General features: G+C 38.6%; 1 protein-coding gene across 2 annotated transcripts; it reads right to left on the reverse strand.

The window, feature by feature from the left end:
- Positions 1-17,153: 17,153 nt before the first annotated feature.
- On the reverse strand, positions 17,154-52,672 carry SNAPC1 (small nuclear RNA activating complex polypeptide 1). Of its 2 annotated transcripts, XM_044230891.1 has the most exons (10): positions 52,505-52,672; positions 49,446-49,605; positions 49,156-49,296; positions 48,481-48,585; positions 39,336-39,494; positions 36,875-36,943; positions 36,096-36,158; positions 33,348-33,498; positions 21,378-21,476; positions 17,154-17,788 (listed from the first exon to the last, which is right to left on the reverse strand). In XM_044230891.1, the coding sequence occupies exons 1-10, from the start codon at positions 52,630-52,632 to the stop codon at positions 17,727-17,729; spliced, it is 1,137 nt and encodes a 378-aa protein (XP_044086826.1). In that variant the 5' UTR covers positions 52,633-52,672; the 3' UTR covers positions 17,154-17,726. The 2 variants fall into 2 exon arrangements, with proteins under 2 accessions (XP_044086826.1, XP_044086827.1); XM_044230892.1 differs by lacking the exon at positions 49,156-49,296.
- Positions 52,673-60,948: the final 8,276 nt, after the last annotated feature.

Consider the following 60,948-nt stretch of genomic DNA (forward strand, 5'->3'; position numbering starts at 1 on the left):
CCCCGCCGCGCCGCCCCGCGCCCCCGCCCGCCGCTCCCTCCAACCCCGCCGCCCTGCAAGCGCTCCGGGAGCCCAACCCCGCCGGCAGAGGCGGCCCAGCTACCGCTCGGGCGGGCGGGCGGCTGACCCACCCCTCCTGGCCTCGCAGCATCTGGTCTCCCTCCCCAACCCTCCCCTCCTCCAGAAACAGTGAAAGCAGCAACCTGGAAACAGGCTCCTGGCCACGCCAGGGTCTCCTCCGAAGGCAGTCTCTCCAGACCGCCTTTCCCACTGTATTCCCCATTCCATCCTTGTTTTCATGCCACCTTAACATTTTCCACCTCATCTCTGCCCAAGCTTCCTGCCTGTGGCTTGGAACCCAAGAGCCAGTGCTCAACCCCAGATGGAAAGAGCAAAGCCTGAAAAGAGAGTTGAGAGTGGGTGCCAGACAACGGTCCTTCTGCAGGAGAACTGCTGGGACACCCGCTCAGCGCCGTCCTGGTAGGTTCCGGGGTCCTGTGTCCTTCGTGTCACCATCTGTTTTGTCTCCAATGTGAAAATAGCATCTGGCACATAGTAGGCTCTCAGCAGCTAACTCTCGGGTGGGTGGCTGGATGACTGTATGACCGGAGGCCTGCATGAGTAAATGAGTGATTGACTATATGACCGGCTAGATGAGCAACTGATTGACAGATGACCACGGGCCAAACCACAGTCCCGCCAGCTAAGAATAGGGGCTTGGATAACTGGATCAGCCAGAATGAGTGAGGCAGACCGTTTTGTGGCCTCACAGGCCATTCATGCATGATTCAGGAGGACTCTGAGAGGAAGCTGGGAAGCTGTGTACATCTTAGAATTCACAAACCGATTTCCGATGGACGCTTGGTATGTCAGTGGCCCCAGATCCTGTATGTAAAGAATCAAATAGCTCAAACATAGAATCTAAAGCACATGTGATCTATTTACTCCTTCCAGATATAATCTATTTGATGCTTTTGAGGATTCACATTCAACTCCATCCATAGGGATCCCCTCAGGGATCTTCCTGGCCCTGGGCTAGAAGACAATGAGATAAGACAGGGTCAGAAGCAGCTCCCATTGGGCTGGGAAAAGCAGGGAACAACACAGGAGTCCTTTCTGATCAGTGCACAGAACACAGATGAAAGAGGTTGACAGTCCAATCAGGTTCGACAGCGTATCTGCAGTGAGAACCAGGGGCATCAGGTTTTTGTTTGCTTTTCATCTTTGTGTGTTTAACACAAGTGATCCTGAAGCATACTTCTAGTTAACAAGCACAGAGATCTGGCTCATTGGTCTTTCACAGCAACCCACTGTGGTAGGTCCCCAAAGCAAAAAAGACCCAAAATGGATCAGATGAGGAAAGAAAAGAAGACTTAAAGATGCCCCTGGAGTTCAGGACCTATCAGAAGTTCACAAACTAGTAGGTTAAGTTGCTGTGAGGGGAAAGATCATGAGTTAGGTTTGGACTCATTGGAAGGGTCACTAGAACATTCACGAGGCTCTTTATTATTGCACCGATTTTTCTAAGTCAGAAAGAGTTGGAAAAGTGATAACTCCAAGTATAAGTTCAAAAAGTGTTTTCAAAATAACGTATTCAGAAAAAGTGTTTTATGAATAACGGACCTGTTAGAGAGTAGGTATATTAGCCTGGGGCCAGGTGAGGGATGAGGAGGCCCCACATATGGATAATTCTCTTCAAAAATTTGGCAGTGCAGGGAATGAAAGGGAATGGAAGAGCTTTAGGGGAAGATAGGATTGGAGGTAAGACTGGTTTTTGTTTTGTTTTTCTTTTTTAAGATACAGGATTTTTCTGGAGGAGTATTTCTGTGTACATGTTCAAGAATGTAAAAGAGAAGTCAGTTCAGGGTAAACTCCATTGATTCAGGTTTTTCTCGGGCAATTCCATTTTCTTGCCCCCACCTTTTCTGGGGGTTGCATCCAGGTTGAAGGAAAGAGCTGGACAGCATCGCAGCATCAGGAGTGTTAGGAGGTACCTGGCCTTCGGGCACCATCTCACACTATGAGGGGCCTCTAATGTCTGGCGTCCAGAGCCCATCAGGCCTCCTCAGCGATGGCTGGCCTCCAGGTGTCAGTCCGTGAGGACGCCTCTGCTGCTCTGTCCTCTCACCCACACCCAGAGCCTCGCTGGGGCTGACGCTCCCCCTTGAAATTTCCATTGCTCTTGTGGGGAAGTCTGGCTCTCTGCCCAGGTCATTCTGGGGCAACAGAGAAACCTATGAGAGAGTTTTGGGCCTTTCTGAATGGGCCATCCAACCTCGCCTTTCTTACCATCCCCTTACTGCAGTGGCAAAGGGGGAATTCTGCAGTTTGCCAACAAGACATTTAATGTAAAACAAATGTCCCCGTAGGACTTTTCTAACCCGTCTGGAAGTTCTCTTATCCCCCTGGCAACGGGTTCTCTAAGAAATGGTGGGAATGGGTACAAGATGTTTTTAACTACAGATAACCGCAGAGGGTGCCTTAAACAGTAGAAACATCTTATTACATAACATCACATAACAAGGAAGCCAAAAGTAGTGAATCCAAAGTCAGTGAAAACTCAGAATCTTTCCGTCTTCCTACTCTGCCATCCTTACTTTGTGGACAAGAAGACTGACATAGCGCAAACACCTTATATCCTCCATGGCATTCCAGAAGTTGGGGGATGGAGTATTCCTTCTTCTCTCTTTCTTTTTAATCAGGGGAGACATCTTTGTAGAAAGCCTTCAAAAGCCTCCTCCTTCCATTCTAGCTGCAATGGGGGGGGGGGCTGGGAGAGCAAGTGTCTGTTGACTTCAGCTTCTATGACATGAGGTGGGTTCTTTTGGGAAAGAGAGTGGGTAGGGAAAGCCTGTTGGGCACCCCATCAGTATCTGCCACTGCCTTCTCACACCTCAGTAGGATCTCAGCTCCTAGCTCTCCTTTATAACTCTTCCTATCTCCAAAGCTGAGGAAATTCATCTCCTAAGAGGCTGGAAAATGGACTCTTAAAACATCCTATATTCTTGCAAATCTCTGTGTCTTGTTCATGGACTTTTGCTTCTGAAATTCAAAAGCCAAGATTCTGGTCCTCTTTGGTGTTCTGTACAACCTAGGGCTATAGATGCCAAATTCTAGTTAGAGACCGGGAGACCCACACCGTAAGTGGAATTATGTAACAGGAACGAAAAAAACACACAAGTCAGTATTAAGCAAAGATATTAGTACAATTTCAAGGGGAGAAGGAGGAGTGACTAGAGAGGAAGGATCTAGAATATTGAGGCAGGATGGGGTGTTGGTTGAAAGAGTGGCTGGCATCGCCAGCATAGGCAGAGTTCTGGCTTAGGCACATTCTCAGTCTCAGAAACATAGGTTGAGGGATAGAAAGTAACGACACCAAGGGGTTCTGGGGTGGGAAGAGGGAGGTTGAAGAGTTCAGGCGTGCTGTATGACCCCAGAGTTCAGGATCAGGTAAGGACATGTGCTTACAAGAAGGAAGGAAGCAGAGAGGAGGGAGAGGACGTAGAGTGGAAAGCTGAGAGGGAACCTAAAGCACAAACAGAAGAGGCTACAGAGACGGCCTACCTGGAACTGGACTTCAGGAGCACAGCAGGGAAGGCGGCCATGTGTGCGCTTTCTCCGGCATGGCTGAGGAGACTGGGCAGTGGACGAGGACAGGACTTGGAAGCCAAAAGGAGGGAGAAATTCTAGGCGGCTGTGTCCCTGAAATAGCAAGCCACGAGGTTCAGGGGGCCTGGAGGGATAAGAGGAGCTACAGAGGGAGTCAGATGGGACTGGGAGGCTGTGCAGGGGCTCAGGGCCTGGAGACCGGGAGGAGGGTGGGGAGGAGGGTGGTGGTCTGGGCAAACATTAGCCCTTTGGCCTGTACACACATAAAGGGCGTCAGGACAGAAAGGACAGGCCCCAGGGACTGCTTACCAAGTGCTTTAGCTATGGTAATTTGTGATTATTGCAGGGCTCTTCTGACATTATTGGCCATAATTGTGAGGCAAATGTCACCACCCACATAGCTTGAGTTCATTTCCAAAATAAGAAAGGACAAATACCTCTTCCACACATTGCGTGGAAATTACTATCTAGGCTCTCTGACCCTTGGCCTATGACCACATCCTGTTGCCTTTATTAACCGTGGCTATAAACAGGAAATCAGAGCAGGCCAGGGTGAGGGGCTTCAGCCACCCGCTCAGTGGGTCTGTGTCATCGTGGAGACTATTCTTGGTTGAGACAGCTCTTGCTTTGTGTCTTTGTTAGAGTAGGTGAAAACAGAAAACACTTTAACTATGATTTGTGCATGTAGGCTGTGAGCTAATGAGCATTTTATCCAACAAGAGAGGAAATTTTTATTGTTTTTTATAAAACCTGCCTTTGATTTTCATTCAGTTTCTGTATCTGTTGTAAGCCTCTGAACACAAATACTTCCAGAACATTCCCTAAGACATGGATTATGCTAATAAACAAATAAAGCTTTTAAAATGTAGCCATTAGGTAATAAATAGCATCATGTTCGGATGGAACCATTGCAAGTCACACTGGGAATGCGCAGAAGTGTGACCGGGCTTGTCAGGTGGAAGTCTGGTCTGGGAAGTAGAGGGCAAGGCCTGGCCCCAGCCTGCAGTTCAGGGGTGCCTGGGGGGGGGGGCTCAGCTGATTAAGCCTCTGCCTTCGGCTCAGGTCATGATCCCAGTGTGCTGGAATCAAGCCCCACGTCAGACCCTCTGCTCAGCAGGGAGCCTGCTTCTCCCTCTCCCTCTGCCATCCCCCCTGCTTGAGCTGTGTGTGTGTGTGTGTGTGTGTGTGTGAAATAAATAAATACTCTATACAAAAGGAAAAAAAAAAAAAGAAACTTCCAGCAGACACTGGAAAGACTCACTCACCAGAAAGCCACAGCGTTTGGGTCACTCAGTCTCGCTCCCTTAGCTAGTCTATACCTGGTTCCAGGTCAGTATTTAAGAATGTGTAAGGGAGGAATTCAGAAGAGGTAAGGGAAAATAACCTCCTGAGAAAGGAGACGGTCTGGAAACCAGCAAGACAAATGGGTCAAAAGGATGGCTTTGCTGTTCAAGACTCTGATAAACATGACATTAATTTCTTTTTTTTTAAAGTACATTTTTGTAGTAATTCGAAAAAAGTTCCAAAATGTTTCATCATCTTATTTCAGAAATCAGTACACAGTTATAGAATATTAAGAATCTCAAGCAATACATACCCTAATATCAAATGTGCTTGGAGGAGGCTGAGGGCAGAAGCAGAGAAATGCATCGAAAAGCTGTTTCTGTTTTTGCCAAAGATAAGCAGAGGCCAGCTTTCACCAAGCGCTGGGCCTCAGACCACCTGGTCCAGAATCATGGAGAGAACTTGTCACAAATGCCAATTCTCGGGCCCCAGCCAGCACTCACTGGAGCAGAGGCTGTAGCAATGGGACCCTAGGATCTACTTATTAAATGAGCTCCTCAGGTGTTTCCAGCACAACCTAAAGTTAGCCAACCTCTGACCCAAGTAACAGCAGCTGGTGACAGGAATGTCAGCACCTGGAGACCGGGAATGTCAGATCTGGGAGATTTTGCTCCGGAAGCACTGATAAATTACGAATGCTGAGAATCAGCCACTAGGAACGAAATTCAGTGTTAACAAACCTTTTCAATAAGTGCCTTTTACTTAGACTTAATTAAAGTCATCCCTTTAAAAATTAAAGTCCATTCTTTTCTTTTAATCCTTCATAAAGATAGAGAACTGGCCATAATTCTCAGTAATTAATTCCTCATATAGTAAGAAAAAGCTCTAAGACTCGTAGGGCCACAGAGTTTCTTTCTTCTCTCCGGGCTTAAGTAACTTTCATTCTTTGTCAAAGTATATGTTTTACCTAGAAGTATAGGATAGGATTTTTCAAAGCTGTATTTTTTTTTAGTAACTCTTACACAAGGAGCGCTTTATGGTTGTCAGGAGACAAAACACCCACTTCACTCTACCTCAGAGTAGAGGTATTTTTTCTACTGGACACAGGAGAATAGAGCTGGATGACTATAAGGGGATATGTAAGTTTCAAAATACAGATTTGCAATATTAATATACTTCAAGCTGGAATATAGGTTATAGTTTTAGTAAGTCATTTGGTGTATCATTCTCCTTAGTTCTGTTTTCTAAACCTATAATCATCTTGACCTTTGTGTCTTGGGCTTCCCTCTCACTGAACCAGTTTGTCTTCATGTTCATGCAAACTTCTGAAAAGAACGATCCCTGCCTCTGCCTTCTGCTCAGGTCGTGCTCAGGGTCCTGGGATTGAGCCCTCCCCCCTACTCCCCCGCATCAGGCTCTCTGCTCAGCAGGGAGCCTGCTTCCCGGCACACACACACCCCCTTGATCTCTTTGGGCTTTTGTAACAAACTTACCATAAACTGGGTTGTTTAAACAAGAGGGGTTTCTTATGGTTCTGGAGGCTGCGTAGTTGAAGATCGAGGCATCAGCAGACCCCGTGTCTAGAAAGAGGCCTCTTCCTAGTTCACAAAGAGCCGTCTTCCGTGTCCTCACGTGGTGGAAGAGGCAAGAAAGCTCTCTGGGGTCTCTCCTGTAAATTCACTAATCCCATTTATGAGGGCTCCGCCCTCATGACCTCACTGTCTCCCAAGGCCCCACCTCCCAATAACCATCACATAGGGGATTAGGTTTCAACTTCAATGGAAGAACGTGGAGGCCACACAACATTCAGGCTTTAGCCCTCTCAGTAAAGGGAGTGGCCTAATTGCTGAACTCAAAGGATAATTTTCAATATTGTATCATACTGCTGTGTGTAACAACGACACTACTTACCACTCCATCCTTAAGATTCTACTCCCTTGGCTTCTGTGACACTTCCTTTTCCTCAATTTCCACCTGCATTTCACTTCATCATCAACAGTTCTTCTCCAGCATTCCTCAGCCCCTCCAGAGTGCCCTTATGTTTGGTGCTCCAACCCCAGTTCACGGCTCCACCCTACACGCTCCCTGGGTATCCTATAATCTCTCCTGGTCTCACCATCCAGTTCTCTGCAATAGGTTGTACAGTTTCCTCTGAGATTCAGATTCACCCATGTGGTGGGGAAACATGTAGGCTCAGGAGCCTGCCCACATGGGTCCATCCAATAATGTCTTCATCACTCACCAGCTCTGCGATACCGGTCAAGTTACTTACCATGGTTGTGCCTTTGTATCCTCTTCTGCAAAATGCTGATAAATAATACCTCCTGGGACTTCTATTTTTGGCAGAATGACAAATCAAGTACTTTCAAAGGGCATTCTCACTCTTCCTGGATAAATTACTATAAAACTACATTTTCATGCATTCCTGCACTCACTAGAAAGTCAGGAAAATCTCCAAGGGGAAAAGAAAACATGAGCTGAAACCAGAGCAGAAGGCAGTAGGTTGTAAGGAAGTAGAATAGAGACCAGTGTAGTGGAGTTGACCTGATAGATCCTGCAATCCAGAGGCCGGATTTGGAGCTTCACCTGACATTCCGAGGACCTTGCACATACTAGAAGAGTAGTATTCTGGGCTCACAGCAGGCATAAACAGAAGTCCTCTCTAAAGGAAAAACATCTCAACATCTCATATTAGGCCCACAGGATCCCACACATTAGATTCCAGAAAATATAAGCTCTAAATACAATGAGGATAAAAACCACCATGAGTGAGAGTTATCAGAAACAACAAATTATAGACTGACTTGTAGAATTTCAGATACTGAAATCATCAGATACAGAATGGAAAAATAATTGTTTGAAATACTTAATGAAATAAAAGTTGAACTTAAAAAAACAAAGAATAAGAGAATATCAAAAATATCCAGACATGCATAAAAATCTCAGAAATGAGAAAACAAAGTAGAAATTAAAAACTCAATGGAGGGGCACCTGGGTGGTTCAGTGGGTTAAAGCCTCTGCCTTCGGCTTGGGTCATGATCTCAGGGTCCTGGGATCGAGCCCCACATTGGGCTCTCTGCTCTGCGGAGAGCCTGCTTCCTCCTCTCTCTCTGCCTGCTGCTCTGCCTACTTGTGATCTCAGTCTGTCAAATAAATAAATAAATTAAAAAAAAAAAAAAAAAAAACCTCAATGGAATCAGCCATGGCCTGGCTTGGACTCAGTTACCCTTGGTGCCACAAATCCTAGCCTAAAGCTGCCTACTAGAAGCCCATGCCTGCCTTGTTTGAGTTCACCCAGGCTAATCACCCAGGCTTTATAAATTACTAAAGGTACTCTGCTCATTTCATCAAAAACTGGTATCAGGGCAAGTGTGTAAATCCACCCGAGGACAAAGAAATTTCTGACTATACATCCCTTAGGAGACAGTCTGCATTTTTCATTTTCTTCTCTGAAGCAGTAAGTCCCAGTTACGGAGATACAGAAACATAATGGAGAGATAGGATCCTGATTCTATAGAATGTAGTTTTGTGAATTTGAAATTTAAATTAATTTCAAATTTTCAGAAAGAAGCCTAATAGTTATTTACCAGTATAACATATACAGTATATGGGTAATTTTGTTAATACTTTGGTATTATGTTAGGGGTCAGCGGGGACACTAAAGAAGATAAAATGTATTTTTTGATGGTTGATTCATCTTAAAAACAGGATGACTTTCCAGACATATGACCTCTAAATAAAGGACAGGATATTTTGTTGTTATTGCTTGTTTTTTAAAGATTTATTTATTTATTAGAAAGAGAGAGCATGCTAATTGGGGGTGTGGGAGAGAGAGAGAAGGAAAGAGAATTTGAGGTAGACTCCCTGCTGGGCACAGACCCAGAGGCCTGGTGGATCCTGAGACCTTGACAGGAGCCGAAATCTAGAGTCAGTTGCTCAACCAACTGAGCCACACGGGTACCCCAGGACATTTTGGTATTTATTTATTTATTTATTTATTTATTTATTTAAAAATATTTTATTTTATTTATTTATTTGACAGACAGAGATCACAAGTAGGTAGAGAGAGGCAGGCAGAGGGCGGGGGGGGGGAAGCAGGCTCCCCGCTGAGCAGAGAGCCTGATATGGGACTCGATCCCAGGACCCTGAGATCATGACCCGAGCCGAAGGCAGAGGCTTAACCCACTGAGCCACCCAGGTGCCCCAATATTTTGTTTTTATTTATTTATTTATTTATTTTAAAGATTTTATTTATTTATTTGACAGAGAGAGATCACAAGTAGGCAGACAGGCAGGCACAGAGAGGGAGAGGAGGAAGCAGGCTCCCTGCAGAGCAGAGAGCCCGATACGGGACTCGATCCCAGGACCCTGAGATCATGACCCGAGCCGAAGGCAGCAGCTTAACCCACTGAGCCACCCAGGCGCCCCAATATTTTGTTTTTAAATGCAATGCTAAAATTGGGGAAATTATCTGGTGGAAAGTTTTATAGGTAATATTTAATGTATAGGCAATACTTAAGTTTACAAAGAGAATACTTTCAGTTAACCACGTGTAATAAAATGGTATATAAAGCAAGCAAGAAAGTCAGTATGCCAGTTATGCTGCAAGAAACTAAGAGATAAATCAACTGTTTAAAACATTTAACAAAGGCAGAAGAGTTAACAATTTGTGAGACTTTAGCAAAATTCATTTCACTTCAATTATATACACTGTAGGAAGTTCAACAAATCTTTGGGTGTTGACATCTCTAAAAATAGTTAAGCTCACATAGCCCAATTAATTAGGTACTATGGTGATAAGGTATTTGAAATCAGCCTGTAGATAATATAATTACATGAAGGCTTTCTCTTTTCTGTTTTTGTTATCTTAAATAAGATTTTTTTAAAGCCTCATATTAAAGCACTTAAAAGAAGACTGGTATATATATAAAAAAGTTTCCCTCATGCATAATCTGTAATTAGCCTGAAGATCAGGCTTTGCTGCTTGCAACCAAAAGCAAATTAATAACATAATTTGATAATTCTGTTGTGCTTAGCATTTTGGGAAGATTAACTTCCTTGAAAAATCAGGAATTTTGGGGGGCGCCTGGGTGGCTCAGTGGGTTAAGCTGCTGCCTTTGGCTCAGGTCATGATCTCAGGGTCCTGGGATTGAGCCCCACATCGGGCTCTCTGCTCAGCAGGGAGCCTGCTTCCTCCTCTCTCTCTCTCTGCCTGCCTCTCTGCCTACTTGTGATCTCTCTCTGTCAAAATAAATAAATAAAATCTTTAAAAAAAAAATCAGGAATTTTTTGCATTTTCAGAAGTGCACCAACTTCTTTAAAGCCATTAGGTTAGTATCACACTAAATTATGATCAAATATACTTGGGGGACCTACATGCATTATTAAGTCTCCAGGAATACTAAGTGGAACCTTGGGAACCTGGGACACACTCAGGGCACAAAACCCATGAAGACGAGGTTTACATGGGTGACTAGGAGGCTATCACCTCATTCTTTTCTGTGATAAAACCCTAGGCAGATGCAACCCTTGAAAGGAGTGATCCGTGTTTATACAACTTCACCCCTGAAGGCACAGCCCTGTCTGGAACAGGCAGAAAGGCTGAGTCTTCCTCACCTGAGTAGTCAGAGGAGGAAGCCTGGGTTGTCAGAGTGGTTAGACATCAAGATGGGAAACTCCCTAAAGCAGAGATGACAGAGAGGGCAACCCCAAAATGTGAGTGTAAAATGCCGTTACATCTTGGGGTGCCAGCAGGCAAGAACTCCAATGGTGCCAAGACAAGTGAATGGCTGAAGAGCTCGAAATTCTAGTTCTGCTTGAGACACTCCGCATCACTCTGTGAAAAACTTCCTAAGGGCCGCACCTTAGAAGTAAGAGCCACATACCAGGGCTGAGGTATTTTTCCTAAAAGTAGTGACAAAACCAAAATAGATCACCCCAGCAAAGCCTACAATCAAATCTCCACAAGATCAAGGTGCTCTCTCAGTAAATCAACTGCTTCCTAGAACAAAACATTCTTTAGTGGAAGATAACAGAATCCAGTCTCTCTAACACGTATCATTATATAATAAAAAATTACTGGATGAGGAAGAAAACAGGAAATTATGCCCCTTAGTCAATAGGAAAAAAAAAAATCAGCCAACAGAAACACATACAGGGATGACCCAAATGTTGGAACTAGCAAAGATGAACATAACTAGGTAAGTATATTGAACAACTGTAGTAAAAGATGGAAATAATGGGTAAAAAAAAAAAAAAATGGAGAATTTCAATGGAAATTTGAAAACCATGATAAGGAACCAAGGGGACATCCTAAAATTGAAAAATCCAACACCTAAAATTTAAGTTATTGGAAGAGACTAATTTCAGATTGAATCATTAGAATTAAGGACTCATCAGCCTGAAACAAGTCAAAAGGAATCATCCTGTCTGAAGCACAGAGAAAAAAATACTAGGGGCGGGGGGAGCCATGATGACCCATGAGACTGTATCAAGCAGTCCACACACATGTACTTGGAATCCTAGAGCAAAGTGATACTAGTATGACATGTAGGACACACGGAGAAAATAAACCACAGCAGGCACATCCTATCAAACTGCTGAAAACCAAAAATAAAGACAAAATCATAAAAGCAGCCAGAGAAAGACAGCATGTCCTATACAAGGGAATAGCAATGAGAATGGAAACTATGAATGTGAAACTTGTGTCACATCAGATGCAAGGAAGAGGGCTAAAGATAATAGGATAATCTTTAAAGTGGTGAAAGAAAAAGCTGTTAATCTAGAATTCTAATTCCAGCAAAAATATCTTTCAAAAATGTAGGTGAAATAAAGACATTTTCAGACAAACAAAAGCTGAAAGAATGTTGTCTCCAACAGAGCTGAATAAGAAATTCATATTAAAAGTTCTTCAGACTAAAGGAAAATTAAAATTATTCCAAATGCAAGCATAGATTTGCATGAAGGAAAAAAAGAGCGCTAGAAAAGGCTCATATGTGGGTAAATGTAATACATTTTTTGTTTTTTCTTTATGCAAAAATTAAAATGTATAATGAGGTTTGTAACGTACAGAAGTAAAATATACACCACCACCGCAAAGGAGAGAAGGGAGCTTAAATGGAATTACACTGAGTGAATGTACAAGTGGATTTTATGAAGGCATGGGGTCACACTGCAATCTCAGACCAAACCAGACAGTCTGGCCCCTGACCAATTTCTCTTCACCACTGTGCCATGTTCCTATTGTCAAGTGAAATTTTTGCTACTTGATTACTTCACTTAGTGGCAGTATTGATGATAATGTTGTAACATCCTTATAATTTTAATCAAATCATGGACCAATTGAGAAGTTCTTGAGATTCAAAAGGCCTGTCCCACATGCCTCTTGTAAAAAAAAAAAATGCCAGAGTTGGGTCCCTCCACATGATTTGCTGTGCCCTGTGGCTTGTGACCTGGCTCCACTGGCCACAGCTGGTTGCACCAGGGACCTAGGCCATCATTGAGGGAAGCCATCCTTTGGGAAGACATATGGGAGGTCAAAATGACCCACTGGAATAATCTGTGCCGAATCAGAAAGATCTCTTTTGGTTTATTCAGCTCCTATTTGAGGAGCAGTAGGAGTAGCACACAGAAATGCAGAGAGAAGCTGGAAAGTACATGAAGAAGAGCATGCAATCCAGCAGTGGACAGCCATTTCAAAGATGAGGACACAGCCATCTGAGCTGCTGTGTTCACTACGTGACAAAAAGTCATTTTTCAGGTAAGCAGCTGTGCCTCGGAAATGACTGTCCTCTGTATTCTGAAAATAAGCCTCCAGCATTTAAGATAATACGAATGTTGCCTTTGTTCCTTGCAACCAAAAGGAGCCTGTACAAATTTATCTTAAAAAGAAAAAAAATTCAGACCCACAATATACAGCACATTAAACCAAATAATTCAGGCATTTAAAAAAATATTACCACACAAGAAAGGGCTATACGGTCTGAGGTTTTGGCATTTACTTTAATACAGGGAATTTCTAAAATGTGCAATGAAAATTACTACATAGCTGTTCAGAAGATAAATGAAAATGTGAATAGTTGAGCACCCACAGTCTTCTCGATTCCATTTAAAAAGCAAGCATTCTTCAAATTGTAATTTAATTCAAGAATCAAGAGGAAGTTAGGAAGGCATTAACAACTCTGCGTATGTTCCCAGGCTCTTTACATGAAAGCGAATTTCAGCTCATTAATTTCATTTTTAAATATACCTCAATTAACAGCATTTTATCTATGTATTTGTGAATCTTTTTGTCATAACCAAAATGGGTTATTAGGAAGATGATCTATATTGTACCTAATGCAGTGTGAATACAGGAAACCAGGAGCTTAAGTTGTCGATTGAATTATGAGAACTCTTGTCAATCTGAAAATCCATGTAAACACATAAGCTTCTGATTATTGACTTAAAAAATTTGCATCAAAAATAACACTAAGCAGGGGCATCTGGGTGGCTCAGTGGGTTAAGCCGCTGCCTTCAGCTCAGGTCATGATCTCGCATCCCGGGATCGAGTCCCGCATCGGGCTCTCTGCTCAGCAGAGAGCCTGCTTCCTCCTCTCTCTCTCTGCCGGCCTCTCTGCCTACTTGTGATCTCTGTCAAATAAATAAATAAAATCTTTAAAAAAAAAAAAACACTAAGCAGGGGGCTCAATCACTTTAGTATCTGCCTTCAGCTCAGGTCATGATCCCAGGGTCCCGGGTTCAAGCCCAGCACCCACCTTGTTCAGCAGGGAGTCTGCTTCCCCCTCTCTCTCTGCCCCTTCTCTGGCTTGCTCTCTCTCCCTCTCTCTGAAATAAAAAAAATCTCTAAGGGGAAAAAAACAAGTCACATTAAACATAAGAATCACTCTGGCTTCCTTGACATCCAATTATTTTTTTAAAATCTTATACTTCCAGGGTGCCTGGTTTGCTCAGTTGGTTAAGCAACTGCCTTTGGCTCAAGTCATGATCCCGGAGTCCCAGAATCCAGTCCCGCATGGGGCTTCCCAACTCCACGGGGAGTCTGCTTCTTCCTCTAACCTTCTCCCCTCTCACTCTCTCTCTCTCTCTCAAATAAGATCTTTTAAAAAAAATCTTATACTTCCAGTAGTTATTATTTTGAAGTTTAGAATTTTTTATCTTTGCACTTTCAAAGCACTATGCAGCTCTAGATATTTGTGACGTCTCCAAGGTAGTTCTACATTATCTTGAATTTATAGCTGAGAAAAGGATTTAAACAAAAAGGAATTTTTAAAGGGTATATAATGAATCAGTGCAGAATGAAGATACAAATATTTGACTTTCTACTTTTTAGGTCAGGAAAATTAGTTAGTCAAATCAATTAGATAAATGCATTTTTAATACATTTCCCGATTATACCACTGTTCTGGGAATCTCTGTTAAGAAGACAAAGTCTTTGCCTGAAAGTTGGTTCATTATCTCTCCTTTGGCAGTAGAAAATAGCTTGCAGATGGTACAACTGTGTGTTTCAGGGAATAAGCACTTTAATTGGGTATTAAAGAGATTGGGGGTGTTTCTCCACAATAAATATAACCACTCACAGACCTTTGAGGCATTAAGAAGGGGTTATAAACCCAAATGGGATCATAGGTCTGTTTACAACATAAACTCAAGAATACCAGAAAAGAAAACAAATGCACTATAATTTCTCATAGAGAACTGCACGTTTCCAGAGTAGCTTTCTTCTTAAGACATAAATCACAATACTTCATCCCCAAAGTGAAAAATAATTTCCCTATCAGAATGTGTACAACCTCCATTTCCTTTATGGTTCTGCTTCTTTCATTCATGGTTTTAGATACTCCAAGTAAACCTGGCATATAACATTAAAACTACTATGATTCCAAGTCTCTACTTTGAACAGTATGTTCCTATATTAAGATGTCTGAAAGTGGAAGGGTTTTAAAATACATCTTGTGGCTACAAACACTGCCACATAACTCATTTTCTTCATAAGACATTAATTTAGTCACTACTTAATATTAAAATTATGTATTTATGACTTTGTACAGTTATTTTATTACAATCAGGATGATAATACAAATAGCTTCATTTAATAGGTAGCTAGTATTATGACCCCACATTTTAATTCTGAAAGCCCACTGTTAAACACAAATATCTTCTATTTGAATTCTATTTAATAAGCTTCAATTTCACAACTCACAGCTGTTTAATACAATTTTGTTACTCTTGGGGTGCCTGGGTGTCTCAGTTGGTTAAGCGGCTTCTTTCTGCCCAGGTAATGATCCCAGGGTCCCGGGATCAACCAGGGACCTGCTAACCAGGGAGCCTGCTTCTCCCTGCCGCTCACCCTGTGTGTGGGCTTAAAACCTTAAAAAATTTTTTGTTACTCTTAATGGTCTTTCTACCATTTCCGCTGTTAAGATTCAGGCTATGTTTAACTGGAAAAATTACAGATTGGTAACAAGTGTAATGGAGATGTGGAGAGTCCCTTGTAAATACTGTTAGTAGGACTGTAAACTGGCAATATTTTTGTTTGATTTGGCAATAATTAAAATTCTATATGTATATGTATATGTACACACATACACTGTCTGACATGCAAATTCATATGCAGATTTATCTAAAAGAAATACCAATCTAAGTGAGCAAAAAAAAAAAAAATCAACACAGCATTACTTGAAACAGTGAAAAATGAAATGAAACAGTGTAGAGAAAAGGCAGCAACATAGGCCTGAGATTGCAGTCCTTAGAAAGGCCTGCTTGCCAGGCTAGCCCTTGGCTGACATCTGAGAACCTGACTGGTAAACAGTTCCCCACACTGAAATAAAGCTTTTCCTGAAGACCCAAACCTGTACATGAAGCCATCATGGAACCAACCTATTTTACAACCCAGAGCACCACCCTGCACTGAGACTCAACTGGTTTTAACCTTTCCTTACTGCTAAGCCACTACAAAATAGAGTTTTACTGCTTCAAGTGAGAAGTACTTCTCTGGATTTCCATTTCTGTTGGCTTATATAAAGTGACACTGAAATTATAGGCAAGAGCCCTAAATTTGTATCCCAGATGCATCACTTACTAACTCTGAATGTGGGCAAGGCACTTACCATCTTAAGATAGTTCTTCACTGTACAAATGAAATAATATTTTAAGTATTATTATGAAAAAAGAGGGCAAACTCAATGTGTCTGCTGTACAATGTTTGTAAATGTTAATAATCAGACAAGACCTAGTACACAAGAAGCCAATGATACCTCCTAGTGCCCCAACACTAGAATGTTTAAATCCCAGAAGCTCTGTCCAATGTCCACATTATGAAAACTGCCCATCTACTATCAGGAACATCTAAAATCAGGGGAAATAATTTTGTTTAGTAGCTAATGCAATAGCATACATTCTAATAAATGAAAGTTTATTTGGGCTAGCATCAGTATTTTTAACTTCAAAGATTATACATATCACACATTTTCACTCACTGGACATTTGCAAAATTCCTGAATATACAATGCTGGAAAACAACATGGAATATAATCAACTGTAAGACAGGCTGAGCCAGGGTGCCTGGGTGGCTCAGTGGGTTAAGCCTCTGCCTTCAGCTCAGGTCATGATCTCAGGGTCCTGGGATCGAGTCCCGCATTGGGTTCTCTGCTCAGCAGGGAGCCTGCTTCCTCCTCTCTCTGTCCCTGCCTGCCTCTCTGCCTACTTGTGATCTCTCTCTGTCAAATAAAAAAAATTATTAAAAAAAAGGCTGAGCCAACCACATGGTGTGGAGATGGTCTGTTAGTGGCAGCAATTCAAACAAAATGGCTTAAGCGATCTCCATTTAAATGTCTTAAGCAAGAAATTAACAGAGGCGTGTCTACAAAGTTTAGAAATCTTTTTCCGGGAGTATCATCTATTCTGTACCATAACACATTCTGGAAATTACATTATCACTCTTAAAGGTTTTATTAGAAATAATTAGTATTTAGTATTAGTGGCTCAGCCAGTTAAACGGCCATCTCTTGAGGATTTTCCCTCCTTCTCCCTCTCCCTCTGCCCCACTAGCCACAAATGTGTGCACACGCACAGATGTGTGCACACACACATGCATGCTCTCTCCCCAAAAATAAATAAATCTTTAAAAAAAAATAAAAATAATTAGTATTTAAATGTATTTAAACAATGTACTGAAATGATCATATATGTATAGATATGGCACATGCAAACATATCTATACATACATATACACATATACATACATAATGTCAGGCCAAAGGGAGCTTTAAAACAAGCACCAAAGACTATTTAATTGATTGCAGAAGTAGAAACTGGGCTTCCTAAATATCAATCGTATAAGTTACTGACCACATAAGTTTCATATGTTCAAAAATAAAGCAAATAAGGCAAAAATTGTATTGCACTTAACCACACAGTATATAAAATAGTTAATACATACCATAAATGAATCCATTACCATACTATAAATTTAATAATCCACTTAATATGTAATAAACATTATTACTTCAAAAACAAATATCTTAAATAGTTAATATCAGAACTCTAAGAGGTATAACATTACAAAAAAGTTATAGTAAACAATAATAATCTGCAAATAAAAAGATTATTTCTATTACATTCTAAATCCAAATTTTATTTCCACTTATGCAGGTTTCATAAAAGGAAATTCTTATTTCTAATTTTTTGTTCCTTTATAAATCTAGAGCAATGTTAAGACGTTGCCATTTCAGAGAAATAACCTATAGTTTCCCAGAAGAATTATTTTTAATACTGGCAGTCTTCCTGTTCAATATCCAAAATATAAATCTTTTCTTTTATTGGAGATGTCAAAATTAAGACTTCTTCGCTGGGTTCTTTGTTCTGTATTTTCTTTTCCTCTTGGGTGCAGTGAACTCTAAAGACATAAAATTAAGAAGTCTGTCAGGTTTATAAAATAATACTTTAACTGGTAACATACACTTAAATAATTGTTTAATTGGAATGCCCTCACAACAAAGCTCCAACAAGAAATCCTAATATCCTAAACCTAACATATACGTGATTCTTTCCTTCAAAATGTCACTGCAGTTGAAAACTTACTAAAGTAGACTCTAGTCTTCCTAAATCCTATTTAATAAAAAGTTACTTTGAAGTTGTTTCAGATGGGTATGCTCTCCCTACAACTAGCATAGACCCAGTGTGCCAGATCTGAAAGGTATACAGGCCAGTGCGATGAGATAGAGTGATTAAAATTTGAATTTCATTTCAATTAAACATGAAAATGTGACCCAAATCATTAGTACCATACATCTTTTTAAAAACTTATTATGTTCAATTAGCCAGCTGATAGTACATCATTAGTTTTTGATATCGTGTTCAACAATTCATTAGTAGCATATAATACCCACTGTTCATCACCACACATGCCCCCCCTTAATACCCATCACCTGGCTACCCCATCCTCTCACCCTCTCCCTTCTGTAACCCTCAGTTTGATTCCCAGAGTTCAGAGTCTCTCCTGGTTTGTCTCCCTCTCTGATTTCTTCCCATTCAGTTTTCCCTCCGTTCCCCTGTGGTCCTCCGCACTATCCCTTATGTTCCACATATAAATAATTATTCCTTATGTTCCACTATAAATAGTTATTTCAAATTTGAATGTTAAATTTTCACCTGTGGAATCATTATTGTAACTAAATAGTTGTAAAATGTAGGACATAAATTAAAATGGCTCTACCTTTTAGTGTTGTAGTTTTCATAATTTGTAGTGTTTATTAAACACCAGTTTAAATAATATTACCTCTAGTAATAATTATAATATTATAGAGAATAAGTTATATTTAACAGGCTAGGCTTGATAGCTGGTAATTCGTCAGTGATAATGAATACAATGTGTATTAAGAACAATTTTTTTTTCATTTGGCTTTGTATTCATTCAGCAAGCATATCCTGAGTGCCCATCATGTTTCAAACACTTAGCTATGTACAGGGCTATAAAGATATATACTATCGGCATTTAAGAACCATTTTATTTCGATCACAGTTATTATAGATCTGAGTACAGTGACTGGCCCACAGTGGACCTAAGTAAATATCTGTTGAATATATCAGATCAGTCTGTGCCTTCGAGGACCTTAGAGTTCATTTAGGGGAAAAAAACACCCAGTTCATTGCGGTAGAGAGAAACAGTGTAATAGAAATATATAGAAGACAAAGAATAGGCATTTCACAAGGAATACTTGTTTCCACATATGAGTGAAATCATATGATAATTATCTTTCTCTGCTTGACTTATTTCACTCAGCATAATCCTCTCCAGTACAACTTTCTGGCTATAACAGGAGGTGCCACAACCAACACTCAAATAAGTGTTTATCTAGAAAGAGGTATGAACCTAAAAATTACAAATCATTAAAACCAAAGAAAATAACAGAAAATACAAAAACATGAAAATTATGAAAGACATAAAGAAACAAAAAATTCCCCACCAATGAAAAACAAAAGACGAGTGATGGGAAAAGGAACAAGAAAAGACAAGAAAGTAAGAAGCAAAAGAGATTTCAGGAATCTTCTAGATTCCTAGAAGACAGCAGCAACCAGGATGAAGTGCAGCAGGCCAAGAGAGCAAACTGTCCAGTAAAGCACGTTAGAGGTCAGCAAGAAAGTTTTTTAAAAATCTGAAAATGACAAAATCCCTCATATGTCCTAATAGCCCAACAAGAGATTTACATGACTGAGGAAGAGTTTGAAGATATATTCATGTTAAGTCTATAGAAAAAAATAAATATGACAAAAAGTTACCACTCTCTAGGGAAAACTATAAATGTACAGATTAAGTAAGAATCATAGTCCATTACATGACTCTGTTGTCAATAATGTTTTATAAATGCAGAATACTTACATAGCTAAAATAATTATGTTGAAGGCTGGGGCCTGGGAAGTATACGTGTGTTTGAAGTTGGAGGTAAAGAATATATTAAAGAAAACTATACCCTTGCCTTCCTCAGTGGAAAGTCAAGAGATAATCCATAGAACTAAAACATAAAGTAAAATACACATTTTTTAATCATTGATGGATTACCAACTATCAAGCCTAGCCTGTTAAATATAACTTATTCTCTATAATATTATAATTATTACTAGAGGTAAATACCAAAACAATAAAGAGTCAAAAGTGATGAATTGTTGAACACTACATCAAAAACTAATGATGTACCATATGTTGGCTAACTGAAAATAACAAAAATAAAGTAAAATATGAAAGAAATGGAATCAAAGTCAGAAGACTGTGGTTTCTTATAGTGAATATTCTAAAATTATGTGAATTAAGACATATGCATATGTCATTATAATTTAACCACATTTTTAAAAATTACAAACTGATAGATTTTAAAATAGGACTTGCCAAAGAGCCATAAAGGTGTGTATGCATATTTAACTGTTTACTCACAAAAAAAGCCACCAATCAAGACTGGAAAGAAACTATAGCCTGAAACTCATCACAAGATTGTAAAGGACTATTTTATGCTGACATAAGCAAATCATAGAAGCACTCACATTTATGAAGAAACAAATATTCCTTGTGAAATGCCTATTCTTTGTCTTCTATATATTTCTATTACACTGTTTCTCTCTACCGCAATGAACTGGGTGTTTTTTTCCCCTAAATGAACTCTAAGGTCCTCGAAGGCACAGACTGATCTGATATATTCAACAGATATTTACTTAGGTCCACTGTGGGCCAGTCACTGTACTCAGATCTATAATAACTGTGATCGAAATAAAATGGTTCTTAAATGCCGATAGTATATATCTTTATAGCCCTGTACATAGCTAAGTGTTTGAAACATGATGGGCACTCAGGATATGCTTGCTGAATGAATACAAAGCCAAATGAAAAAAAAATTGTTCTTAATACACATTGTATTCATTATCACTGACGAATTACCAGCTATCAAGCCTAGCCTGTTAAATATAACTTATTCTCTATAATATTATAATTATTACTAGAGGTAATATTATTTAAACTGGTGTTTAATAAACACTACAAATTATGAAAACTACAACACTAAAAGGTAGAGCCATTTTAATTTATGTCCTACATTTTACAACTATTTAGTTACAATAATGATTCCACAGGTGAAAATTTAACATTCAAATTTGAAATAACTATTTTTTAACAATAAAATCTTTTTAAAGTTCTATCCAGAAACTTTCTTGTATTTTGTGAGCCTTGCCCTTTCTTAGGAATACATTCCAGACATCCTCATGATGTCGTATATTGACATACTAATAATGGTATTTTACCTATCCTTTTATCTCTCCTTTCATTTATTGTATTAACATTTATTTTTAAGTGTCACGATTAATGCTAAAATTCTCCAATGTGTCAAGGAAAAAAGCATCACAAAAACACACAGGTCACCACCTTGCTGTTCATGAGTTCTAAACCTTAATGCTCCCCAAGCATAACTTTCCATCGATATTTGACAAAATTTCATCCATACCTGTTTCGCTAAAACTTCCATTGTCCTCTTCCTCTTCTGTAATTACAGGCATACTCAGCCTTAAAGATTTATCTTCTTTATGTACATTCTGCATGTCATCTGGAAATAGTTAAGAAAATCATTTCATACAAAAATTAAGAATGTTAATCATTTGAGAAAAATTTTTACACAAAATGAAGTCATTACTACAATAACAAAAATTAGACATTTAAACTAAATGCTAAAATTGTAATGGTAAAGACAAATATGCATTTTAAAATCCATATCTATTTTAAGTATTCTTTGTATCTCTGCTTTGAAAATAATTGAATTCTTCCATTAAAGTAAAGAAAATGAAGGAAAAGGAAAGAAATGAAATTAATCAAACATGAATATTTTACTCAAGCTTTATCACACACATCATGGGTTATATCTGTAGATATCAAGGAATAATTGTGAGTCTTACTTCAACTATATAAGCTAATCACAAATGTAATTTTAAAGGTAATAGCCTTGTTTTTGAATGTATACTATCTTTTCTCACTGTATCTGCTTGATTCCTCTAATCATAATTTGCCACTGACTCACCATTTTCCAAAATATTTTTCTACATCAACCTTCTGATGCCTAAAGAAATATCCTCATCATATTTATCAAATACCATTGTCTTATCAAGTCTCATTTAACACATAACTTTCAGGTCCAACAGCAATACCCACATACATTCTCATTCCTCATGCTGCCTTATTCTTTTCCACAATACTTCTACCATCTGATCTATTATTACATGTTGGATTTTTTTCTCTATGGTCTGCCTCTTTCCACTAGAATGTAAGTTTCACAAGCACAGGCTTTAAGTCAGTGTATCCCCAGCACTCAGAAAAGTGCTTGACATACAGTAGGGCCTCAATAAATATTTATTAAATGATTAAGTATGGAAGAAAGGATTTTATAACACCATATTTCATTTAGCACATATGTTAACACATACCTGTCAGCACTTCTCATAAGGCAAGAAATTAAATGAAAATAAACTTAAATTTTCTGCTCTGAACACATACATGCTGAGATGGGGTATAGAGTTTATGGAAAGAACAGATTGCTCTAAGGAAGAGGTGAGTAAACTGTAGCAATAAGCTTCTTAAATACAATTTAAACTTAATAAAATAATACCAGTTTCCCATTAAGTCATTAGAATTTTACCTTTACAAATCATAAATATTAATTACAATATTTTATTACATAAGTTTTCAGATGGTAGCTGTTTTAGGAAATCTCTTATTATATCTAATCAGGCTTTTTAAAAAATTTGAACCTGTATTTCCAGTTCACAAAATTTTTAATCAGTACAATCTACCCAATGTTACTGATACTATTCTTCACAATCTTTTAGCCATGTCCATCCATATCCATTATTAATGATTTTTCCCTGAATCCACATTTACAACTTCAAAGACTATTCAACAATGTCACGACAAGGATTTCTGAGTTAAAACTGGACAGGTGAGGGACACCTGGGTGGCTCAGTCGATTAAGAGTCTGCCATCTGCCTTTGGCTCGGGTCATGATACCAGGACTCTGGGGTCGAGCCCCACACTGGGCTCCCTGCTCAGCGTGGAGTCTGCTTCTCCCTCTCCCTTCCCCCCCGTTCATGTCCCTTCTCTCAAATAAAGAAATAAATAAAATCTATTTTTTTTAAAAAAAAAAAAGGGCAGTTGAGAAGTCTTCATCTAGTAACATGATGATTACTTACATTTTAGATGGATCTCTACATTAAGTTTAAAAAATAAAAAGCAATGTTCTCTAAAAGCTCTTAAAAACAAATACAGTGCTTCACCCACCTATCATACAGCCAGAAACCAAGAAGTTAACACACAAAACTTCAGATGTTTACCTCAAAGTCCACATATTAAATAAAGCTCATGAACTTCAGTCACCAGTATGTTCCCCAGGCCCTTATCCAAAACCTGATTACGTTTATTTTACATAAAACCGAAGTGAACAGCCAACCAGTTTCTGAAATCATTACAGTTAAGCAGCAGCAAAAGGGAAAAAAAAAAATGCCATAAGCCACAATGACAACAGAAAGAAGACAACCTACCACAATAAATGTAACAAAAACTTTTTAAAAAAATAAGACATAAGAGTTGACAAAGTACTGCAGTGTGAAGCCGCAAATATAAAGATAAACTTCCGCACACACTTATTTCTTGATGTGATCGTTATATTCTAAAGCCTAGTAATATAAATATGCTTATGATAATAACCCTGAGTCATAAAGATTAAATTAAATTGTGTTTAGGATATACTGTTCTAGAAAATAGGAGGGCACAGCTGGGTGGCTCAGTTGTTAAGCGTCTGCCTTTGGCTTGGGTCATGATCCCAGCGTCCTGGGATCAAGCCCTGCATCAGGTTCCTTGCTCAGCAGGAAGCCTTCTCCCTCTCCCACTCTCCCTGCTTGTGTTCCCTCTCTTGCTATCTCTCTCTCTCTGTCAAATAAATAAATAAAATCTTAAAAAAAAAAAAAAGAAAGAAAGAAAAAAGAAAAACAGGAGAGCATAAAATAAATTTTAATATTTTTCTAATTATAAAAATGATAAATGCACACTGTAAAAAAACAAGCAATATATAAAGAAAAATGTTTTACAAAGATATTAACCAGAATAATTAAGCTTTTAAAAAGTATTTTTTTTTAAAGATTTTATTTATTTATTTGACAGAGAGAAATTACAAGTAGATGGAGAGGCAGGCAGAGAGAGAGAGAGGGAAGCAGGCTCCCTGCTGAGCAGAGAGCCCGATGCGGGACTCGATCCCAGGACCCTGAGATCATGACCTGAGCCAAAGGCAGCGGCTTAACCCACTGAGCCACCCAGGCGCCCCTAAAAAGTATTTTTGACATTTAAATCACTAACTTTAGTTATTACAAAACTAACTCCCTAGAAGGTAGATGGTTTTTACTATGCTCAAAGCTAACAATGTGGGATACAATTATAACCAAGAGACTATTGTTCAATCTTAAGTGGTCACTAGACACGCAGTTAAAAGACAACATACTTAACTGCATGCCTAATTTGAGCTCCAGACCCACATTTCCAGTTACCTGAGAGACAGCAAGTATAGCAGTTAAAGATTCAGGCTTGGATTCAGACACATTGCTATTCCAGTCTCAGCTCCACTAACCAGGTAGGTGACCTTGGACATGTGAAAGAAGTGTGGCAGATACTCAGTGTGACAGAAATAATAGCTATATCCTCTCTACCATCCTATCATCATTACCATTACTGATGTCCTTCCAGAAATGTGCATGCTATAGTCTAGGAATGGGGAACACATACAGCTGAAGCTTAAATAATACAAACTTAGGTATATCCAATCAACAGACTGAGCACTTTTTATTGCCCGACAACTATTACAGGAATTGAACCTGGAAAGGCAGACTGGGACAAATTCTACCCCTGATAAAGTCTTCATCCTTGATCCTTATTTCTGTCAAAAGCACCAACATTCCTTCAGTTGCTTAGGCATTAAGCATCAGCCTCTATGTTTGGATATATACAGCTACATTACATCTCCATCAGCCTCTATGTTTGGATATATACAGCTACATTACATCTATGCTTGGTTATATACACTGGCTCTCGTATCTGTTCACCAGCTTGCCTAATTCCTACAACCACCTGGCCAGTTGCTCATGCTCCCCTAGAACAGCCTTTTCCTTAGTGTTCCTATTTTCAGTTTATCCCCACCTACCAACTATACTACTCCCAGATTGATTTTCTTCAAAGAAAACTGGTATACCACTTTCTTGCTCAGAAGTCTCAGATGACTCCCCTCTGCTACCAAAATTCAAGGTTCTACACTTCGGGGCTGGTCAAAATACAACCTCAACATATTTTTCTACATTAACATCAACTCATCCTTTACACTCCCAGGCAAAATGGAGTCACTCTATACTTCCAACTACCCTGCCTTTTTTTTCATGCTAATCCCTGTATTTGTCTTAAGTCTATGAAAGTATTGTTATATTTATTTTTTAAATAAAAAAAAACTTTGGATTTTTTTCTGGATTACTAAAGTAACATACAGTTAATACAAAAAATTCAAACATTACAGAAATGCATGGACTTAGAAATTTGTCATGATCCCATCCCTGAGAATTAACCACTGTTCATATGCTTCTAGATTTCTTTAATGATGTAACATTGTGTTTATGCCTACATATGTATTTTTTAAAGATTTTATTTATTTATATGAGAGAGAGAGTACGTGTGTGTGTGCAAGCATGGGGGAAGGAGAGGGACAAGCAAACTCCCTGCTCAGCGTAAGCCCACCATGGGAGTAGATCCCATGACCTCGAGCCAAAACCAAGAGCTGGACACTCAACTGACTAAGCCAACCAGGCATCTGCCCCTACAGATATTTTAAGAACAGAAATGCAATCATACTCTTCTTTAAAAAGACATTCTCACTAAGCAATGCTTAATAGATCTATTTTGTACCTACTTTCATGTCACTATATATAGAACTTTCTCTAAGCTTTTTAATAACTGCAAAATATTCTTTTGTATGGGCTAACAATTTTACATATCACGTTTTTCAATGTTATATATTTGAGTCGTTTAGCCTTTGCCATTTCAAATAATACTGCAGTGAATGTCCTATTTTTTGTCACTTGTAAAGGATAAATACCTAGAAACTGAATCGCTTCATTAAAAGACACATACTTCTAAAATTTTGACAGATGATTCCAAATTGCTGTCTGAAAAGGTTGTGCCAATTTATACTGCCACTTAAATTCAGATTTTACCTATTCATACTTTCACTATCAATGGGTATTCACTTATCCTTAATATTTTCCAATTTAATAACTTATATAAAAAATCATGCTTTAATTTATGTTCCTTTAATTATAGAGATTAAATATCTCTTCACAGGGGCACCTGGGTGGCTAAGTGGGTTAAAACCTCTGCCTCAGGTCTCTGAGCTCAGGTCATGATTCCAGGTCCTGGGATTGAGCCCTGCATCAAGCTCTCTGCTCAGGAGGGAGTCTGCTTCCTCTTCTCTCTCTGCCTGCCTCTCTACCTACTTGTTATCTCTGTCAAATAAATAAATAAAATCTTTATAAATAAATAAATAAATATCTCTTCATATGCATGTTGACTGTCTGCATTTTGTGAATTGCATGCTCATCTCCTAAGCCAGTTTTTCTACTGGGTGGTGGCCTTTTTCTTACTAATTTATAAAAGCTCCCCTGAAATTAGAAATGTTAACATTATTATATGTGCTGCAAATAGTTTTGCAAGTTCTTTTGCATTGCTGGGAGTATAAGGTGCTTCTTTTTGAAAAGAGCATGAAATCAAAAATACCTTTCCACTTTAAGGAAATGAAATTTTGATTAAAGAGAAACTAAGCACTTGGATCTTTAAGATATCAAATAACAAAGCACTTCTGCTTCAAAGTACTTACAGCACCTTCTGAGCCACAAAGCTGGTTAGCTAGAATAGTTGAGTTACAACTAAAAAGATTTTAATTCAGGTATCTTATTAGACTTTTTCTTTCTCATGGGTTAAATCCCTCACACACCTAGGTAAATTCAATAACATATCTTAGATGTGATAAAGAACCAGTTCTTAAAAGCTAATTTCAGAGTTTATGAAAATGTTTTAAGTAACTTCATTAAGTAATAAAATATACTATAGCAAAGGAAGTGATATATTACACCTGCCAAATATTTAAGATGAAAAAAAACTTCTAATTTCTTTCCTATCTTGCACTTACTCCTCTTTTGTTACTCAGCCACATAAAAACAAAACAAAACAAAAACCTGTCTAGGTGTTTAAGAAAGCAACTTGGCCAGCCGACCTCTCTGCACTTGTATGAAGGTTGATTGCTAATAAAAACTGCTAGTGCAGCTTTCAAAACCCAAAGTTATCTTTGATAAACCTTAGAAAAAACACTGACTCTTGCAGAAGTTATTTTTAAATACAATCAAACTAATCAGTATTTTCATCATGTCCTCTGGGTTTGGGTTTGTTTGAGTTGTTAATTTACAGATAATAAAAGTCCCCATTTTCAATATACAGGTTTAGGAGTTTGGACAAATGCAGTTGTGCAATTACCACAGCAACCAAAATACAGAACGATTCCTTTATTTTCATTATCAGAAAATTTCCCTGCCCTTCTTCTTTTTTTTTTTTTTTAAAGATTTTTTATTTTTATTTATTTGACAGAGAGATCACAAGTAGGCAGAGAGGCAGGCAGAGAGAGGGAGGAAGCAGGCTCCTTGCTGAGCAGAGAGCCCGATGCGGGACTCGATCCCAGAACCCTGAGATCATGACCTGAGCTGAAGGCACAATCTTAACCCACTGAGCCACCCAGGTGCCCTCCCTGCCCTTCTACAGTCAACACCGCCCTCCACCCTCAGCACCTAGCCACCTATGTTTTCTGCCCCTATAAATTCTGACTCTTCCAGATTGTCTTTATGCCTTTTATGTCTGTCTTCTTTCTCTTAGCACAAGGCACATGAGTCCCCCATGCTACTACATATATCAGCAGCTGCTTTATTCCTCAGTAGTAACTCACTGTACACTTACTCCAGAGTTTGTTTACCCGAGTTGAAGACATTTAGGCTGGCTGTTAATTTTTCACAATTATGTACAGAACCAGTAGAAACTTTTGCATACAACCTTTTGTGTGAAATTATGTAAGTTTTTACTTCTCTTGGGTAAACACCAAGGAGTAGGACTGCTGGGTCATAAGGTAAGTTTGTGTTTAGCTTTATTGGAAACAGCCAGTCTTCCAAAGTGACTGTACCATTTTGGATTCCCACCAGCAATGTATGAGGGTTCAAATGTTCTGTGTCCTCATCAGCTTTTATTATTGTCAATCTCCTTGTTTTGTTTTTCAGTTTTTGTAGCCACTGTCACAGGCAGTATTAGAATGTTACTATGCTTTATTTTGCATTTCCCACTAACTAAAGATGTCAAACATCTTTCAAGATGCTTATTTACCATGCACATATTCTTTTTGAAATATCTGTTCAAATTTTTTGCCCATCTTTTCATTGGGCTGTTTATTCATTACTAAGTGTTGACAGTTCTTTATATATTTGGATACAAGACCTCTATCAGGTTTGTATCTTGCAAATATTTTCTCCCACTCTGTGGCCTGTCTTTTCGTTTTCTTATAAGTGTCTTCCAAAGAATTTTAATTTGAAGCAAGTCTAATTTTTTTTCTTTTATGGCTTGTATTTCTTCTGTCATGTATAAAAAACCTTTGCCCAATCTAAGACCACATTTTTTGTTTTCATCTTTTTTCTTTTTTTTTAAGATTTTATTTATTTATTTGGCAGACATAGATCACAAGTAGGCAGAGAGGCAGGCAGAGAGAGTGAGTGAGAAGCAGGCTCCCCACCGAGCAGAGATCCCAATGTGGGGCTTGATCCCAGGACCCTGGGATCATGACCTGAGCCAAAGGCAGAGGTTTTAACCCACTGAGCCACCGAGGCACCCCGTTTTCATCTTTTAAGTTTTATGATTTTAGTTTTTATATTTAGGTCTGTAACCATTTTAAGTTAATTTCTGCATATGGCAAAGAGGTTACATTGAAGATCTGTTTTTTGCATATGGATATAAAATTGTATTAGCACCATTTACTGAAGACTATCTTTTTACCTGGAATTGTCCTTGTACCTTTGTCAAAAATAAAACTGACCATGTAAGTACAAGTCTATTTCTAGATTCCCTAGTCTTTTCCATTGACTTGTATGTCTACCTTTTTGCAGATAGTACATTGTCTTGATTTCTGAAACTTTATAGTTATTTCTCAAAACTGTTTTGGCTACTCTAGTTTCTTCCCATTTCCATATACACTTAAGAATCAGCTTGTTATTTATATAACTGTTGGGACTTCTTGGGATTACATTTAATCTATAGAACAATACAGGATTAGGTGTCTCTTAACCATATTGGTTTTCTAATCCATGAGGTCCATATTATCTCTCCGTTCACCTAAATCATTTTTGATTCCTTTTATCGTTTTGTAGTTTTCAGCATACAGATCCCACACATATGTTGTTACCTATATACTAAGCTATTTTGTGTTGTTATACTTTAAAATTTTTTTCAATTACTCATTATCCCATTGTTAGTATACAGAAATAGTAACCCTGTACCTTGTGACCTCGTTAAACTCACTTATTAGTAACTACTGAGTAGAATTTTTGATATTTTCTGTATAAAAAATAATTTCATTTGTAAACAGACACAATCTTATTTCCTCCTTTCTAATCTAAATGTCTATTATTTTTTTTTCTTGCCTTACTTTACTGGTTAGGACCCTCCAGTATGATGTATAAGAGGAATAATGTATAGTCATCCCTGCCTTTTTCCCAATTTCAGAGGGAAAGTATGGTTTCACCATTAAGTGAAAGTATGGTGTTAGCTGTATTTTTTTTCCACACATATCCTTTATCAGGTTGAGAAAGTGCCTTTCTAATCCTAATTTTCTCAGATTTTATCATGAATAGATGCTGGATTTTGTCAAATATTTTGTCGATATATACTGAGATGATTATATAGTCCTTCTTCTTTATTCTGGTTCTCCTTTATTTCCTAAATAAACCAGCCTTATATTCTTGGAATAAACCCAAGTTTGTCCTACTACATTGTCCTTTTAATATACCATTGGATTCAACTTGACAATAGTTTGTAAAAATTTTTATATTCATATTCGTGAGGGAAAGTCTTTGTCTTTTCTTAAAAGGTCAATAAGCTGGGAAGTGTTCCTTCTTGTGTCTTCTGAAAGAACAGCATAATATTCCTTCCTTAAATGTTTCTTAGACTTTCCAGCAAAGCCATTTGCTGGAATGTATTTCTTTTAGTAAACGCAGAACTACTCAAATGCTGTATTTCTTTTAGTGTTGGTCTTAGAAATGTGTGTCTTTAAAAAGATATATCCATTTTACCTAACCTATTGGCATAAGAGTATTTATAATTTTTCCTTATTAGCCTCTTAATTTCTGTACGGTTTGCAGTAGTGTCCTTTACCTTACAAAATTTTGTGCTCCTATGTTTTTTCCAGGGAATTTTCTTTAAGATATTTTTACGCATAAAATCAGTCATTTGTAAATCAAGGTAATTTTCTTTTTAAAAATTTATTTATTTATTTGACAGAGAGAGAGAGAGAGAGAGCGCGAGAGATCACAAGTAGGCAGAGAGGCAGGAAGGAAGCAGGCTCCCTGCCAAGCAGAAAGCCAGAAGCAGGGCTTGATTCCAGGACCCTGAGATTATGACCTGAGCTGAAGGCAGAGGTTTTAACCTACTGAGCCACCCAGGTGCCCCAATCATGGTAATTTTCTAATTTTTCTGAAATCATGTCTTACTTCACTCTCCTGCCTAATTACGTTGACAGGCAGTATTAAATACAATTGTGATACTTCTATGTACTAGCAACAAACATGAGGTGGCCTTTTGTCAAATGACATGCACTCACATACCTACTTTTTTAAAATTGAGTTAAGATATAACCTACTACTTTTTTTTATCTGGAGCAGAGGCTGACAAACTGTAGCCCCAGGTTAAACCTGGCCTACCACCTGTTTTTGTAAATACAATTTTATTGGAACATATTCATTTGCTTATATATTGTCTGTGGTTACTTTGCTTTACAATGGCAGAGTTAAGTAGTTGTGAAAGAAATCTTATGGCCTAAGAAGCCTAAAATATTTACCCTCTGGTTCTTTATAACAGGTTTGCTGAACCCCTAATCTAAAGGATTCTTTTTTTTAATCAAGAATAGATGCTAGGGGCGCCTGGGTGGCTCAGTGGGTTAAGCCGCTGCCTTCGGCTCAGGTCATGATCTCAGGATCCTGGGATGGAGTCCCGCGTCGGGCTCTCTGCTCAGCAGGGAGCCTGCTTCCTCCTCTCTCTCTCTCTGCCTGCCTCTCTGCCTACTTGTGATCTCTCTCTGTCAAATAAATAAAAAATCTTTAAAAAAAAAAAAAAGAATAGATGCTAGATTTTATCAAATGTCTTCTTGGGTAAGTATAAAATGAATTCACATTTTCCCCTTTAATCTAATTGTATGGCAAATTATATTGATATATTCCTAACTGCACCGTCCCTGCATTCTGGAACAAAATGCACTCAGTTAAGTTGTTTTATAGCTGGGATTCTTTCAATACCTATAATAGGATTTTTTTTCAGAGTGAGATTGGTCTAACAGGTTTCTTCCCAATATCTGCCAGCCTTGTAAAAAGAACTAAGAAATTCTGCTTTTTGAAGTATTTCCTGATTATCCTTAACAAATGTGGTATCTCCTCAGAATTTTCAGTCTACTTCAAGCAACTGTTACCAAAGTTAATCATAACTGGACTATGTTAAAGGTATTTAACTTTAATTCTCCTTCCACTACCTGGAAGGGAAAGGATATAGGAAGGAAAACATTTATGTTAAAAGGCTATAACCCATCTTTATATGCTGCACTAGTAGCTAAGAATGTGTTTTATATTAGGCATTGAATATTTACTAATGTTTCTAATGCCTTTTTTTTCTCCTCCTGAGCCTGCTAATCAGATTCCAACTTTATGTATGGTGAATATATATTACTCGTGCAATTTTTTAAAAATTAAACTATTAAAATATAGAGTCATTTCTTTAAGAATCAAATACTAAGGTTAATTTGATAGACACACTATTTTAAAAGAAAAGGTACAGCTTAATTAATGCAGCTAAAGGGAAATATAGTTTATAGAATGTATTACACCTAAGTCTACACTTAAGTTTAATTCACACACAAAAAGTACTTATAAAATATGCTCTGGACAATTTTAGACTGATTTTATAAATAGCTATTTCACTTTTGGACAAATTATTTATTTATAAACCTAAATTTCATCATCTATGAAATGATGAATTTGTAACTCTTAGGATCCCTTTAAGCAGTAAGATTCTAAGGATCTAAGATAATTAATTCATTTGTTTATATTAAATCTCACAAGGTTCAAACCAGTATATAATCCCTTTTAATAAAGAAAGAACAGGGAGGGGAAGTTGTAAAACAAGATTCATTATCCCTTGCTGAGTCTCAAAAGACTTTAAAAAGTTACCTTTCAAAAAATGGGCAGAAGATATGAACAGACACTTCTCCAATCAAGAAATACAAATGGCTATCAGACACATGAAAAAATGCTCATCATCATTAGCCCTCAGGGAGATTCAAATTAAAACCACATTGAGATATCACCTTACACCAGTTAGAATGGCCAAAATTAACAAAACAGGAAACAACATGTGTTGGAGAGGATGTGGAGAAAGGGGAACCCTCTTACACTGTTGGTGGGATTGCAAGTTGGTGCAGCCTCTTTGGAGAACAGTGTGGAGATTCCTCAAGAAATTAAAAATAGAGCTTCCCTACGACCCTGCAATTGCACTCCTGGGTATTTACCCCAAAGATACAGATGTCGTGAAAAGAAGGGCCATCTGTACCCCAATGTTTATAGCAGCAATGGCCACAGTCGCCAAACTATGGAAAGAACCAAGATGCCCTTCAACGGATGAATGGATAAGGAAGATGTGGTCCATATACACTATGGAGTATTATGCCTCCATCAGAAAGGACGAATATCCAACTTTTGTAGCAACATGGACGGGACTGGAAGAGATTATGCTGAGTGAAATCAGTCAAGCAGAGAGAGTCAATTATCATATGGTTTCACTCATTTGTGGAGCATAACCAATAGCATGGAGGACAAGGGGCGTTAGAGAGTAGTAGGGAATTTGGGTAAATTGGAAGGGGAGGTGAACCATGAGAGACTATGGACTCTGAAAAACAGTCTGAAGGGTTTGAAGTGGTGGGGGGGTGGGAGGTTGGGGTACCAGGTGGTGGGTATTATAGAGGGCACAGCTTGCATGGAGCACTGGGTGTGGTGAAAAAATAATGAATAATGTTTTTCTGAAAATAAATAAATTGGGGGGAAAAAAAAAAAGTTACCTTTGTTTCTAGAAGACATCTTCCTTCCTGCTAACTTCAATGTTTCTTTGTTTCTTTTTTTCCTAGTTGCTTTGATTTGTCCTTGACCAGACGCAGAATCAGAGTCAGAAGAGTCAAGTTTGACTTGACGATGCCTTCTTGACTTGGATGCCTTAAGAGTCAGAAATCCAGTTAACCACAATAAATCACAAAATGAATCCAACTAATAGACAATTTAGCAAAAGACAAAATACACAAAGATGGGGGAAAATAACTCGTAAAAAGCACCATTATACTGGCTTGCTTAATACTTGTTGCATATAAATACACTCTTTAATCTTTATAACAGGAAATATCCTCTTTTATCTTTATAACAGGAAGGCTTCTTGCAACTGTCATCACCATCTACTCAAATTGGGTAAAAAAATGTAGTTGTTGGGTTAAAATGTAGTTGTTGCATGGCTGGGAAACAGGTATAAAGGATGAGTACTGTTTTTTACTGTCTACTAACTTAGTCTCCCTTTCTTCTAAGAACATTTATGTTCCCTAGTTATCACCATGTATCTTGAGTGGAATCACTTGACACCTGGCTCCAGGTATGTGCCGCTCATCTAGTCAAAAGTTTCACATCACCATGGCCACTGATTTGTTCAGGGGTGGGCATGTGATCTCCACCATAGCTCAATTTTAGAATTCTGTGTAACTATTAGGAAGGAAAATTCTCCCTTTCCATTGAATCCACAGCTGGAAACATGCATAGTTGGCTGTCAGGAACACTTGAAGACAATGAAAGCAACATAAAAGGTGAAAAACAAAGGAACACTGCAAGGACATTTTAATTATTTTCAATCAATGAATTCCCTTACTTGCTTAAGCAGAGTCCTTACAGGAGTTTTCAGCTAATGCTGAAATCCAGGTATTAACAACTATTAAAAAATTACCATTCATTATATTTTAATTGCACCTCAATAAAGAAAAAACCTGCAGCTATCCTACGACACACTCTTCTAACACTTTATGGGAATTACAATTTAATTCTCATCATGTTTTAAGATACACACTAAACATCAATTAGCACTATATAATGTGGGCAGTTCTGGTTTAAAACAATTTGGATTAGTTAACTTATTGTCCTTGGTGCTTTCATTCAACAATATTTTGTGCTCAATTCACTGTGTGGGATAACAAATATGTAACACTTAACTAATCTACAATCACTTTTAATTTTTTATTTATTCCTTTTCATTTCTACAACTAGAACATGATAGTAATTTCCCACAGAAAAAAGAACTCCTATATTCATGAAAACAATCCAGGAAAAAATATGGGATTAAGCACATAAATTTATCCGTGTTCTCCCCTCAAATCCCACTAAAATGAAAGTGAGAAAATTTCTGAATAAACTCCCAAAACAAAAGTAATAGAAAACAATGGAGCTGCTAAAAAAAAAAAAAAAATTGGTAGTAGGAACAGTGAGTGACAGCTGACTTAACAGAACGAAGTCCGAAATCTAATTGCCTGTATTGAGAAAGTTACTATAAACCAAACTGATCCAAGTGGGTCAGGAATTAGAATCATTAGAAATGGGTCTAAAAAATGGGTCTAAAGAAGAAATGGGTCTAAAAAAAAGCATTAGTGTCCCGTTTCCCAACCTCAACACTACACAGCTGACCTCCCACAGAAAACAGGAGGCTTGCTCTCTGGAGAGGCTAAACCAGAGAAGCTATAGGCCTGAGGAATGGTATAGTTGAGGAAGAGGACAAAGCCTCTTACTGAAAATAGAGAAGTTAGTGAAACTTGCATAAGGAATGGTAAGCCTCTTGATTATTCTCTCTGTAGGCTCCCCAAACACTGGTAGTTGAGCCTATTTGCCCGTCTTTTCCCCAGACAAAGGAACGGAATGGAGGTTGCTCTCTGGTAAAAATGATGAGATCCAACAAAAAGAAATACTGAGGTTAAAAAGTCATATCTCCACATGACCACTCTTAAATATGATCTGAGGCTCTTTAAACATTTGAAAAAAGCCACCAAAATGAAAGAGATCAAAATAAACAAAACAGCAACTCTGGGGGAAAAGACATAAACTTCAAAACACTGTTATTAACATCCTCAAGAACATAAAAGATAAAGATACTGCATCAGAAAAAAAAACATTTTTTAAAGAAAAGATTCAGGGAAGAAAATAAAAAACCCTTAGCAATAAAAAAAAAGTCATGGAGCACCTGGGTGGCTCAGTGGGTTAAAAAAAAAAGTAAGCAAAAATAAAAAATTCAATATAATGATTCAGAAGACAAAGTTTAAGCAATCTCCCTGAAAATAGAGATTGAAAACAGAAACAAAAATAAAATAAAAATTCAAGAGAAGGAGCAAAAATGTAGCAAATGCTATCAAAGAAACAAACAAACAAAAAAACCAAAAACTTCTTAGAAATGAAAGTTGTCTGATCAAAAGGATGCCTGCCAGGACAGCCAAAGACAATGATGGAAAAAAGACCCACACCAACTTACATTATCATAAATTTCAAAACTCAAGGGATAGAGAGAAAATCCTAAAACTTTCCATGATCAGGAATACTAAAAGCTGGAAGACCATAAAAAGCAAAGGCATCAAAATTCCAGATAAATACCATTAGAGATAACTAAAAGAGAAAAAGCTCTATAGGATTATTAGACTTTAAACTATTCATGTATTACTCTAATGAAAAATAAAAATACTGTTAAAAAAGCATCCTGTCAATTCCTAAATTATCTTATGAAAGAAATAACTTACCTGAACGACAACTGAAAAGGCCTTTGATTTTATTCTCGCTAAAGATTCTGCCCTTTCACATCTCTGGATAAAACATAAACAGGAAGGAGAAAAAGAAACATAAATATTAACAGAAATTAATTGATTCCCAACTATTTTGTTATCAGAAATAAGATCTGAGACAGAACGTAGGGTCAAAGAAGTTAACATTCATTGGACTCATATTGACCAAAGACATATAAAAACACACCACATTCTCATAGCAGGTCCACAATACCATCTCTATGGCTACTGACTGTTATTATTTAGGATGTAAAGAGGTTCATATGAATGAAAGCGTTAGTGATTAAGGCCATCACCCCTCCTCATCTGTGCCCAAAAATGGTTCCTTGTCTTATCAACTAAGATAGATAAAAACTCTGTGGAGGCAGAAGCAGTAAATAATAACAAGCCCTCCACACTGGTTGAAAGTCAGACAACAAGTAAGAAAAGACATAATGCAAAAACTCTGCTGTCTGTGTAAGGGCAGAGAGCACCCTCCACAGTTATCTTCCTCTTTCCCTGCAGAAACACTTACCATCCTTGCTTCCAATCTATACTTGATGTGTCTTTCATACAGTTTCCAGAAAAGAACAAACTAATTCTTCAGAGAACTGATGTTTCAGAATTATCTGAGATAATTGTGATAATAGTGACCAAGGGTCATGATACTTGTATACAGAATCAGAGCCACATATCAAACGAAAAGAAGTTAACTTAACTATTGCCCCATAAATAATCATATAGTGAATTTTTCTGACCTCTGATTCTTGTGAATTTCCTTCTCTCTTTTCTTCTCCATCTTTAACTTTTGATTTTAAGGGTGGATTCTGAAAGAACGAAAATGTAATATATATACATTTATAATTCAAATTAACTAAAAATCAATTGCAAATCATTCCAGAGCAATGAGAATCATTTAGTTACTACAAAACTAAACGATTATTTCACATTATTACAGCATGGTTCACCACCTGACATTAATATCAAGGTCAGGTTTCAGAACAGTTTTAAAATTTATCAATTTAATGTCTGAATCCTCCTAACTAATGAAGGAAAACACACACTTCATACAGCAGTAAGAAAATTGGTTTATCCTCCTTTCTTTCAGGCTTTTAGAGGTCTTAGTAATGCTAATTAGAGAGCTTACTAAAAGATATACTATTAAAAGAAAAAGGCGCCTGGGTGGCTCAGTGGGTTAAGCCGCTGCCTTCGGCTCAGGTCATGATCTCAGGGTCCTGGGATCGAGTCCCGCATCGGGCTCTCTGCTCGGCAGGGAGCCTGCTTCCTCCTCTCTCTCTCTGCCTGCCTCTCTGCCTACTTGTAATCTCTCTCTGTCAAATAAATAAATAGAATCTTTAAAAAAAAAAAAAAAAAGAAAAAGAAAAAGGTACGGGACGCCTGGGTGGCTCAATTGGTTAAGCAGCTGCCTTCGGCTCAGGTCATGATCCCAGCATCCTGGGATCGAGTCCCACATCGGGCTCCTTGCTCGGCAGGGAGCCTGCTTCTCCCTCTGCCTCTGCCTGCCATTCTGTCTGCCTCTGTTCACTCTCTCTCCCTCTCTCTCTCTGACAAATAAATAAAATATTTTTAAAAAAAAGAAAAAGGTACTATCAAAGCACTATAACAGAGTATCTAATAGATTTTTACATGAATTGCTTAGGTCATTTGTGTAACCCATTTGTAACAAAGTATTCAATCTAAAATGTGCTGTCTCTCATTAAAATAAATGGGTGCACAAGAAGCAAACTGTTTCCTCTTTTCCAAGACTATCAGCTTATCACTTTATCTTTTCTAAAATTAAGTTCTGAGCCAGCCCTTTTTTTTTTAACCAGCTCCCTTTATACAATGAAAAGCCAAAAAGTGGGAGCAAATCTTTCTAAAAGACAATATATAAAATAATACCACCTATGTAGCATTTGTGAAAACACTAATACATTATCAGATACATAGTAAGTCATCAGAAATTATGTTTTTATTTTTTCCTAAAAGGATTTACTAAAATAAGATGGAATAGTGGTTTAAAAGTTAAATTGAGCAAAGCTGATTTCCAGAGTAAAAAAGTTTCTCTAGGTGAAAACGTTACTGTGGAAAATGGGCAGCCTAGCATCAGTATTTGGATCAGAAAACTAAACAGAAGATTTGTGTTGACGAGATTTGTAAATGGATAAACCCAGTCAGGAAGAGCATGCCCAATCACAACGGAAGAAGCCACAACTCAGGCCTGGCAGTCTGCTGCCATGCAGAAAAATGGAACCAGGGTTTCCGAACCACTGAATTTTTAATAATATTTTTTAGCCTTATTTATTTATTTTATTTTTTTTTTAAAGATTTTATTTATTTATTTGACAGAGAGAAATCACAAGTAGATGGAGAGGCAGGCAGAGAGAGAGAGAGGGAAGCAGGCTCCCTGCTGAGCAGAGAGCCCGACATGGGACTCGATCCCAGGACCCTGAGATCATGACCTGAGCCGAAGGCAGCGGCTTAACCCACTGAGCCACCCAGGCGCCCTTATTTATTTATTTTAGAGAGAGAAAGGGCATGGGCATGGGAAGAAGGGCAAAGGCAGAGGGGAAGAATCTCAAGCAGATTCTGTGCTGAGCCCATAGCCCAACACAGTATTCGATCTCACAACCCTGAGATCACGACCTGAGCCAAAAATCAAGAGTTGGATGTTTAACCAACTGAGCCACCCAGGCATTCCCCCAAACCACTTACTTTTAAGAGAAGTTGGATGTCCGCAATTTTAAATGAAGTCACAAAAATTTAAATTCTAGTGATTAATTCAACATTTTAAAGCAGTGTTAGGATCAACACCGTATCAAAGAAACCACACCTGTGTGTAGGATCTGACTCAAAGACAGCCAGTGTGCAACCTCTGGAAAATGCTAAATTACAAAGATTATAATAAATCTGTGGTATACCAAGATTATAGTTACACTGATATTATACATAATGTGCATTATTTAACACATACTATAGAATTGCTACTAATAATTGTTTAATTATATAATTACATAACAAAATCTGTTTGTAAGGTTAAATAACATCACATAGCTGATAACTGGCAAAGCCAGAGCTAGAAAAATAAAGCCCTCAAAATCGTAACTCTAGAAACATATAGCCACTCAACTAAGCTGCCTCTCAATTTTATCACCTCAATCCAGCTATTAGTGTATAAAGCAAATACAATGGTGAGGTATCCAACAAGCAGTCACATACCTTTCTGTCTTTGTGCCACTGCTGATGCTCCAAAACAATGTTCTTAATATTGTCAAAAAAATCATCCTTTATCAAGCTGAGGGCTTTGTCTGGATTGGATTTATCTCCTGAAATTATATGTTTCATGTTCTGATAATGATCGTGAACATTCAGCATTTCCTAAAAGTGAAAAGATGAGTTTTTTATTTCCATTTTTGAGGAGAAACTTATAAGCAAAATCAACACAAAATAAAATCACTAAGTTAATAAGGAATAATAAGCTATAGTATATTGAAAATAATATAATCATGCATCCAAAATAGCACAACTTTACTAATGAAGAGATGATGCCATCTAGCCCAGTATAAAAGTATTAAGTGTACTTATACCAGTGGGAATGTTCTATAAAATGTAAAGCACTATACAAAGGTAAAGAATTAAGAAATAAAAGAAAGTGCATGGGCTTAGAACCTTATAGGCTTGGACACTCAAATCCAGTCTGTACCTTATAGTACTGCACTTTATGGAAATTACTTCTCTGAGCCTCAGTTTCCTTGTTTTTTTTTTTTTTTAAAGATTTTATTTATTTATTTGACAGAGATCACAAGTAGGCAGAGCAGCAGGCAGAGAGGGGGAAGCCGGCTCCCTGCTGAGCAGAGAACCCAATGTGGGGCTCGATCCCAGGACCCTGGGATCATGACCTGAGCTAAGGGCGAGGCTTAAACCGCTGAGCCACCCAGGCGCCCCAGTTTCCTTGTTTTTAAGATTAGGAAAATATCACCTTCTTTATAGGGTTACTAAGATTATTAGTGAGATAACAACATAAAACATCTAACATTGTTCCTGGCACATTTTGAAAACACAACAGATCATAGCCATTATTTTAACCATATAAATAAAGACTCAGAAAAGAAATGACTGGCTCAAGGTCATATTTAAGTAACAGTTAAAATTAAAAATCCCAAGTTTCTTTTTAAAATCTGTTATAGTTATCATAGAAAGTTATATTAGTTTCAGTTGTACAATATAGTGATTCAACAAAACTAGAAGTTCTGGTCCTATTCTTTTCATTTTATTATGCCTCCTTAACCACAAAGCTAGAACTAATGAGTGACAGAATGATGACAAAAATTCAGGTGCTGATGGGCAGACTTAATACTATTTGTGCAGAAGGAAAGTAAGGGAGTATTAAATGTAAGGATTATCAGTGAGAATGGGTCAAAGACTACACTAGGACAGGACAGAGTCAACTGAGGTATTGAGGGATAAGGATCTCAAAGCAGATCTGTGGCAAACCAAAGACCCTAGGTAGTCAGGATAACTTCATACAGAAATTTCTAGGGATAGCCATTCCATAGCCTGGCCCTTCTGACCCTCCTCCCATCTGCATCATTTCAGCTCTAAAATCTTCCACACCTATTTGCTGACATACACAATTTTTTTAAACAGAGGAACCTTTAATCCAACACCATCAGGACCTTCAATCCATACAGAAAAAGAACTTAAAATCAAAATTAAAAAGCATGTTCAAGAAGGTATGTTGAAAAAAAATTAACATTCCACCACCATATTAGTCCACAATCAAAAATTATAATTGGATTCAAATTGTCTTTTTCATTAAGAGAATATGGATAAGAACAATGTAATGTCTTGCTGTTCTAAAACATCCTCTGCCTCTTTATGATTAACCTCAGTACTTCCTGGCAATCCTTTCTGCTATCCCCAAACCTTTTGTTCTTCACAGTGTTTATTCCAAACTTTCTCTATTCTTAATTCCTTGAACCCTCAATGCCATTTCTTAAAGTTCAGACTAATCAGGTCTATTTCTCTTTTTCACAACAAATCATATGAATCCATTTTCACCTCCTTTCCCCAAGTTTCAAAAGAATTATGCCTTCTCCTGCTCAAGGCTAATCTCTCCACTGGGCTTCCATCATGGACTGCCTACCTTCTTTACAGCAGGAACCTTGCATTTCCATCTTTCATAAAACCTCCCCTCAGTGAATCCTCATCCTAAGCCTAAATATAAACTTGAAGTTAAACAAATAATTAAAAATTGTTTAAAACACCTACGTGGCAGGGATATGATAAGGAATAAAATAATCTATACAAAACATCTTGTTTAGCTCCTGTACTATACTACGTAGTATGACTAGACATTTAGTAAACAGATTCCTTCTAACACAGTAATTCTTATCTTTTGGTGAGGGGTGGGGAGGAGTGGGGTTGAAGCATGAACACCTTTGAGAATGTGAAGGTAGTTACGGTACCTCAACCAAACCAAGCCCCCATATTTATGAGAGTTTATCATACAATGCAGGGGGAAAAGGATACATGGACCTTCTGAACACCACCCATGGATCCCAAATTAACAATTTTTGCTTAAAAACAGTTATTTTACAGAGCATACCCAGAGTACTTTCAAAAATCAATTTGTTGGTTAAGCATCTGACTCTTAATCTCACCTCAGGTCATGATCTCATAGGTCCTGAGATTAAGCCCCACGACCCGCTCCACATTCAGTAGGCAGTCTGCTTGAGAATCGCTCTCCTTCATCCCCTCCCCCAGTCTCACACACACACGCTTTCCCTCGCTCTCAAATAAATCAATGTCTTTAAAAAAAATCAATTTTTAAAGATTGCTACCTTAACTATAAACATAACAGATGAAATCTGACAGGCTAAAGCTATTAGAATATGGTAGCATCTAAAATACAGAGAAACATTTGAGCAAATTGAAAATCTGATCCCTCTTTCACTCCTGATACAAGAAAAGATTGAATACGGTTGAGAAAAAAAAAGAAGTAACATTTGTCAAGAGTCCACTATGTGCCACATATCATCCTCAGCATTATTCAGACATAATTCAGTTTCAATTCTTAAAATTGGATGAAATAAGAATGGTAATCCTAATATTAAAGAGGGGGAAACTAAGGATTAAAGAACTTAAAAAACCTGACCCAAGCTAGTACCTGGTTAGACTCACTTGCTCATGAGAATTCTCTCTCCCTTTATGTGTGCTATTCATTCTTTTAACATGTGAATATATCATCAATTATTAGGTTGTAGTCCTGATAATGGGTATTGTTTTAAACTCAGGGCGGTGTTTTACCATGCATGTAAAACTTTATGACTCTCACTACTGATCCATGTAAAAGAAGATTTTTTTCTTAATATTGAACAACTGAAATAAAATACCAAAATACATTAGATGGTAAAGCTACTTTAAGACTGGCCTCTTAGGGGCGCCTGGGTGGCTCAGTGGGTTAAAGCCTCTGCCTTCGGCTCAGGTCATGATCCCAGGGTTCTGGGATCGAGCCCCACATTGGGCTCTCTGCTCAGCAGGTAGCCTGCTTCCTCCTCTCTCTGCCTGCCTCTCTGCCTACTTGTGATCTCTGTCTGTCAAATAAATAAAATCTTAAAAAAAAAAAAACTGGCCTCAGGTGGAGGGGGGCCAAGAAAGCAGAGAAGTAAGAGACCCTGTTTCAACGGGTCCCCTAAAGTGTGCTAAATATCTACCAGAACACTCTGAACACCCATAAAATCAGCCTGAGATGTAATAATATACACTTCTGGATCTCCACGGGGGCAGAAGACATCAGTGGAAAGGGTGCACCTTGCTTAGATCGTGGTTGATATAGTCAGCTACACATCCCCTTAACCACCTCTCACCGAAATGATGAGGAGGAAGAACACCCAACAGAGGAAAAATCCAAAGACTGTGCCCTCTTCCCTAGAACTGCTGGGCTGGATATGGACATAAACAATATGTCAGAAAGGGAATTCAGGGCAACAACTATCCAGGCAATGGCTAGGCTGGAGAAAACCAATATGAGATCCAAATTCCTCTAAATACTCTAACAGCTAGGGTAACCGAGGCAGAAGACAGAATTAGTGATTTAGAGGACAAACTGATAGAGGAAAAGATCAAGAGGAGGCCTGGAAAAAACAGCTTAGAAGCCACGAAAAAAGAATTAGGGAAATAAATGACACCATGAAACATTCCAACGTCAGAATTATTGGGATCCCTGAGGGGATGGAGAAAGAGAGAAGACTAGAAAATATTGTTGAAAAAATTCTGGATAAAAATTTCCCCAGTCTGGGAAATGGAACAAGCATTTGTGTCCTGGAGGCAGAAAAGACACCCACCAAGATCAACAAATCTAGAAAGATCTCCAGACATTTGATTGCAAAATTCATGAATCATAATTTTAGACAAGAGGTTCTAAGTGCAGCTAGGGGGAAGAGATTCCTTATGTACAGAGGAACGTCCATCAGGATACCATCAGACCTGTCCACAGAAACCTGACAAGCCAGAAAGGGCTGGCAAGACATATTCAGGGCACTAAATGAGAACATGCAGCCAAGAATACTTTATCCAGCAAGGTTGACACTCAAAATGGATGGAGAGATAAAAAGCTTCCATGACCAGCAAGGTGTAAAAGAGTATGTGACCACCAAGCCAGCACTACAAGAAACATTAAGGGGGGCTTCTATAAAATAAGAAAGAACCCAAGAGTGACATAGAACAGAAATTCACAGAGACAATCTATAGAAACAAGGACTTCACAGGCAACATGCTGTCAATAAAAACTTATCTTTCAATAATCACTCTCAACATGAATGGCCTAAATGCTCCCATAAAATGGTACAGGGTTGCAGACTGGATAAAACGACAGGACCCGTCCATATGCTGTCTACAAGAGACACATTTGGAACCAAAAGATACATCCAGACTGAAAGTGAAGGGATGGAGAATCATCTTTTATGCCAACGGTCCTCAAAAGAAAGCCGGGGTAGCGATTCTCATATCAGATAAATCAGATTTTAAACTAAAGACTGTATTCAGAGATACAGAAGGACACTACATCATTCATAAAGGGTCTATCCACCAAGAAGATCTAACAATTATAAATATATATGCCCCCAATATGGGAGCAGCCAACTACATAAGCCAACTGTTAATCAAAATAAAAAGCCATATTGATATGAATACATTAATTATAGGGGATCTTAACATGCTACTCTCAGTAGCAGACAGATTATCCAAGCAGAAAATTAATAAGGAAACAAGAGCTTTGAATGACACATTGGACCAGATGGACCTCATAGATATATACAGAACATTCCACCCTAAAACAACAGAATATTCATAATTTTCTAGTACAATGGAACTTTCTCCAGAACAGACCACATACTGGGTCACAAATCAGGGCTCAACTGATACCAAAAGATTGAGATTATTCCCTGCATATTCTCAGACCACAATGCTTTAAAACTGGAACTCAACCACAAGAAAAAGTTTGAAAGGAATTAAAAACTTGGAAGCTAAAGACCAACCTGCTTAAGAATGTTTGGATCAACCAGGAAATCAAAAAAGAACTTAAACAATTCATGGAAACCAATGAGAATCAAGACACATCGGTCTAAAACCTATGGGATATAGCAAAGGGGGAAAGACACAGCCATCCAAACCTCACTCAAAAAAACTGAAAAATCTAGAACACACCAGCTCTCTTTACACCTTAAAGAACTGGAAAATCAACAAATTAAGCCAACCCGTGCACAAGAAGGGAAATAATCAAGATCAGAGCAGAGATCAATGAGTTAGAAACTAGACATATAGTAGAACACATCAAAAAAACTAGAAGCTAGTTCTTTGAAAGAATCAATAAGATTGATAACCACTGGCTAAACTAATCCAAAAGAAAAGAGAGAGGACCCAAATTAATAAAATTATGAGTGAAAGAGGACAGATCACAACTAACACCAAGGAAATAGAAACAATCATCAGAAATTACTATTCAACAGTTATATGCCAATAAGTTAAGCAACCTAGATGAAATGGATGCATTCCTGGAAGCCTATAAACTTCCAAGACTTAAACAGGAAGAAACTGACAACCTGAACAACACTGAAGCAGTGATCAAAAACCCTCCCAAAAAACAAGAGCCCAGCACTTGATGGATTCCCTGAGGAATTCTACCAAACATTCAAAGAATACCTATTCTCTTCAAAATAATGGAAACAGAAGGAAAATTTCCAGACTCTTTCAATGAAGCCAGCATTACCCTGATCCCCAAACCAGGCAAAGATCCCATCAAAAAGGAGAATTTCAAACCAATTTTCCTGATGAATATGGATGCCAAGATTTTCAACAAGATCTTAGCTAACAGGATCCAATAGTACATTATGAAGATTATCTACCATGATCAGGTGGGATTTACCTCTGGGATGCAAGGGTGGTTCAGTTTTTGGAAATCAATCAGTGAGACAGAACAAATCAATAAGAGGAGAGAGAAGAACCACATGGTCTTCTCAATTGATGCAAAAAAAGCATTTAGCCAAATACAGCATCCGTTCCTGATTAAAACTTTTCAAAGTATAGGGATAGAGGGAATATTCCTCAACTTCATAAAACCTATCTATGAAAAACCCACAGCGAAAATCATTCTCAGTGGAGAAAAGCTGAAAGCCTTCCCTTTGAGATCAGGAACAGGACAAGGATGCCCACTCTCGCCACTGTTGTTCAACATAGTACTGGAAGTCCTAGCAACAGCAATCAGACAAAAAGAAATAAAAGATATTCAAATTGGCAAATAAGAAATCAAACTCTCTCTCTTCACAGATGACATGATCCTTTATATGGCAAACCCAAAAGACTCCACCCCCAAACTACTAGAACTCATACAGCAATTCAGTGATGTGGCTGGATACAAAATCAATGCATAGAAATCAGTTGCTTTCCTACACACTAACAATGAAAACACAGAAAGGGAGATTAGAGAATCAATTCCATTTACTATAGCACCAAGAACCATAAGATACCTGGGAATAAAAGTAACCAAAGGATCTGTACTCAAGGAACTACAGAACACTCATGAAAGAAATTGAAGACACAAAAAGATGGATAAGTTTTCCATGCTCATGATCAGAAGAAGAAACATTGTTAAAATGTCTACACTGCCTAGAGCAATCTATACTTTCAATGCCATCCCGATCAAAATTCCACCAGCATTTTTCAAAGTGCTAGGACAATCCTGAAATTTGTATGGAACTAGAAAAGACCCCAAATTGCTAATGAAATGTTGAAAAAGAAAAAACTGGGGGCATCACGTTTCCTGATTTCAAGCTTTACTGCAAAGCTGTGATTACCAAGACAGCATGGTACTGGCACAAAAACACACACACAGACCAGTGGAACAGAATAGAGAGCCCAGACATGGACCTGCAACTGTGTGGTCAAATAATCTTCAACAAAGCAGGAAAAAGTATCCAGTGGAACAAAAGACACTCTCTTCAACAAATGGTGCTGGGAAAATTGGACAGCTATGTTTAGAAGAATGAATTCTGACCATTTTCTTATACCACACACAAAGAGAAACTCAAAACAGAAAAAGACTTCAACATGAAGCAGGAATCTATCAAAATCCTAGAGGCGAACATAGGCAGTAACCTCTTCAACATTGGCCACAGCAACTTCTTTCAAGACATGTCTCCAAAAGCAAAGGAAACAAAAGCAAAAATGAACTTTTGGGACTTCATCAAGATCAAAAGCTTCTGCACAGCAAAGGAAACAGTCAACAAAACAAAGGGGCAACCCACAGAATGGGAGAAGATATTCACAAATGATACCAAAGACAAAGGGTTGATATCCAAGATCTATAAAGAACTCCTCAAACTCAAGACTCAAAAAATAGATTACCACGTCAGAAAATGGGCAGAAGACATGAGCAGGCACTACTCCAAAGAAGACATACAAATGGCTAACAGACACATAAAAAAATGCTCATCATCATTAGCCATCAGGGAAATTCAAATCAAAACCACATTGAGATACCACCTTACACCAGTTAGAATGGCCAAAATTAACAAGCAGGAAACAACAAGTGTTGGAGAAGATGTGGAGAAAGAGGAATCCTTTTACACTGTTGGTGGGAATGCAAGTCGGTGCAGCCACTTTGGAAAACAGTCTTGAGATTCCTTAAGAAATTAAAAATAGAGGTACCCTATAACGCTGCAATTGCACTACTGGGTATTTACCCCAAAGATACAGATGTAGTGAAAAGATAGGCCATCTATAGCCCAATGTTCCTAGGAACAATTGCCGCAATTGCTAAATTGTGGAAAGAGGCAAGATGCCCTTCAACAGACAAATGGATAAAGAAGATATGGTCCATATATATAGTGGAATATTATGCCTCCATCAGAAAGGATGAGTACCAACTTTTGTATCAACATGGACGGGACTGGAGGAGATTGAGTGAAATAAGTCAAGCAGAGAGAGTTAATTATTATATGGTTTCACTTACTTGTGGAGCATAAGGAATAACATGGGGGACATTAGTAGGAATGGAAAAGTGAATTGGGGGAAATTAGAAGGGGAGACGAACCATGATAGACTGTGCACTCTGACAAACAAACAGGGTTTTGGAGGGAGCGGGGTGCAGGGTTAGGTGAGCCTGGTGGTGGGTATTAAGGAGGGCATGTATTGCATGGCACACTGGGTATGGTGCATAAAAAATGAATCTTGGAACACTGAAAAAATAAAAAAAAGAGTGTACATCTTATCCATAATTGTTGATTTCAAATTTTTATCGAATAGCCTCATTGTTATTCAGTAAGTTTTTAAATAAACATGTAAAAGGGAACTTAGGAAATGAACACATTTTATTTTTTTAAAGATTTTATTTATTTGACAGACAGAGATCACAAATAGGCAGAGAGGCAGGCAGAGAGAGAGGAGGAAGCAGGCTCCCCACTGAGCAGAGAGCCCGATGTGGGGCCTGATCCCAGGGCCCTGGGATCATGACCTGAGCGGAATGCAGAGGCTTTAACCCACTGAGCTACCCAGGTGCCCTAAATTTTTGTTTTATAACCTATCTAAAGTCAAATACAAATGGTGGTTTTCAGTATTTGAATCTAAATACCCAAGTTCAAATACAGTCTTCTACATCTTTTTGCTTCTGAGTTTCCAGATTTGTTCCATAAATTTTCATATATTAGGGTGTATTATTTCTGTTACTTTGGAGGAAAAATAAGCATTCTATCAACAGTTAAATTCATTAGAAACAACTTCAGTACCCCATAGATAAAGGTATAACTTCAATATATAGTAAATAATAACAATTTTTTTTTAATTTCAAGGGCAGAAAAAACAAATTTACCTCTAATACATCGGAAGTGATAAGTTTCATTACACGATCATTTGGGTCCTTAAATTCTTCTGTAACTTCAGCTCGCTGAATTTTCTTCTTCATCCTATATGATAGCTAGATGATAATGAATGTCTTTTAAAGGATATTTTTTAGATAATCCATTTTCCAAAGACTACTAGAATTTTAAAATAACCTTTAAGATGCCATGCCATATGCTTCTAACTTCAGATGATATTCAGACAAGTTACATGATTTGCCAGCTGATGTCAGAACTAGAATTAGGACTTAATGCTCTTTCAATCTAGTGTCTCATCAGTCATTAAGACTGAAGAAATAAATTTTATTAGTGGAGGTTTCAACTTTTCACCAATTGACATTAAAATTCCTTGGTCCTCTTTCAGTAACCTAATGTCTGAAAAGGGAAATAAGCAAATGGCAGATGCCTAATCTAATTTCTTCTAACAATTTAATAGACGGCATTTAGAAACACTGCATTTAAAAGCAAAGACTAAATTGTTTGCAAAAGAAAAATAATTAGAAAGCATTTTCTCCTATTTTAAGAAACCTTTCCAGAAGTATGAGAAATTACATGGTATCTTTTCCACTTCATGGAGACTGAGGTGCTTTATGAACAATAAAGCATTAGTTCTCATTTTGAAAAATGATCTATTTTAGACAACATACCAATTTGGGCATAGCTGTAAAGTGAAATGCTTTGTCTAGTCGTAGTTTCCTAAAAATATATGCTGCATCAAAATGTTGTGCATTTATCAAATCTTGCTGAAATTTTAAAACTTCATCCCAATCCTTCAGGGCAACTCTAATCTACAAACAAAAGTTAAAAAGTTGTTACTAAAGGTAAATCTTCTTCACAAATGTATTATATTTTTGAAACACTGGCATTCCTATTAAAATCAGTTTGTTGTAAAAATCTTGTACCTATTTCCTATGTTGCTGAGGGAAACAAGTATTACCTTTTGCTTTGGTTGACACAGTTGGGTGTTATATAATCCGTATAGCAGATACAACGCACCAACTCTGATCTGGAAGGTGTATGGAGGTAAAAAATATTGCCAAGCCAAAGCTATCGCTTCTTTTGTAAAATTGTTCTTTTCTAAATTTCTCATTCTACCACTAGGAAACAAAGAGAAAATATATTAGGACTCTCAGTAAACAAGTAATGAACAAAAATTAGAAGACGTATATTCTAGCAGCTGCTAGAAACTGAAGAGGCAGTCCACATCTGATCCTTTCATGATCAAGCATGACTTAATTTTCTGCTGTGCTTCTTACCCTGAGGCACAGGCATATAGTAGGTAAACATAGTGCTCTTTCTTTTTTTTTTAGATTTTATTTTATTTATTAGAGAGAGAGAGAGACAGTGAGAGAGAGAATGAGCGAGGGGAAGGTCAGAGAGCGAAGCAGACTCCCCATGGAGCTGGGAACCTGATGTGGGACTCGATCCCGGGACTCCAGGATCACGCCCTGAGCCAGAGGCAGTCGTTTAACCAACTGAACCACCCAGGCGTCCCCATAGTGCTCTTTCTAAAGCATCAAATTTACTTGCTGAATTGGTGAGCAAAAAGGGAGAGGTTACAAATTATTCCCGGGTAAAAATTTTAAACATTTAAAATATTAAAGGGACACCTGGGTGGCTCAGTCGGTTAAGCCGCTGCCTTTGGCTCAGGTCATGATCCTGAGGTCCTGGGATCGAGTCCCGCATTGGGATCCTTGTCCAGCAGGGAGCCTGCTTCTCTCTCTGCCTCTGCCTGTGACTCTGCCTGCTCTCTGACAATAAATAAATAAGAAATCTTTAAAAAAAAAAATTTAAATATTAAAATAATCATGGTTATATTACAGAATAAAATACAAAAATTAAACGCATTTTACGTATAATGGAGATTTCCTCAATACTCTCAGGGATTCACCATACCCCTTATTTGTCTTTGAGACACCTAGGTGAAAAAGTTAGAGAACCACAATACAATCTAACCCATGACTTCCTCTCAATTCTGCAGGGTAAAGCTCACCAAAGTAAAGAGGGTACAGAGCAGGAAAGCAACTGCTCTATACTCCCAAAGCCTACACTCTTCAAATAATAAATATACTAAAAGAATGCAAAATACTTACTGTTGTATTAGCAACCAAAGCAATTTCTAAAGAAGTAACATCATTCTTCAAGTCGTCCTCACTTTTTTTCTCATTTTAGTTTTTCTTCATTAGCTAAATATTGAGGTAACCCCAGCAAAATTTTCCTTAACTGCCACTTCTCAGGAGAGATGCACTGAAAGACCACAGCTTTTGGATGCAGACAGACACAGTTCTCAGTATCTGCTCTACCACCTATTAGCGGTTTGATCATGGAGATTACTTAACCTCCTTAAGCCTCAATGTCCCCTTTTAAAAAACAAAGATAATTATATACCTGCTTTTCAGAGTTCTTCTATGGATTAAATATATTAAGCTATAAACACATCACATTTAGTAGCCATTAAAAAATTAGTTCCTGGGGTGCCTGGGTGGCTCAGTTGGTTAAGCCACTGCCTTCAGCTCAGGTCATGATCCCAAGGTCCTGGGATGGAGCCCCACATCCAGCTCCCTGCTCTGCAGGAAAACCTGCTTCTCTCTCTCCCTCTGCCTGGCGCACCCCTGCTTGTGCTCGCTCGCTCTCTCTCTCCGTCAAATAAATAAAATCTTCAAAAAAACAAAATTAGTTCCTTTCCTTTCATTAACTGTACAACAAATAGCTCTCTATCCTCAAACCATGCAATGTACAAACTACGTAAGTAATTACTGTATTACGACAAAAAAGAGAACTTTTACTTTTTATTCAGGAAAACACAGAGCTTTAATCACAAGAATTCAGTCCAATTATTTGAATCCAATTATTTAGAATCCAATTATTTAGCTTTTTCACTGTTATGTATGTTATGCCAACGGATACCAAATTCATCCAGTCACTGTCCTCAGAGCTCTGTCCAGCTGAGGGAAAAATTTAAAGCAATAATAATAATAATAATGAATAGTTACAGAGTCCTTAAGCACTTAACATGTATTAGCTCATTTAACCCTCAGAACTACAATGTGAAGTATTATCACTGTCTCCATTCTATAGATACAGAAGCTCAGGCAAACTTCCCCCAAAGTCAGGTTACTCTGCAGACTCACTCAAAATCAGGTAGTGGGGCTCAGTAACCACTCTACTACACTTCACAATACCCTGTGGTAAAAGCCCACAGATAAAATAAGAAGAGTGTTCTAGGAAAAACAGAGTCTGAACGCCTTACTTTAGGAGGGCAAAGGAAGGCTTCCCTAAAGAACTGTCATTTGAGCTTAAAACCGAGTGATGCCGAAGGTGACCTGGCAGAAAAGAGCTGGGGGAAAGCTCCGGGCTTTTGAAACGCCTGAAGAGGGCCACAGGCAGAATGGAGCAAGCGAGGGCATGGAGGGGGAACGGCAGATCAAGTCGGGAGATAAAGCAGATAAAGTCGCTGAGATGGGCTGAGGCCGGTCACGGAGGGTCTTGCCAGGCATATTAGGGAATTTGGGAATTAGGGAAGTTGAGCTTTATCCCAAGGGCAGTGGAAACCACTGGAGTGGTAAGCAGGGGAATGACAGGATCAAATTTGCACTTTAGAAAGGCAACTTTGGTGGTCCTATGAAAAATTAATTCCGCCGTACAGGGGTTTGTCCTTGCCTAGGTGTTTGTTTTGTTTTCAAACACGAGGTTCTAAGAAAACACCACTGCAGGAAGGGGAATGATGGGTGACCTAGGCCGGTACCAGGCAGAGGACCTGGAGAGGAGGGCTGAGAAGGACGGCCGGGCAGAAATAACAGTGAGGAGGACGCCGCAAAAGGATGCAGCCGCCAAGGAAGAAAGCCCGGCAGAGCTGGGGGCAGCATTCTGAGACCGCCGCCTTTCTCAGCCCTTCCCAGGTGCTGCGAGGCGTTGGAGAAGAAAGCAGCTTCCTACGCCCCCCACCCCCCACGCCCCCGACCAGAGAGAGGCGGGCAGCCGAGTAGAAACACCCACCAGAAGATGGTCCCGAACTTCATACTCCTCCAGAGCTCCGTGAAGTCCTCGAAGCGCACACTGTCCGTCTCCTGGAAGCGGCTGAGCAGCGCCTCGCAGTCAGTCTGCAGGCCTGGAGGAGTCCCCATGACTGCGAAGCCCAAACACCACACGCGGACCAGCCCGCCGCTGTCGCCGAGGAAACCGGGACCGGACGTTCCGCCTCTAAAAGTGACGCACATACGCTCCGTGACGTATTATCCGGGCCCGTTAGCTCCGCCTCCAGCCGGACTCGTGCGAACCGTGGTATTGCTTACTGCGCATGAGTGAATGCCAGTTCATTTTACCTCCTCAGCTCTCCTTAACATAGGGAGCTAAGGGAAGTCCTTTAAATTTCACTGAAGAGGTTTGTATGTCAAGTGTCCTGTGAGCCCAAGAAGTATTTTAGGAGTGCATTAGGCTGTCTTGTGTAAATTGGCTTTACCCTTACTGTCACCTTTCTTTAAAGTGACAAGTCAACTCTGTAGCCAGGCAAGAACAGTTCCCCCTCCTCACCTACCTCCTCATGTAAACAGGAGCTAAAGACGGTTTACTAGGAAATGGACTGGGCTCATTCTGTCACAGTCTACAACCACATAATATAGTGTCTAATGTATGTCTCTCATTGTAACCGTAGCAGTCTTCTGCAACCACAAGTTGAGAAACTTGAGAACATCTCCCTGCCGCCGCCCATCCCCTATATTCATAATAATCTAACACAGTACTTAGCTGAAAGCATTTATTTATATTTATCGATTATTTGGCTTAATTGGTTCTCTGTACATTCCATCTCCTAGCTTTTTCCTGGAGCTAGATAGGGAGCTGCATTTTGTACTTTTCACCATTTTCAGGGTGCAAGGCATCCTGTATTTATTCTTTAGGAGAGGTATCTCAATATAATAGCTGTTCAACTCACTTAAGTTTCCTGATTGTCGATCTATCTTTTAAATTTTATGTAATATTTTATGTATACAGAAAACCTTATGTAACGTATCTGAGATAAGAAGCATAGCAATGAGAGGAATATTTGTGTACCTCTACCTGTGTAGGACAGGAACACTACCAACTCTGTCACATTAATCTGTGATATACAAGATACAAATTGTATATACAAGATATGTAAATATACAAATAAGACGAGCCATATACAAAAGTGTTCACAGGAGCGCATATATACATGTATATGCATATATACATATGTATATATGCACTTCTGTGAACACTTTTGTACATACTATATATATGGTATATACTTTATGACGTGTATGGATCTCAAAACAATATATTGTCTAGTTGTGGTTGGTTTTGAGTCTTATGAAAGTGGTATTGCAATTTTTTAAAAGTAAGTTCTATGCCCAACTTGGAGCTTGAACTCATGGCCCAGAGATCAAGAGTAGCATGCTTTACCAACTGAGCCAGCTGGGCACAACTCCCCTTCTTTTACATTTTTACTTTACCTTTTTTTTTTAAAAAAAATTTCTAACATAAGGTCTTTGAATTAATTTTGACCTTAAATAATGTCCCCAAGATTTATTCATAGCTGTAGTTCATTCATTTTCACTGCTGCCTAATGTTCTGTTGTGTGAATACATAGTTTACCCATTATTTCCTCCATACAAATTTAGGTGGGTTCTAGTTTTATATTTATAAACAGTACGCTACTGTGAACACTTTTGTACATGGCTCCTCTTATTTGTAGGATTTCCAGATAAAGTAGATGAGGCCAAATTAAACTTGAATTTCAGAAAAAATTTTAAAATTACTCATTGTTTATCTTAAACACAGTTTAAGTGTATTTTAAAGGATGTCCTTTATTCTTGTTTGCCAAAGTTGGCAATTCTACTTACATGTTACAGCAGTACATCGTAGAGTAGAATTGTTAGATGATAATGGGTGCAAGTGTAAAACTTTAAAAGATAATGTCAAATTTTTTTTCTAGCATGGTTGAACTAATTTTCACTTCACTGTCAGTGTATGGCAGTTCCAAATTCAGCCATGTCATATCAGAAATTTGATATCTAATTGTGGTCTTTTTTTTTTTAAGATTTTTATTTATTTATTTGACAGAGAGAAATCACAAGTAGACAGAGAGGCAGGCAGAGAGAGAGGGAAGCAGGCTCCCTGCTGAGCAGAGAGCCCGATGTGGGACTCGATCCCAGGACCCTGAGATCATGACCTGAGCCGAAGGCAGCGGCTTAACCCACTGAGCCACCCAGGCGCCCTCTAATTGTGGTCTTAACATAGTTGTGCATCTTCTTAAATTCCAATTTTTTTTCCTATTTCCTCTACTGTGAAATGCCTGTTAATATTTTACCCATGTTTCGGTTGGGTTGTTCACCTTTTTCCTATTGATTGGTAGCATCACCTTATATCTGAATACAAAATAGGTGTATGTTATATGTATTATAAATACCTTTCCCCAGTCTGATTTATTTTTGTTTACTTTATGGTGATTTTTGATGTACAGAGACTCTTATTTCTAGTGTAGTCAATTTTTAAAATCTTTTCCAATAAGGGTTTTTGTCTATAAATATGTTCCCTATATTTCATTATTAGCTAAGCTAATGCCAGTACTGTGACTTAATAAACTTAAATGATCGGTAGCTTAACACGAAAGAATTTTTTACTTTTCATGTTAGGTTCAATTGATGGCAAGATGGGGCGGAAAGTGTTCTGCTCTGAGAAGTCATCCAGGGACCCAGACTGATAAAGCCTCTGTGGTCTTCAGCCATTGATTTTTATTTTTTTTAATTTTTTAAAAAGATTTTATTTATTTATTTGACAGACAGAGATCACAAGCAGGCAGAGAGGCAGGCAGAGAGAGAGGAGGAAGCAGGCTCCCCGCTGAGCAGAGAGCCTGATGCAGGGCTCGATCCCAGGACCCTGAGATCATGACATGAGCCGAAGGCAGTGGCTTAACCCACTGGGCCACCCAGGCACCCCCAGCCATTGATTTTTAAAGCCACCCTGAACATAGGGGAAGAAAGAATGTAAAATATTGCATGAGAGATTGTTATGAGCCACGTCAAAAGTGGTGTACACTTACTGGGTAGTCTGCTAACCTCTGCTGGTCCACGAACTATTTACTGCCTTCCCATTACTCAGTAGTACAAAAATTAAGAAAAAGTACTTGTAAACTTTTAACAGCAATTTGGCAATGTAATTTTATGTCTGTTAAATCTAATAATAAAAAACGGGCTTGCATTTGGTCTGACTTTTTAAAATATAAATTTTCTGGTAATTTATTTGTTTTCATTTACAGAAGTATTGATCCATAATAAATTGGAGACAAATTGTCCATTACCACAGACAGTTCAAGAAGCACTGGTGTGCACTATTTCAGTCCATATCCTATTATCCAAAAGTCTCTCACATAGTCCTCCCCCGAGGCAAAGAGACCTGGGAAATGTCCCTAACTGGGCAACCTCTTCCCCACAACAACTCCAATCTATGGAAGAGGTGCATAATCTTTGTTGAACTGCCAACATTGTTGCTACAAATTTATTCCAAAAGTCTAAAAGTATTGCCTTTCACTTTGGATTCACTGTATCTATCTAAAAATTATTTCTATGTGTGGTATGAGTTAAGGATCCAATTTCACTTTTTTGCATATATATAGCCATATATATATATACGTATATGTATTTTCCAAATGTGTAATTTTCTAGCACCTTCGATTGAATAGTCCATCCTTTCCCTAATGATCCAAAAAGTCACTTTTGGGGCACCTGAGTGGCTCTGGGTTAAGCCTCTGCCTTCCGCTCAGGTCATGATCCCAGGGTCTGGGCTCTCTCCCCCATCTGGCTCTCTGCTCAGCAGGGCGCCTGCTCCCCTCCCCCTCTCTCTGCCTGCCTCTTTGCCTACTTGTGATCTGTGTCAAATAAATAAATCTTTAAAGAATAAAAAATAAAAAGTCACTTCTGTGCCATATCAAATGTGCGGGCCTAATTGAAGCCAATACACAATTGTATGGCTCTGTACCTGTTAAGATATGAAAATATTTACTGCTAGTATGTATAATTTATTGTAGCGATTCTGAATACTGATTGCTCCCCCTTTCCCATGGGGCTGGTTGGGTTTTTTTGTTTCCTTGTTTGTTTAGTGACCTGACTGGACTATTTTAGTGAGGTCCATTTCACCAAAGAGGTGAAGACTCTTTAAGTAGCTACTCAGAGGGTACATCCCAGGTAACTTTGCACACAGTTACCTAGGATGAGAGTGGTTTTAGCAAGGCTTTCTTTGGCTATCTCTTTTCCAGATCTCTCCATTAAAGAGCCTGACTCTGTTGTTATTACACTCAGCTATTGGGCTCGTAACTGCCTGTTGTTGCTCTTTTTTTTTTTTTTTTTTTTTAATTTATTTATCAGAGAGAGAGGGAGAGAGAGTGAGCACAGGCAGACAGAGTGGCAGGCAGAGGCAGAGGGAGAAGCAGGCTCCCTGCCAAGCAAGGAGCCCGATGCGGGACTCGATCCCAGGACGCTGGGATCATGACCTGAGCCGAAGGCAGCTGCTTAACCAACTGAGCCACTCAGGCGTCCCTTTTAAAGATTATTATTATTATTATTTTTTTTTATTTATCAGAGAGAGAGGGAGAGAGAGTGAGCACAGGCAGACAGAGTGGCGGGCAGAGGCAGAGGGAGAAGCAGGCTCCCTGCCTGTTGTTGCTCTTGACAGTATCCTGGGGGCACAATCTAATCCAATTACATTTCAGCTCCTTTGCAGAGAGATAGGCTTTGAGGCTTGCTCAGATCTCAAGAGGGCTTCTCCTAGTTGTCTCTTTCCTTGGCTTCCCCCTAGGACTCCCCCCCCCACCCCAACCCCGCCAAACTCATTGGTCTGCAGTTTAACTTCTTGCTGCCATGGAGCTACCAGCCTCCTAATTACTTATCATGAAAACATCCATTGTTTTCAAGAGCACCTTTGGGTTTGAATCTTCTCACACTCTTCCAAATAAAGTCCATTCTTGTGGGGAGAGCGTCAGAGTTCTCTGTTCTAATGGACTTTCTCTCCCCCTCGGAGAAATTTCTGAGCGACTGCTGTGGAGCTGGGGATGGAGACAGGGGCCCACTTCTCTCAGAATGATACCTCTGCTATAGGAGCAGAGTCGTGTGGGGGGGGCGGGCGGGGCTGTAGTCTCTTCCTTCTCAGGCTGCCTCTGCTGGCATGGAACTCCCAGCTTACATGAGAGTGGGGATGAAAGCCACTGGGATCTGAGCACTCTTGGCCTGCTGCACCTGGGATAGAGCCTGTCCTATGAATAGTCTCTGAAAGGAGGAAAGGAGTTCCCAATGTCTCCAGTCTTCAGACTGTACTTACCTGGAATTTAGCCTTTGCAATATGAAGTTAAAGAAAATAAGAAGTGCTGGCAGCCTAGCCCTCCCAGAGAGGTACCATAGCCTTTTACTGGGACAGAGGGGTAGAGGGAACCCTTTCTTGGCCACACCCACCTGGAGTTGAGCTTTTGTCATACTGAGCAGGGTAGGGGAGGCAGCAAGTCATGGCGTAGGTGGTGTCACTAACTCTTGTTATTCTTACCAAGATTTAGTATACTTTCTTAAATAAAATTTTCTTCATCTGCTGCATTCTCTTCAGCCAATTTCAAGAAACTTTAAATGGGATATATATATTTTTTTAATTCTTGCCAACTGTAGTTGTTTCACTGGGGAGCAAGTCCATGGAGCTCCTCATACTGCCATTTTCCTGGACATGCCTTTAAAGGCATAACTCCCCCCTCCAATGATTGATCAGTGTAGTGGCGTAAAGGCCCCAGCTCTCTCTGTAACTTGGGACAACTCTCAAGGACCATCCCAGGTCCAGAACTCTGCACATGGCTGCTGAAGACATTTGTTGGGACTGCAACTCAGCTCTGTTTCTCACTCACTTCTGCTTTTTTGCTTTCTCATGTTGTCCCTTAACACACTAATACATGACCTGCAGTCTCCATCCCAGGTCTACTTCCCAGGGAACCCAACAGCAGATACTTGGGCATCATTATACTATTCTCTTTACTTTTGTACATGTTCAAAGTTTCCATAGTGGAAATTTAAAGAAAGAAAAGAACTGAGTCAGACTGGATGTGTGGATAAGGTTGGAAGTGACAAGTGACCTCTAGGGATTGGTTTGGGACACTGAGCGGGGAATGCAGGAGGAGGCAGCATTTGGAGAACATATGATGAATCATTTGGAGCACAGTTTTTCCAGAGGCCAAATTTGAGGTTCCTTTGGGGAGCAGTATAGTCTAGATACAGATTATCAAGCTAGAAACAATTCATGGACAGAAAAGGTAATGGTGGCCCAGAACACATTAAATGGCCAGTAAACATTCTATTTAGTTTTCAATCATGTTTTGCTCAATAAACAGCTGACTGTGTGAGTAGCTCATACAGGGGGCTGTTAATGGTAGGCACCACATTCTGGAATATTTATATCACCTACAGGTCTTAGAATAACATTGTCCTGGTCTGTTCAAGCTTCTTTAAGCATAAACTGGGGAGCTTATAAATAACAAACCTTTACTCCTCACAGTTCTAGAGGCCGGTGAGAACCCTGTTACAGTTGAAGATCACTGACTTTTCACTGAATCCTCACAGGGCCAAAGGAAGCAAAGAAGCTCTCAGGAGAAGTTGTGAACATTCCTATGCTGAAATCTAACCTCCAAGATGATGGTGTTAGGAAGTGGGGCCTTTGGGCAGTGATTAAATCATGAGGGTGGGGGGAGAGAGAGAAACATCTGTTTTATAAGGGCACAAATCTCTTTCATGAAGCTCTGCACTCATGATCTAATCACCGCCCAAAGGCCCTACTTCCTAACAGTATTATCTTGTAGGTTAGGTTTCAACATATGAATGTTGAGAGAAAGCAAACATTCTAAACATAGCAAACACCTTGGACTCACTCAACCCTCAGTAACTGTTCACTGAATGAATGGATTTCACTGGAAGACTAGAAGATAGTCCTGTTTTCTCTATTCTCTTTTTCCAGTGATAATTCTTCTCTGGTCCTCCTGTCACAAGAGATACTTCCCACCTTTGATCATGTGTGGGTTGTCCTTGTGTAAACAGAGTGGAAGGTTTTAAGGAGCAATCATAGATGAATCATATGGAATCCCGCTCAAAGGAACTAAGAACTTTAGTAGGGGAGATAAGACGTGCATAAATGACCAAGGAAGCTTAAAAAACAACAAAAAAAAAAAACCCAAGAAGTTAAGAAAGCTAAAGTTGTAGTGACATGGAAGTTCACAGTGGTGACAAGTATTTGCAGTCGAATTTGCCTGGGAGGAGGCATAGCACCTACCCAGGTTGTGCTGGCTCCTCTGTACTTTGTGGTGTTAATACCTCATTTTTTGCTTATGCTTTTGTTCTTGCTTTCAATATTCTACGAGCAGAGTGGGAAATCAGGAAACAGTTTATGATGGTTTATCCCACAGCTGTTCAGAACTCCTGTGTTTGTCATAGCAGTTGTGTAGAACCATTTAAAAAAAAAAATCTGGGGACGCCTGGGTGGCTCAGTTGGTTAAGCAGCTGCCTTCAGCTCAGGTCATGATCCCCGCATCCTGGAATCGAGTCCCACATCGGGCTCCTTGCTCAGCAGGGAGCCTGCTTCTCCCTCTGCCTCTGCCTGCCTCTCTGTCTGCCTGTGCTCGCTATCTCCCTCTCTCTCTGACAAATAAATAAATAAAATCTTTAAAAAAAAAATCTGTTTCAAAGAGCAAATAATATTATCCAAAAATATTTGAAAAGGAGTTCTATAAAGTGTTTCTTATGTTTTAATGTTTCAAAGATCTCTAAAAATAGGTTTGACTGACAGAATTCTCATGTACTTGTGAGGAGATACATAGATATAGATATAGATACGATGTTTCTCAACTTTTTAAAATGCATTGCCCTTGGTGATAAACATTGCACACCCCCCACCGCCACCTCAGCTTGCTCTGCTCTGTGAAGAATTGCCAGTTTATGATTATTAAGCATCATCCATACGACCAAAAAAGTTTTAGGACTCTTTAAATGGCACTTCCCTAAATAAATTAATACAAACACAAAAGTTTAAGGCCACAGATCAGTTTTTATTAGTAAAACATATTTAAACCACCTCAATCACTTTTTAAAAATGGACTCTTACTTTCTTCAATATTCTATTTGGAAAAACCATGAACAGCAAATTTTCCTGAAGGAAACAATTTAAAATAAAATGTAAAATATTGACAACTGTGGATATGCACAGATGAGGTTATTAATTGAAACGATACCTTTGTTCTCTTACTACAGACTGCACAATTTTAACATACTAATTACAGAAGATTAAGTTTAATGCCCCAAGTTTCTCCATATTCCATAAACTCACCTCACTTCTGTCCAACTAGATTATTTTCTCCCAAAAGATTCTCAATAGCTGGCCTCAATAGGATGCTGGCACACAATATTAAA

Source organism: Neovison vison, chromosome 13 (assembly GCF_020171115.1).
Source record: "Neovison vison isolate M4711 chromosome 13, ASM_NN_V1, whole genome shotgun sequence".
Taxonomy (NCBI): Eukaryota; Metazoa; Chordata; class Mammalia; order Carnivora; family Mustelidae; genus Neogale; species Neogale vison.

Coding starts and splice junctions, on each gene's coding strand:
- SNAPC1 (XM_044230891.1), bottom strand. CDS start 52,632: ATGGGGACTCCTCCAGGCCTGCAGACTGACTGCGAGGCGCTGCTCAGC. Junction 49,606..52,504: donor AAGTTCGGGACCATCTTCTG/GTGGGTGTTTCT, acceptor TTTGTTTCCTAG/TGGTAGAATGAGAAATTTAG. Junction 36,944..39,335: donor AGTGGCACAAAGACAGAAAG/GTATGTGACTGC, acceptor TCGTTCTTTCAG/AATCCACCCTTAAAATCAAA.